At 40.5% G+C, this 69,660-nt stretch overlaps 6 protein-coding genes across 10 annotated transcripts; 5 read left to right on the top strand and 1 right to left on the bottom strand.

The window, feature by feature from the left end:
• Window positions 1-3,319: 3,319 nt before the first annotated feature.
• Window positions 3,320-6,644, top strand: LOC120720890 (cell surface A33 antigen-like). The gene is made up of 6 exons (XM_040010744.1): window positions 3,320-3,560; window positions 4,031-4,203; window positions 4,302-4,518; window positions 4,711-4,875; window positions 5,141-5,257; window positions 5,361-6,644. The coding sequence occupies exons 1-6, from the start codon at window positions 3,521-3,523 to the stop codon at window positions 5,471-5,473; spliced, it is 825 nt and encodes a 274-aa protein (XP_039866678.1). The 5' UTR covers window positions 3,320-3,520; the 3' UTR covers window positions 5,474-6,644.
• A 4,602-nt stretch (window positions 6,645-11,246) lies between these two features.
• Window positions 11,247-30,739, top strand: LOC120720868 (immunoglobulin-like domain-containing receptor 2). Of its 3 annotated transcripts, XM_040010705.1 has the most exons (10): window positions 11,248-11,418; window positions 14,515-14,901; window positions 17,880-17,999; window positions 22,482-22,538; window positions 24,462-24,608; window positions 24,731-24,898; window positions 25,126-25,254; window positions 25,612-25,957; window positions 26,035-26,758; window positions 28,058-30,739. In XM_040010705.1, exons 1-10 carry the CDS (start codon window positions 11,373-11,375, stop codon window positions 28,091-28,093), a joined length of 2,160 nt encoding a protein of 719 aa, XP_039866639.1. In that variant the 5' UTR covers window positions 11,248-11,372; the 3' UTR covers window positions 28,094-30,739. The 3 variants fall into 3 exon arrangements, with proteins under 3 accessions (XP_039866641.1, XP_039866639.1, XP_039866640.1); XM_040010707.1 differs by lacking the exon at window positions 25,126-25,254 and having other exon boundaries at window positions 11,247-11,418; XM_040010706.1 differs by lacking the exon at window positions 22,482-22,538 and having other exon boundaries at window positions 11,249-11,418.
• Window positions 30,740-31,864: 1,125 nt separating this feature from the next.
• LOC120720887 (coiled-coil domain-containing protein 42 homolog) lies at window positions 31,865-35,662 on the top strand. 3 transcript variants are annotated; one of them, XM_040010740.1, is made up of 7 exons: window positions 31,865-32,497; window positions 32,604-32,709; window positions 34,229-34,321; window positions 34,399-34,590; window positions 34,959-35,180; window positions 35,283-35,441; window positions 35,537-35,662. In XM_040010740.1, the coding sequence occupies exons 1-7, from the start codon at window positions 32,460-32,462 to the stop codon at window positions 35,654-35,656; spliced, it is 930 nt and encodes a 309-aa protein (XP_039866674.1). In that variant the 5' UTR covers window positions 31,865-32,459; the 3' UTR covers window positions 35,657-35,662. The 3 variants fall into 3 exon arrangements, with proteins under 3 accessions (XP_039866674.1, XP_039866673.1, XP_039866672.1); XM_040010739.1 differs by lacking the exon at window positions 31,865-32,497 and having other exon boundaries at window positions 32,504-32,709; window positions 34,399-34,533; XM_040010738.1 differs by lacking the exon at window positions 31,865-32,497 and having other exon boundaries at window positions 32,504-32,709.
• Window positions 35,663-37,467: 1,805 nt separating this feature from the next.
• Window positions 37,468-43,559, top strand: ildr1a (immunoglobulin-like domain containing receptor 1a). The gene is made up of 9 exons (XM_040010719.1): window positions 37,468-37,752; window positions 38,380-38,550; window positions 39,002-39,151; window positions 39,532-39,651; window positions 39,801-39,947; window positions 40,270-40,392; window positions 40,506-40,687; window positions 41,595-42,221; window positions 42,366-43,559. Exons 1-9 carry the CDS (start codon window positions 37,707-37,709, stop codon window positions 42,402-42,404), a joined length of 1,605 nt encoding a protein of 534 aa, XP_039866653.1. The 5' UTR covers window positions 37,468-37,706; the 3' UTR covers window positions 42,405-43,559.
• Window positions 43,560-47,551: 3,992 nt separating this feature from the next.
• tmem39a (transmembrane protein 39A) lies at window positions 47,552-63,184 on the top strand. Its single transcript, XM_040010722.1, has 9 exons — window positions 47,552-47,849; window positions 52,464-52,677; window positions 54,425-54,647; window positions 54,883-54,966; window positions 55,095-55,249; window positions 55,907-56,264; window positions 56,377-56,564; window positions 56,663-56,783; window positions 60,354-63,184. Exons 2-9 carry the CDS (start codon window positions 52,565-52,567, stop codon window positions 60,591-60,593), a joined length of 1,482 nt encoding a protein of 493 aa, XP_039866656.1. The 5' UTR covers window positions 47,552-47,849; window positions 52,464-52,564; the 3' UTR covers window positions 60,594-63,184.
• Window positions 63,185-63,460: 276 nt separating this feature from the next.
• LOC120720881 (serine protease 23-like) lies at window positions 63,461-66,522 on the bottom strand. Its single transcript, XM_040010731.1, has 2 exons — window positions 66,221-66,522; window positions 63,461-65,500 (listed from the first exon to the last, which is right to left on the bottom strand). Exons 1-2 carry the CDS (start codon window positions 66,247-66,249, stop codon window positions 64,291-64,293), a joined length of 1,239 nt encoding a protein of 412 aa, XP_039866665.1. The 5' UTR covers window positions 66,250-66,522; the 3' UTR covers window positions 63,461-64,290.
• Window positions 66,523-69,660: the final 3,138 nt, after the last annotated feature.

Raw genomic sequence — 69,660 nt, 5'->3', positions numbered from 1 at the left:
CACTGTACCATCTGGGAACTCTTCTTGTTTAGCACTCGTAATAACACAAACACTAAATCCTCCTGTTTGTAGCAGTGTATACACCTGAGACTGTCACCTGTCTGTCTGTCCTGCACTCTCTCTCTCTTTTTCTTTCTCTCTGATTGTGTAATAAAAGTATGAACATGTATTAATAAGTTACACTTGTGTTTGAATCCTGCAGCTTATCACACAGTTGATTTCCATGTGTGACAACTGCAAGTGTCCAGAATGAGGACAGACAGAGGGACCCACTGCTGCACATCATCTGTGAGGCTTTGCACCCCTGATGATCCACCAGGACAAACTCAGCAGTGTGTGAGGAAGAGGAGGAGGAAGAGCCAGCAGCAGCTGACAGATGGAGAGAATAGACAGACTGTTCCCTGTTTGTGAAGGACTGCTAGAAAAGTTTAAAATAACTAATTGTCTGTCCTGAATCAGTCTTATTAGGTAATGTTCAAATAATTGTATCGTTCCAGTGTTTTCAGTGTGGGAGAAAGTACTCAGGGCCTTCAAGTTACACACTATGAAAGGCAGCACCAAGTTTAATATTCAGAAACCTAAAGTGTGTATCAGCAGCAGAATGGAGCTAAAAATAAATGTTTGTTTCAGTTCTATGAAGCTGAGTATTTTGGATTAGTAGTACTGCTGTGTTTGTTGCATCATATTGCTGTAATTGTTTATATGCTTTATATATCCTGAGGTAAGTTGATCTATAGTGTTACATCATATTCTATAAGGATGTTATGTGTTTGGATACCTTCTGCCCAGTTTGACCCATTTAGCAGAAGTCAGCCTGTTTAAGGCTCTGATATCTATTCTGTATGACTTAAAGCAGTTATGACATGGTGTGATTTTCTCACCCAATAAAGGAATATTTCATATATCAGTCTACTCTTCATTTTATCAGACACAGTTATCACAGCTCGTACATTTGCTTTTTGTATTTGTATTTGTATCTTTATTTATTTCAGACATAATAAAACAAACAAAAAAACCCAATATATACTCGTCTACATGTATTTTCATTTACGAATATGAATATATGTGTAGATATACACACACACACGTATTTGTACAGACAAACAAGAAAAATATAATAAAATAAAACACATTCGTCTAACATGAGATAACAGTTGTTTGGTCTGAAAAGGAGTAGGAAGAAGTATGCACATACTTATTAACTCCTACCCCTGCTCAACATCTTATTAATCCCACATATTTACCTAATTCTCCTCATCACATATTCCACACAATACACAAGAAAACTTATATCAACAAGGCTGGCACGATATTTATAATTTAAATACGAGTTGACATATTTATACATACAATGGGTGATTGTCTTTTTCAATATCATATCCTTCCAAGAGTAATTTTCGAAGTGTCTTTATGAACTTGCCAATTCCTGAGCATTGCTGTAATTCTGCAGTAAAGCTATTCCACAGTTTTACTCCATAAATAGTTACGCAAAAGGTTTTAACATTTGACCGTGCTTTAAGAATCTTCAGATTCAATTTACCCCTTAGTTCATAGTCTCCTTCTCTGTCATAGAACATCCTCTGTATATTTCTTGGTAACATATTGTATCTAGCTTTATACATAATTTTTGCCGTTTTGTATTTTATAAGATCCATAAACTTCAATATTTTTAATTTCAAAAACATGGTGTTAGTATGGTCTCTATATCCAGCTTTACTAATTATCCTGATTGCTTTTTTTTGAATTTTACATATTGGTTGAAGTGAAGTTTTATATGTGTTTCCCCAAATTTCCACACAGTATTCCAAATATGGCAATATAAGTGCACAGTAAAGTACCCGGAGTGATTTGGAAGGCAAAAAATATTTAACTTTACTCAGTATGGAGACACTTCTTGACAGTTTAGCTTGTACATACTTTATATGAGGTTTCCAGCAGATTTTGTTATCTATTATCACACCCAGAAATTTTGTATCCGAAACTTGCTCTAATTCGACATTATTTACTAATAACTTTGCTTCGGCATCTTTTTTATAATTTCCAAATAACATAAATGTCGTTTTTTCCAAATTTAATGATAACTTATTTCTATCAAACCATGTTTTCAGTTTAATCATTTCTTGTGTGACAATTTCCAAAAGCTGCTGTAAGTTCTCTCCAGCACAAAAAATATTTGTATCATCTGCAAATAGAATAAACTGTAATATATCTGATGTTCTACATATATCGTTGATATAGAGGATAAACAGCTTTGGTCCCAATACTGACCCCTGTGGAACTCCACAAACAATGTCCATACACTCTGATTGATGTTCCCCAATTTTCACAAATTGTTTCCTGTCTCTCAAATAACTCTTTACCCACTCTAACACCACTCCTCTAATGCCATAATACTCCAATTTATCGAGTAATATTTCATGATTAATTGTATCAAAAGCTTTTTTTAGGTCGATGAATATACTAGCTATACATTGTCTTTTATCTATATTGTTAGTGATATTTTCAATCAATTCTATTAATGCCAATGATGTTGATCTATTTGATCTGAAACCATACTGACTATCCATTATTATTTTATGTTTGTCTATAAATTTGTCAAGTCTATTAATAAAAACCTTTTCCAGTATTTTTGAAAATTGAGAAAGTAGAGAGACAGGCCTATAATTTGTGAATTGGTGTTTATCACCATTTTTGAACAATGGTGTTACTTTAGCTATTTTCATTTGTGTCGGGAATGTACCAGTTTGTATGGACACATATATGTAAGCATTGAGCCAAATTTAGTAATGGCAACATACTGAAGGAACAACATTTGTCTCTTATATATAATACATCTATATATACACTGTCAAAGATACTTGAGTGTCTTTGAGTGAAGATTTAAGGTGATAGGACATATAAATAGCTGCAACTTGAATCTTTACTGAAGCTCAGTATTTGACACAGAGTTCATGTTCACTGCTGTAATAACTAATAATGATTAATATAATAACTATAATATTGGCCATATATTTACACTGACTTTAGTCTCATGAACAACATTAACTATTTGTTATTTACTAGCTAATCTTATATGACTGTTCAGTACAGATATGAAGCCCAACAATCATGTTTTACAGTCCTGTGGTCTCAGCCTCAGATACTTATTAAATCACACAAAGCTCATGTAGAAACAAACAAACGAACAAAATATGTTCTCCTTCATTTCTGTCAACCACACGTTTCCAGCTATCATGGTTGCTAGGCAATCTGGGCAGGCTAGACCGTCCCATTTCACAAGCCTCACACTTCCGGCCTTAGCGGTCTTTGAGTACGCAGCCCTTGAGGACCGTTGAGGCTGCGTACTTTAAGGCTGCAGACCCTGAATTGGGATACAGTCAAGGTTAGTCTGCTGGCGGATCATTCTTTACGGGGCTGTCGGGTTTCGATGCGTGTGTGTTGCTTTCTCATTTTTCTTATAAAGGAAATAAGTAGATACTGAGCCGTCGGTGGGGGTTAGTTTGAACACTAAGTGTTTGCCATGGAGAAGAGGATTTTGTACTGGACGATTCTGTGTATGGGTGAGTATTTTTTTCTTTTAATAAACATTTCTTTCCTCTGGGCCTCACCGACCTGCCACACCTGTTTGTGCACCGTCAGGGTCGCGTACTAAAAAAGAGGAGCGGGCCCAAGAAGCCCGGAGTCATCATTATTATTGCTGAATGTTTTTTAAAGTACTATATTTCAGTGCGAGCAAATAAAGTAGAAATGGGATTCGGAAACCACACAGAATATATCTCTTTCTCTGTCTTTTTCGTTTATCATTTGCATATGAAACTGGCTCCAAAGTTGCGCTGACAGTCAGGAAGTCGTTGTAACATATCCTATGTTTTTTTTTTTTAACACAAATGCTCAAGACAATTTCCTACAGTCAGCAGGGGAGTGGGTTGGACCCAAAGAATACAAATGGTTAAATGTCAGAACTTACTGTGTTTATAACTGCAAGTGAATAATACTGATCTCTTTGATTTTGTTTTTATGTCCATGACAGTGCTGACAGGTGTCGGTGCCATTGAAGTTACCATGCCCCAAAGTCAGTATGAGTTCGCCAGAGGTGACAACATCACACTGCCCTGCTCCTTTAAATCTGCAATTAACTTAAACACTGCCGAAGTAGTTGTCATCACATGGACGGCTTTGGCTCTGGAAGCAAATGTCAAAGATGTTGGTATCTACCTTTAATCTTTGTATTTGTGATCAAAAATCATGAGAACATGTCTTTGTGTTTTTATTACTCTTCTAATCCTGTAATTTTCTAACAGGCTACGATCCTCACTTACTACCATCATATAAAGAAAACTGGCATCACACCCGCCTATAAAGGTCGGGCGTCCCTGGACGTGGATGTCCTGAATGGAAAGGCTAACCTAAAGCTTTCCTCCATCTCACTAGCTGACAACAAAGACTTTGAGTGTCATGTGCAGATCCCAGATGACGACGATGGCACCCAAGCTGCCTCCGCACGCTTGGTGGTTCTAGGTAATATATCACCTGTTGTGGGCTTCCTCCTACTGTTCAGAGATGTGACTGTTAAGTTAACTGGAAAGTCTATCTGCTACATGTCAGCCCTGCGCAGGGTGTGACTTGACTTTTTTTCCATTACTACTTAGGAGTTTTATAGCAATTCAGTCAAAGAGAAATCACACTATATTTATATTTCTCTTTTTTTAGTGGCTCCCTCTACGCCCGTCTGTAAGATCCAGGGAACAGCACAGTACGGCCAGGATATCACCTTAACCTGTGCATCTGCAGGAGGATCTCCAATGCCCACTTATAGCTGGAAACGTTATTGTGAGCATAATCAGCCTGTTCCTCAAGACCCCCAAACCACTGACAGTAAGTGACACTTTGATCCTTTAAAATCTTTGCTAACAAGAACAAATATGGACATGATCAGAGCGACACTACGCTTGGTGTAAAAGTGAGCTTTACTTTTGTTTCACAGCCACTGTTTGGTATTTAATATCAAAACATATTAAACATGATGAAAGTGAAAGAAAGTGAGCAGTCAGATGTGCAATGTCACTCTTCTCTATCACAGCCTGTATTAATTTATTGTATCAAATTTGTTGTATATCAAACCACATTTTTTGTGTTTCAGAGGACGGCATCCTGTCACTGTACAATATCTCCAAAGATACATCAGGATTCTACATCTGCACCTCACAGAACAAGCTCCGCGCTGCTACCTGCAACCTCACCCTCTCGCTCATGCCACGTAAGAGAAACATTTTTTTTCATAGAGAAAATTGCACAGAAAATTATCATGATACATACCCCTGTTGTTCCCCCTGTTAACTTGTCTGTCTTCAACCCTGCAGCATCCATGAATGCTATTACCACTGGAGGAATAATAGGCAGAGTTCTTGCTTACCTGATCTTTCTCATCATCATCATCATCATCATCTTCTTCTTCTTTTGGCAAAATAAATAGCAATGAGAAGAATTACACTGCAGGGTAATGTTCCTCGTTCTGGAAGATTCAAGCATTTTTTAAATCATTTTTTATGAGATGACTGGGAGAAAGAAGACACTTCAGGATCCTTTTCAGAGGAGCAGGGACATTCGGTGCATTTCTCCCCCCTGTTCTTTCTTACCCCCACCCCCCAAAAAATATATATATTTTTTAAAAAGTCACGTATTTGTCTTATGATGCCTTTACTGCAACCAGACCAGAGTCTACACACATATTTGATGAATATTTCTTTTCCAAGCTGTACAGAAAGAGGACAATGCGACCAACACTGTGTCATTTCTCTATATATGAGGTTTGTTCTTTTCTTGTAATTAAGGAATTTATTACTATCACACAATTTTACCACTAGCCTATTTAATTCTTTCTGTGTGATCTTTCTGTACATGCATTAGGTTTATCTGTGAACTGTGTACAACTGTGACTTCGCTGCCGTTCACTCTGGGTTGGTCACATTCTGATGTGAGTCATTGCTCGATTGCGTAAAGGCAGAAACATCGACTACCTTCAGTTTTCCATCAAGTGCTTAGTGTTTCTGTATTTTAAAAAAACCACAGTATTAGGGAAACAAAAATTAGAACTTCCACTTTTCTTTGACTGTATGAATTTCAGGACTCAGTCGCGGTTAGCTGCTGCTAACTGCATGGATTTCGTTTTCCGATTACTTAATCCCAAGAGCATCAGGAGAGTGACCAGATACACGAAATGGTTATTACTGTCAGCCAAAGTACTCTCACTAACAATTTATCCCCTGAATTATATTTGCATATGTTTATGCACAAGTTGGGGAAGCAGTGTATAGTAGTAAAACAACTGTCTGACTGTGCAATTGCATTAGGCTTTCCAATGAAGTGTTTGCAACATCTATGTGGTTTTCGTTTTTTATGAAATAAATTTAAAGAAGTGGAAAGTGTGAGGGTGGCTGTTCAAAAGGAAGATGGATCGATTGACAGATGGACCTCACCTAGACTTATGCATTTCAAATCAGTGTGTTTGCATGCTGATGAGAAGCTGGTCTACTTGCTGATGCTGAGCTAGCTTTTTTATTTACATTTATTCCTTTACTTACTTGTTTACTGCTTTAATACCACAGTGTGGGACTAATATGGCTTTAAAATGTAAAATCAAGTGATTGAGATCTCCTGTGTGACATTTTTACTCCGGAGTGTGATTTTTCTTGTTATAGTACTTTGCACTGTAAGAAGTGACAGTCTTATGTAGTCTGTGGTGAGATGGCTGTGTGTATTTTAGCACATATCTAACCACTTGTTTTCCTGTTAGCGGTACCCACCTTCTATGTGCAGGTCTTCACATCTGTAGCTGTGTAACTGCTGGATAGACATGTTGCAGCAGCCAATGGCTATTGAAGTCCCTGATAGTGTCTCCTCTTTTTCCTCCTGTCTGTCCAGAGCTCCTGGGTTTCTAATTATGCTTTTCTAACACACATTTGCACATTATCTGTAAGTCCATGTAAATTTGTGCAATCGCATTGATTTAAGAATCTGATTATGGTCAGCACTAAGGCATCAAAATCCTGTTTTGCAGTTATGCTTAATCTGTATGTTACTGTTACTGTATGTTTTTTAGTTTAGTTTCTTTTTTTTGGGGGGGGGGGGTTGTACTATATTTTATAAATATTTTGCTCTTTTACTTTTCTTTTTACTGCACTATACTGCTTGTAACAGTGCGGCCCTTAGCGGCTGGAAACACAGTGAGATGGACCAAGGCAAGTGTAGTGGAACAAAGTATTTATTTGCTATACAGCTCTCCTTACAACAATTAATTTGTAAACTTCTTCACAGCACAAAAATCCACACTCTAGTGACAACTGGCAGCCTTAAATATGTTCAGCTGTCACAGACTTACCCATTCTTCCACTCTCAGGTAAATTCTTAAATCCAACCTTCCACCACAGTATACAATATATCAATAAGAATAAATAAATACATAAATACATTTTCACATTTACATATTAATAAATATTTCACACTTTAATCTTACACCAAACCCAATATTATAAAAACCCAGAAACCCAAGCACAAAAAGATTCACCACACTCTCTTTACCAATGGTCTCTCCCTGAACCTTTAAATGGTGTCTGGACCCCCGGGGAAACATTTGCCCAAACACCTTGAAGAGGACACGGGCAAGAAAGGTGAGTAATCATTATCTTACACTTATTTGCACCACTTTTATCCCTAGATTTCACACACACATTTGCATTAGTTTTCCTTACTGGTAAACCTTAATCACAATCTCAATCACCATTCTTCTCTCCTGACAGACAACCACCACATTCCTTGATGAGGAGCAGCTGTGCAGGATCTGAAATAAGGCTACCAACTGATTTTAAAATTCCCAATAAATAGTCAATAAATATTTAAACTTCTTGTGTGCAAATCCATGCTTAAAGTGCAATGCTAAATAAAGTGCTTGATAAGGTGCTTTTAATAAAGTGAAAGGTGTGCTCTAAAGTGCTATACAGATAACATAATATAAATAAATTTAGTAAGGGAGTCCTCTTCCTTACATTTCCTGAATGACTGTCTTCATTGCAGTGTTGACCCTAACTTGCATATGACAAATAAAAGTGAAACTGAGCTGAAATACATTTCTAATCACACATGAGTACAAACACATGGCTGTATATTATATAAAACTATATACAGACTCATAAAAGATAAGCATGCACTTCAGCATCTACTGATCACTTATAAATACAGTAAGCTAACTTTCCCTTGGTGACAGAGCAGTGACCTATGCCTGGTGCACTCGTAGCACAATCTGCTGGTGATCCTGTGTTTGACATGAAGACATCCCACTGTGAGCACATGGAGTGATGTGCTTAACAAATAAAATGCACAACAATGTTGTAGTAAAATATAACAGAGAAAAAATACAACAAGTCAAGAAACAAGTATTAAAACAGCAACAAAAACTAAGGTTGTTAAAACCAAAATATTTAGGTTGATGTGTGCTAAAAGGCACACCATAAAAATGTGTCTTTAGTAACAATTTAAAATGTTCGAGCATTTGTGCAGATCTAATATTAAGAGGCAGACTATTCCAGAATCTGGGACTTGCCACAGAGAAGGCTCTGTCGCCACGAGATTTAAGTTTAGTCTGTGGAATAGATAAGGTTAGTTTTAACCAGAACCTCGTGGTTCTATCTGGAGCGTAAATAAAAAGGAGCTCAGACTGTTTAGTGATTTAAAAACAAAATGAAAATTTTTAAATAGGATCCTGTAAGAAACAGGCAGCCAGTGTAGACAGGCCAAAACTGGGATAATATGCTCCTTCTGTTTTGTACCAGCTAGCAGATGAACAGTTGCATTTTGGACCAACTGGAGACGATAGATAGAAGCCTGGTTCAAACCAAAAATATAGAGAATTGCAGTAGTCCAGTCTGCAAGTAATAAAAAGATGAATAACATGTTCAAAGACATTAGCTGGAAGGTATGGCTTAACCTTGGCTAGCTGTCTCACATGAAAAAAGCTGGATTGGATTACTAGGTTCAGCTGCCTACACAGTTTAAAGGAACCTTCGAGGTATGCACTGAGGTTTTTTACATTTGACTTACAGAAGGAAGATAAGGGGCCCAGAGCACTGTCACTGTGTTTATTAACATTGTTGCCAAAAATGACAACTTCTGTTTTGTTTTTAATTCATTTAAAAAAATGTAAAGCCATCCAATGTTTAAAGTCATCAAGGCAACGTAATAACAGCTGAAGTGGGTCTGTCCCTGCTTTTAAAGTCAGATAGATCTGCAAGTCATCTGCAAAACAGTGAAATGAAAGGTTGTACCATGAAAAAACAGAGCCCAGAGGCAACATATACAGTGCAAACAGGGCAGGACCATGATTAAGAGGGGCTATTTTGGAGCTGTGGAGGCCCATGTTGTCATAAAAAGTCCTTCCAGATAAGTAGGGCCGAAACCCCTGGAGAGCAGACCCTTTTAGCCTAGCATACTCCAGCCATGATAGCAGCATATCATGGTCGACCATGTCAGAGGCTGCTGTCAGGTCCAACAACAAGAGGCAGCAGAGCTGCCAGAATCCAGAGTTAAGAGAAAATAATTAAAAACCCTTAAAAGTGCTGTCTCAGTGCTGTGTAGTGATTTAAAACCAGACTGAAGCTTTTCAGAGATCAAGGTGTGTGGTATCGCAAGAAATTAGTTGGTTATATAAATATATGAGTATGCATAATAGTTATTATTCATAGATACCTACATCCTAAGTTCCTGTTATTCATCTGAAAGAAACAGATAGAATGAGTGTGTCGTTACAATGGTAATGCCAGGAGAGGCAGTATAAGTTCTGTGTTACATTTATGTTGTAAGAAAGTGGGAGAAGAGCGTGTCCTGTAGGAGGCAGTAAAAATGGACACTGATGTTCTGAACATGTACTGACAAGACGGTTCAGTAAACAAGTTGCAACCACACTCCATTGTAAGGCTCAGTTATTTTATTTTTATTTTTTGAAGATGCAACAAGGTGATTAATCAATCTTGATTAAGATCAAGGTGGGCCTGCAACTGTAAATAGATCACTTTCTCCAGAACTTTTGAGAGAAAGGGGGGTTTCGAAACTGGCCTGTAATTAGCCAGAACAGTTGGGTCCAGGCTGTGTTTTTAAGAAGAGAAATATAGCCTACTTAAAACATGACAGGACACACCTGTACCAAGGGAGGTGTTAATGAATTTCTTGTTTTTAATTCATTTTAATTAATCTGTTAATTAATTAAAGGATTTAAAAGTACAATATAAACCAGCTAAGTAGTTTATCTCCCTATGTAGTGCTAACAATAATTAAAATATATCAGCGATAACAAAGTTGGGGAGTTTGAAGGGTGAAAGGGGGTTGATTAAGGAATCATGGCCGAGAGAAACACACATGGAGCGCTGTAGTAGGATGAATACATTAATGAATAAAACAATACCTTTGATTTCTAAACACTAGATGGCAACGTAGAACCTCTCAAAAAGCTGTGTTCATCAGCTGATAACCAAAATAACCTGCACTTCCGTTGTTATCATTAAAGTGATTACTGAGCTTTTAACTAAGGGTGGGAAAGGGTGACATATTTTCAACAGCAACTTTAATTTTATTTTACTCACCGTGGTTAAGACTTCACTGCCGCCATCCATTGTTGCAGACGCTGGAAGGTACAACTGGGAGCCTGTGTAAAGCTGCACAACTGATAGTGAATATGGCAACATTTGAACTTCAGAATAAAATTACAATCGGTCAGTGGTGAAAATCTTCCCTCAGTAACATCTGAGAAGCCATGGAGGTGATCTGCTTTTTTATCTCAACACGTTTTACTTCAAAATCTCACAATATAAAACTGTTACAGGATATTAGATATTAAAAATATTGAGTGATTACAATACAACACCAGAATAATATATTTTGAAAAAGGTGGTTACTACTGAATATTTTGAATATTTCTTATTATTTTTACATAACCTAAATACTGAGTGGAGTTTGGAACTTCGTCTGCAGTCGGTGAATAAATGTATAATGAACTGAAAATCTTGTCTAAAGTTATCATTTATTTAATGTAATGTAAATTTGTATTTATATAGTCATATAGAATGCTCTCCATGACACCCTGAGTAAACTAAAATAAATACACTACCGAAAAATGTTGGTTTATCTGGGCTTTTATTTTTCGAAAGCAGTTGCCGGAAGTCGTCTTATTTTGATAAACTTGCCGGAGGTCCCGCTTTTGTGGAGACGCCGTCCCGTTAAGTGCCAGTTAACTGGAGCCTGGATACGGATCAGGGGCAAGAAGGAGGCGAAGAGAAGGCGGCACTGGTCAGAAAACAGTTACGAAATTCAAGTCCAAGATTTGGAATATGTTGTCCTCCCATGAGTGCTGGATTGTTGCTGTTTTTCTGGCAGGTAAGAAAGAGGAGCATTAAAAAATTCCAATGTGATTCCCGTGCGTGTACAGCGCTGCAACAGGTTGTTAAACTGAGATTGGAGTAACGGTAACGTAGTCTTTGTGGATAAGTAAGGTGCCCTGCCTACTTTGTGGGATAATGACTCTATGTAGTGGGGGAGAATTAAGCATTTAGATGCAAACATTTCCCCTCACGTTAATAGTCACATCAGTTAACCTTTAACTTGGGTTTTAATGCTTGTAGGTCCGCTGAGCTCGCTGAGCTGCAGTCGACTGTTTGTGGGCTTCAGTCATGTGTGAATGATCCGACCAGAAGCTTTAAAGGAGGCTGTGGATTAGGAGGTCTAACATCAGACACGTTTACTGGGTCTAAATTAGAGAGAGAGAAATCCCTACAATACTTAAAAAAACAAGCAACAAGTAAAAATGTTTACAAATGACAAGTAAAACTAGAAAACTGCAGTTCATCATTTTTATTTATGTCCTGATCCATGCAAAGCGACTGTAATCAGGAGTATGTGGAATATTCCATAAAACACCTACATTCTTTGTTACAGTTTATGTAACATGTTTGTGAAATTTATAGTACTATATAGACACACTGGAGCTGCCAGCTATAAGTACATGTTATGTGCTTTAAAGTTGTTTTTTAAAGTGCTATCTTTAATCAAACCGACATATATATTAATTATATTAATTAGGGGTACCAACATTATTGACTATGACTGAAGAACAGCTCTGAAAGAGTAATGGCAAATCATTTAAGAAGCAGATTTACAAATTTTTAAGTGCCACATGTTTTCATCCGATTCTTTTCACATGAAGGCAACACGTTTGACCGACAGCAGGAAAAAACATTTGCTAGCCACTCCCATCTCCTCAGTACTAATATCCAAAACACAGAGCCCCTCCTCTGACTTTTATTTTCTCATCTGGAACAAGAACGGCTCTGAAAACTTAATAAAGCCAGGATGACCCCACAGTCTGTGATCCCGGAAAGAGCTGACTTGTGGGTTTGTTTGTTTTTGGGCTCCAGTTCTTAGAAATCAGAGTGAGGTTCCCACCTGAGGAATTTATGTTTCAGCAGACTTTAGTTTGAGTCAATTCATTGCTTCATTTATTTAAAAACCCAAGACTTTTACCTGAAAATATGAGCTGATGATACTAATAATAAAAATAAATTACAGGACAACTTCAAATATTCAGCGTACAGGTATTTAAAACAAAGAAAATAATCATTTTAAATCTGATAAACCAGAATATCTTTCGCATAATTGAATTAATGGTAAATACATGTAAATAATGTGTCATTTGATTTTTGGTTGATCAGCTAACCAAGTGGTCCCCAAGCATTTTGCAGCATGCTGAACTTCCGAATCCAAAAAAGTCCATATCAGTCAGCTGACTAATTGTTCCTGTTGTACTAAATAATGTAAAGTAATGAAAATAATGTAAATAAATTGTACTAAGCCATTGTTTAACATTAGAAATCTCAAAGTTCTCCAAAACCACAGTAGATAAATCAAATCAAAATTTGGTGTGACCTCCCTTTGCCTATAAAACAGCATCAGTTCTACGTACACTTGCACACAGTTTTTGAAGGAACTTGGCTGGTAGGTTGCTCCAAACATTTTGGACTAACCACAGATCTTCTGTGGATGCAGATACATGAAGAGACATCCTTCTGTCTCTTCATGTAATCCCAGACACACTCGATGGTGTTGAGATCAGGGCTCTGAAGGGGCCATACCATCATTTCCAGCACTTCTTGTTCTTCTTGACGCTGAAGATAGTTCTTAATGACTTTAGCTGAATGTTTGAGGTCGTGGTCCTGCTGCAGAATACATTTGGGGCCAATGAACAAAAATGTATATTTCTGAAAGCATTCTTTGTTTACAGCATTTTTTCACACCTGCCTAAAACTTTGCGCAGTCCTAATAGATTATTCTGTTGTATTCTCTTCCAAACTGAGCGATCTTTACACACAACAGCTTTCACAAGGGTGGTATGCTTTAATTGAGCTTCAAAAGATATATGTGGGTATGTTGGAACTCTGGTATAATATGAACATTTGTGTAGTGTTTCTGTTGCAGTTGTTACACCGCTAGTAAACACAACACTAGCTTGTTGTGTTTACAAGCTGTAGCTTGTTGCATTTTGGATAAATTCACTCAGCTCTCTCCCTCAGGAGCGGGCGTGCTTCATTCTCAGTAACAGAATGAAAATAAAAGGGCCTGGTCTTGATTAAGCCAAGTCCCCTCCCTCTTCATTCCTACCTCTGCCCTTCTTCGCTGTTCCAGTCCTCCCACAGCTTGGCTTGACACATATACACAAATGCGCACATATGTTCCTGGGCGTGTGTGTGTGTGTGTGTGTTTTATTTCACATGACTACCTCTCCTGTGTAATGTTGTTAGTGGACTGTCGATCCCAGGCCCATCTTCATCATGTGACCCTGAGTAGCACAGCTTCAGATGCCCCACAGCAACATCAGGTCAGCTCAGAGTCAGATTTCACTGAGCTGAAGCAACTCAAACCAACACACACGCTGCTTCATTTCATTACAGCTAAAGGAGGAAAGAATTCTTGGGAATTCTTTTAAGTCTGCTGGTATATCTAGATGACATCATTCACCATCCTCTGGTAGCATGTTTTTCAGATATTTTTAAACTCTGCAAACAGGAGCAGGTGTCTCTTCAGGGCTCTATTCAGTATCTGAATCATTGTGTTGCTGTCTGCAGTGGTATTCCTAAAATAGTGAGGAGGAAAAACTATCTTTTAACAGAAGAATCCTCTAGCAGACCCAGGCTCAGGGTTCCATTTGCCATGGCTGACAGAGTAAATTGGACAAAATGTAACAACATTGTAGTAGCACACTGGGGGAGTGAAACGAGGTGAGTGGAGAAGAAGTGCTTAGTGGTCTCACGTGAATTTCCACATTACAGCCTAACTGTAAGCTTAACCACAAAGGAAAGGTTTCAGTCTAATCTTAAAAGCAGAGGGAGTGTCTTCCTTCTGAATCCAGAGAGCTGTCAATGGATTGTTTTGAAGAACATCTCTCACACTTTACTAAGCCTTCATCATCTTCTCCCACAGGTGTCTTCCCTCCATCCAGCTCCGGCGTCCAAGTGTTTGTGAGAGACGAGAAGAAGTATGCTGTGCTGTTCCAGTCAGTGGTTCTGCCGTGCCAGTACACCACCGTGTCCTACCAAACCGCCGTGGTGCAGTGGGTCTACAAGTCGTACTGTCGTGACCGCACCAGGGATTCATTTAACTTTCCCGACAACTTGGGCGGAGGTCTGGGTGGAGGAGGGCTGACAAGCGGAACGGGAGGAATCAGCGGAGGGTACGAGAAGGGGATGACAGCCAGCTACCTCGACTGCTCTGACAACAGTCGGACCGTCCGAACTGTGGCTTCCATCTCTGGTTCCTCAGTCACATTGTCAGAGTACTACAAGAACAGAGACATCTCCATCATTAACAGTAAGCATCTGTGGCACTACCTATGGTTGTGTTTTATTTTCTAAGATACATTCAGGTCATACAGCAGCACTTTTTTGTGGCATAACAGGCTGAAATTGAGCTCACCAGCATTATAAAAGGAATTACAGCACGCTTGCTTGCAATTGGCAAGGGCTGCAAAGGTAAAATAATGTCTGAACAATATTTTCAGCATCACAGATTTCCCTCAGTGCATTGATTCAGTCTTATGTTCTTCTTTCTTGTTTTGCCAAGCCTGGCAAGGTTCATAAAACCCACAGCTTGGGCACAGGCTCACCTTTCTCCCAGATTCCTTAATACCTAAATATCCAAAAGGAACAAGTCAGATGCTGCAACATGTGGAGTCTATTAACCTGTTGCTAAAATCGGCATACTTTTTAACACTTTCAGTTGTTCTGAGTGTGAATACTTTTTCAAAACCATCTTTTCAGAGATCAGCAGAGACGTAAAATACATATATAAATATCTGAACGCCGTGTATACAGGATTGTGTGTAGTTGTGTGTGCCTGTATGTGTGTGTTCTTGTTGAATACAGAGAGGTAGTCTTGTGTGCCAGCCTCAGATTTATGAAGCTTCTTGAAGAACTGGCCTTCTCTTCACTAGCCAGGGCTGCAGACAAAAGAAATGGTTTTCACGCTGTTCACTTATTCACTCTGACCTCTGACTCCTCCCTCTGATGTACCTCAATGTCCCACTTTTAGTTTCACTCTCTTGATCACTGGACATCCCACCCTACCAACAGTCACTTCTCTCAGTGTAAGGCTCTTTGAGTTCCTATTTTCTCCTTCTCTTCTTGCCTCTTTCTGTGCCCACTCCACCTCCTATCACGAAACAGGTCAGTGTTGTAAATGGACAAAAAAAGTGAAAAATTTCAACCTTGTTGCCTTTGGAGACGCCCAGTCATCCATTCCCATGTAATCCTATTCAGGGTCCCAGGGAGGTTGGAGTCTGTGCCAGCATGCACTGGGTAGGGGGTGTTCTGCTAACTAAATGGCGTACATGGTACGCACACAGTTTAAAGGAAATTATAACATACTCTGAAGACAGCAAGAATTAAAAGAAAAGAAAAGGAGATGTAGTTTTAAATGAAAAAAAGTAGTATTAAGTAGTAAAAGTAGATTGTATTCCAGACTGGTGGCAGCTTGTCTCTCCTCCCCTTCCTCAGTTAGCAGGAAAAGGAAGTGAATTATACAACCCATTTCCTGTCTGTATTTATATGTCAACCTCCTCACAATAGAATCATTGGACCAACATTGTCTTTTATTTTGACTCCTGAGCCAAATGGAGCAAAGTCTGCAAGCTAGTCATGTTTATGCACATGGCTCTCCCTCTTTACATCATATCACCATCATATTACATCTTACACCAAACCCACCCTCTTATTTGGTGTTCTAGCTAAGCTCCGTGATTTTCCTCAACTGTGACAATGGACAATGACATGTTCCTTTTATCACTAGATTTCTATATGTAACATACAATCACTGTTTTTTTTTTATTAGGTACACCTTGCTGTGCTGGGTTGGACCCACTTTGCCTTAATTCTTTGTGGCATAGATTCAGCAGGTTTCTAGAAACATCTCCCATTCCACTGAATTGAGATCTGGTGACTGTGGAGGCCATTGTCATGTTTAAGAAACCACTTATTATATATTTGAGCTTGTTGACATGGTACATCATCCTGCGGGAAACAGCCATCAGAAGATGGGTACATTGTAGTCATAAATGGTCAGCAGCAATACTCATGTTGGCTGTGGGGTTTAAATAATGCTTGGGTGGTACTGAGGGGCCCAAAGTGTGCCAAGAAAACATCCCCATATCATTATACCATTACCACCAACCTGTACTGTAATATATCTATATATACAGTATTATAGATATCTGTATACCTATATTATTGCTAATATATATTTGTGATATATCTATAGTATCGCTAAAGCTTCTGGATGGATGCAAACTGCATTTCGTTGCCTTGCACCTGTGACATGTGCAATGACAATAAAGTTGAATTCTATTCTCTTCTATTCTACTGTTGATGCAATGCAGGATGCAGCCATGCAGCAGTGTTGTTTATGCCAAATTGTGATTGCTACCATCTGAATGTGGTAGAGAAATTGACAATAAGCAATCTTTTTCCAATCTTACTGTTCAACTGAAAATGCTACGTCCAAATGAACAGAATCAACTTTTTGGGATTTCCTTACCTGGATGATTGAGCATGCATCGAGACATTAAATCACCTTTCTTTCCCACTGAGTTGTCTTCATACCTAAATGCACTGAGCTGCTGCCGTGTTATTGGCTAATTTCTTAGTTTTGTAACAAGAAGTTTAACAGTTCTACAAAATAACGTGGCTAGTGAGTGTAGACGATTAGCTTGGACCTTTAAATCCTAACTGTATTTTGCTCTTTTAATGTGTCAGGGATTTTCAAATATGCTAAATGACATTTTTCTGAATCCTTTCACAGTCATGGAAGCATAAAAACAAATAACTTCATACATTATCTTGAGCTCACAGACAATATACTGAAAAACCTAACTAGCCTACACATATCCCTGAACTACTTTGCTACGCAGACTGTGAGACCGGCCTTATTGCCCAACATCAGTGGCCACTTCACTAAGGGACCATTAAGTGGCTGAATGGAAACAAACCTGCTGCCAGGCTCTGAGATCTTATTGAAAGCTTTTCCACAATGGCAGTTAGCCTAATTAATGCTTGTGGTATTCAATGAGATGTTTTATCGGTGTAATGTGTGTAGTACTTTGTATCTGAGTCTTTGAACTTTGTAGAAATGCAAACAAACAGGGAAGATTTATTCAGGGTAATAATTCCAACCATGCATCATTCACGTGCTTTTGAAAGTCATGCTTTTTTTTTTATTATTATTATTATTATTTTTGATTCCAGAGTGCCAAAAATTGTAAGACACTCGTTTTTCTTTCAACTCCCCCAATTCAGAGGCTGACCTGAGGATAGGAGAGGTCCAGTGGGGAGACAGTGGAGTATACATCTGCAAAGTGGTCATATCTGATGATCTGGAGGGACAGAACGAAGCGTCTGTGGAGCTTTTGGTTCTTGGTGAGTTGCTTGTAATTTACATGGAATTTTTAAATGAAAGATAAGAACTTGCAGTCAAAACTAAGAAGTGTCATAATTATTGATGTAACCTGCAAATATATGTAGCTTGCAAATCAACTGAAACACTGTGTTAAAAGTCATTGATTTCACAGAAATTTGTACAATGTTAGACTTAAACTAAGTCCTTCAGCGTCACTGTGTGTCTGCACACGTGTGTATTTTGAATGTATCAGTAGGGTGTTGTGTTACAGTAACAGTGTACTTGTCTTTGTTCACTTACATGTTACCAGAGAAACTGTTGAGAGGCTATGTAGCTCTTGGTGCCTTAAAACACTCAGGCTGAACTTTTGTTAGGCTGCCACTCAAAGACTTATGTGTATGCACAAAAGGACACAGTCTCTCTCACACACACTCACACATACACAGAGGTAATCAGCAGTAAGCTTTTACAGTTTCCTCTTGATAGAGTGAATTCCACTCCATAGTTGTGTTACAGGTTCCATAACTGTGGGTTTTCACCCTGATGTGATAGACCCTAAATCCACCATGGTGCTAAAATGCTATATTTTCTGGTTTTAGTGTAGCTAATATGGCATGTGAAGCGCTTCTTGTGTCTCCATAACAACAGTTGAGGCCACAGTGAATGGCTGAAGGCATCTTTTGTCTTTTGAGCAAATGGGTTCACAGCAAAGAAGACAGGGAAGATTTAATGATGTGGAGGAGGGTCGGCAGAGCAGAGTGATAGACAATAGATGAGGGTGATGCTAATGTGGGCCTTTGAGAGCTCAAGCCTGCAGCCGAACAGTCTGGTTTTAAATTTACAGTCAGAAACGATATGGTTCTGATACAAAATTTACATTAAAAAACAAAATGCACAGAGAGAAAATAATTCAACAATTTTCTGCTGCTTTTCTGGGTCAGCTAGACTTCCCTCTTTTGGTCAAGCTCTGCTAGTCCACGTTTCTCATGTGGTCTCTTTTGGGACTTTGATATTGGTTTCATTTTTCAGTTCCAGATGTTATCATTGGGCAAGGACGTGTTAGCTAACATTAGCTAACATCTAATTTAAAATATTGTGTTGATATTTGTAGTTTTCCCCCTTCAGATAAATTTTGACCAGACGGGTTTCATTAGATAATACAGGCTTTTCTGACTAGTGTTGGCTTACCCGCTAACACAGATAAATTCTCTGATACCCGCAGCCGGCTTGCTCACTAACGTTGTTGCTGGCAATCCACTATCTAAAGCCATGCCAGTACTACTTTTGTCATTTTTTCTAAATAATTTGTGTTGTACTGGGAATCAACCACTTCACTGATTAGTGAACTCTATTTTAGAACTGCTGTCAGCTTAAGAGCAGCAGAGAAGGAACGAGGTGAGACACTGGGTATAAAGTATAAGTGTCACATGGTTGGATTTTTGCACAAAGTCCGGCCTCCATCCTTAAAAAAGAAATCAGTCCATAGACTATAAAAGGCAACTGAGAGGGTTAGGAAAGGTAGATATACAGTCTATTTGGATATTTACAAAAATAGCATCTAAGAAATTCACAGTGCACATTTACGATGGAGTATTAGGTCACATTAGAAAAAAAAAAGGAAAATCTATTTTGAGAAAAAAGTTGAGATGTGAAGATTACAGTTGTTGTTTCAAGACAAACTGCTGCGGTTGCTATACCCGCTGAGTTAGTGAAATCGTACTTCAGAATTGGTTTCAGTAAAAGGAAGGAAAGAATTTCTCTTTTACCTCATAAACACAGTGTGATGATCAGTATAAGGACATTGAAAAGATGATCGGTAATATATTTATTTTTCTTAATCTGGTCCTAATACTTATTGATACATATTTAATGGCCTAAAATGCAAAGATTTGAATTATTTTATTGTATCTAGTTTATACATATTAATGGAAAATTCTAGATACATGGTTAGTGTGATAGACTGATCTCTTGAAACTGTTCAGACAAGTTTGATTTAACCCTGACTATAAGCCTACAGGAAGGAAGGGCTCAATATTGTCTGGTTTTAGTGTGTGAAAACAGCCCCAACATATAGTCTCACTTTCCCCATACATTTAATCTCTGAAGGAGATGTATTTATGGCTTTGTTAAACGGCACCTATCAGGATCGCATGTAGGGTCAAGTATGCAATCCCTGCATATCTGAAAGAAAACCTTGGTTTATCACCAGCCTTCGGGCAAATTCAGGATTTAGTAGAAGCTGGACAAGTGCTATCCTTCAACAGCATGAGAATCACAGAAGACAGCAGCAGATAAAAACAAAAATTGCAGCGGTCTGAAGTAAAGCAATATAAATGTCGACATCGTTTTTAAATGCAATAACCTTAATAGGTTTTTTCTGTTTTCAAATCCAGCAAAGAACATGTATAGCCTACTAGAAAGATATTAAATAAGGTATGTGCACTGTCAGCTAGAATCAGGCCAAAGTAGTCCAGCTTGCACCCTTTCCAAACTGTTTTTTTTATACTTACCACTCCTTTCCTCTCTTTGCCAGAATGACACACTCAGCAGCAAAATACCAGTGTTTGTTTGTATCACACACTCATATGCTGGCTTTTTCACTTGCGCACCCAAACCAAACACATTCACACACATTTCTGCACCAGCTCGTGACACAGTTCCTCTCATGTAACATGTTATATTCAGACATTTGTTTGACTTCTTCTTTAAAAATGTGTTAAGGAACATTTGAGAAATTTAAAAAACAACTAGTAAACTAGTATTTATTTTTTATCTTGATATGACTTTGAGTGACTGAATGTAGTGTAAAGCGCTTTGGGGTCCTTAGGGACTGACTAAAGTGCTATACAAATGCAGGCCATTTACCATTTACTTTAATCTGTCTAACCCTAAATTTAGGGTTAGACAGATTAAAATGATCTAAAATCGATTCAGTGCAATTCAATTTTATTTGTATAGCACCAAATCACAGCAATAGACATGACAAGGTGCTTTACATTGTAAGATCCCTACAATAAATTGAAGAGAAACCCACCTCAAATGACCCCTTATGAGCAAGTACTTGGCGACAGTGGGAAGAAAAAAAACCCTTTTAACAGGAAGAAAACGCCAGTGGGACCAGGCTCAGGGTAGGCAGCCATCTGCTGTGACTGGTTGGGGGTGAGGGGAGGAAGACAAAAGGCACAAACTCTATATGTAATATTATCGACAACACATCAGCCTTAACATGCATCACCAAGCACACTGCCATTTTAGTGGAAAACATTAAATTAAATAAAGAGTAAAATTGTGCAGTTAGGCATCTAACATATGTCTTTATTTCACCCCAATAAACAGTGCTAATAAAGCTGGCCTGGGATTAATGTAATTATTAAGTTCTTGGAAGAAAACTTTTGCTTAATAGGTAAATTGTTTCCAAAATGTTACAAACAGCATAAGAAAAGTAACTGTATAAATAGGAATCAGTAAAAGAAGAGCCATCTGGAGTTCAGATTTTAGACGACATTTTTAGTGTTTTTTGCTGTAGCAGCGACCTCAACAGCCAATCTTCACCATTTGGTTGACCTGAATAGTTGGAGTAGTTTGGCATTTCAGGAAATACTTCAATATTCCAGGTGCATCTTTCAGCACTATGAATGAAGATATTTATAGTTTTTGAAGCTAAAAGCTACGTGATACACTTGAACTTTCTCAGGAAAATTTGTCGGCTTCTATAAAAACAAAGTCTCATTGACTTGGCAGCTATAGTGATGAGACTCGTTCAAACTCCAGTCTGTTTTCGTTTTTTTTCAGCAGTCAGACAATCAATCTTCTAATCAGTTGATTTGAAATGTTTCTAGAGCAGGGACCATAAACTGTACGCCGAGGGCCACATACAGCCCACTTTGATCTTAAGTGTGTCAGATCAGTAAAACTTCCATTTCTGTCAGTGTAAAGATGTTTAACTACATATTTAATCCCTGAGATCTAAGAAAAAGACATGTCATTTTAATAGTAGATCTCAGCTTTTCACCATAACAATAAATGCTGGTGATGTGTAACAAAGTTAAAGCTCTGGTAGCTCTTTTCTGTCATTTAATTGTTTATCTTTGCTACTTTGGTGTGATATGAAAAGCCGTGGGGAAAGTTTATATCACTAATAGAGGCTGTAAAACATTAAAAATACAGTTTAAAGTAAAAGATTTGGATCTTCCTTCCTATTTTCGAAAGTTGTCTCGTGGACTGGATTGTTGTCTTTGCCAGACCAATTCAGACCCCTAGGCCTTATGTTTGACACCCCTGTTCCAGTGAAAAACCACAATGTCCTCTCATGCATGCTGTTTATCTGTCTATTTTCATTCCTTCTTCGTATTTTGCTCTGTCTTTCTCTTAAATCACTTTTAATGCATGCATGCCGCTACTGCAATAACTTTCTTTGAATCAGTCATTTCAGTTTATATCAACTCCATTGCTTCTCCTTTCTCTTTTCCAATCTCCTCTCGTCCACTGTGCTCTCTCTCCAGGTTTCTCAGGTGTTCCTGAAGACCTCCTGCCAGACTTTGATTTGAAGATAATGCCAGGTAGGGGCTTAGTGCATTCCCCCCCTGCACCTGCTTTCTTTCATTCATACTAACACTGCTGACTGCTCAGACTATGAATATAGGAACTATGTAGATGGGTTTAAGAATAAAAAAAGATCACTTTTTACACCATGTTCAGTGGTTCCTGTGCTAATACTGCCTGTAACACTGTCTAACCCAGTGACTGTTTTCTACAGTCAATGGTCTAACCTGTTCTTCACCCACAACATCTAATAATGCAGCAAGTGCTGGTGATTCACCTTCTTTTAACTCAGAGACTCATCCACACCCATCAAGTAATGAGCTGGTCGTTGCTCCCACTAAGATGAGCTGCTCTGGAAAACAGCTATTATGGTCATTAAAGTTATTTGTGGTTGTGGTCAGCAAGTATTCCCACACCATTCGGATAATATCCAGTCAAAAACACAGTAATCTAAAGGAGAGGAGGGCTTTATGATGCATCGGATTCTTTTGTATAAATGTATAAATGTGCAGATTGTATGGAAGCAACTCCCAGCACGACTTGCTGTCCACGATGACTCCCACAGTGTGCGTGTGTGTATCTGTGCGTGTGTTAAGGAGTCATTACGGTTCCAAACGATATCACATAACAAGCAATTTGGTGGTAGCAGCCAAGCGTTCAGTAAACTGTCCTTTTCCTTCCTGTAGCAAAAACAGGTTTCCTGCACATGAGTGTGTGTTTTCTTCTGGTGTCCTTTAGTTTGTTTGTATGAGAGAAAACCTCTTTAGTTTTATATTGTTAAAGACTTCCTTATCTGCGCTCGCCTTCCCTTTCCTTTGCCTTCCCCCCAGACAGATACATGTAGGTTATCTCTTGTACTCACTTTATCCTTCTCTCCAAAGCTGTGGTATTTAATAACAGTTTGTACAATCATTCCTTTTCCCTGTAACTCATATTCCAACTAAGATGTCATTTGTTCCCATTTTCCTATCCAAAAACAACCCGACAAGGTTAATAAGTGCAAGAAAATCTACGAAATCTACGAGGGGACATTAACTTGCAGCTTTCCAGCCTTTTGTTCCTTTGTGATGTCCCAGTGCGCTCCAGTTCACTTTTCCTTTTTCCTGCTTTGACAGGAAATACATCACATTAAAAAATGGTAGAATTAAATCAGGCTACACACAAAGTCATAGATGTCAGTGTTTTACCTTATAGAGAAATGCTGCTTTAGTGATTAAAATAAATCTGTTAGCGTGACTCCTTGGGCTGCAGTTGTGATGAATAAAAGTGTTAAATAAAATAAAAGTTCTGAATCTTCTGGTAGCTCACTGGTCAGACTGTCCTGTAATTATAAAACAGAGTTCTGTTAATTCACAACAAATGTTTTTGTCTTACCGAACAAACCTCCCCTGCCATTTCTAGATACAAAGTAAGTAGATACTAAAAAAACAAAACCCTTTCTGTCATTTAATTGTTTTTCTGTTACTTAGTTACTTTGGTGAAGTATGAATGTAGCCGAAGCTGAGCTAAGAAAACAGTTAAAAGTCCAATATGTATGCTCTCTTTCACATTTACCAAAGCCATGCACTGGGGCTGGATTGGAGCCTGTGCTGAGCCAATTTTAGTCCCTACCTTTTTTGACACCCCTGCTTTAGAGATTATATAAACACGGATGAAGAATAAAGGTTGCTGCTGATAATAACATTTTTAGCCTTCAGTTTCTCTCAGCGTTACATTTTACGGCCATTGTGTTTATGAGCAGGTTGCTTGAACTGTTTTACACTACTTTTTCATCTTTAAAGGTTTTTTGTGTTTTGTTTTTACTCATTATTTTTCACGTGGCATTCTCAGAATACAGTATGGCTCCAGAATGATCAAATGAACCTGATCCTGTATCAGTGTGCTGAGTAGGACATACGTATTTATTTATGTGCAGGATTTTGTGCTGTGTGTGCTTGCAGAGTGGGTGTTTGTGGTGGCAGTGGCACTTGGCAGTGTGTTATTCCTGCTCTTGATTGGAGTTTGTTGGTGTCAGTGTTGCCCTCACTCCTGCTGCTGCTACGTCAGCTGCTGGTGCTGCCCCGACACGTGCTGCTGCCCCAGACACTGTGAGTATGAACACACACTCAGAAATGCACAGGTTTGTGCTCGGAGAACTGACGCATGTCTGAATGAGATTATATTTTGCTTTTTTTTTCTTCTTCTATTTCTTCTTCTTTTTTTCTTTAAGTGTATGAGGCAGGAAAAGGTATAAAGACAACCACCTCCTCACCTCAGACACCTCCCTACCCACCGTATTTCGTCTCTGGTGTCCCAACCATGGTCCCAATTGCTCCTCCCTCTCTGGTGGACAAGATATCTTCAGTCCCCGGCTCAGATGGGACCCTACTCACAGCAGGTGGGGACTTACTCCTGATTACCTGATTGCCATGTGTTAACTATATTTTTTGTCATTTGAGCTAGAAAAAAAGGTTAAAAGAAATGTAGTCAGCCCGAATGTCCCTGTGATAAACTATTTGTGATTTGTTCAGTTTATGGTAAAGTAGAAAAACACCAGTATGGTCCTCAAACTAATAAAACACACATCCAAGTTCCCTTTCTGATGACTCGAGTGTGTATCTGCAGTGCCCATGCACGCTGTAGGGGTTCCCTACCGCGTGCCTTCACCTCAGGATCAGGATTCTCTCAGGGTGCTGCAGTATGTAGAGAAACAGCTGGCTCACTTCAACCCTGCCAGGTCCACCAGCCACCAGTGTAAGCCTCATAAACCTGCTCTGTGGCTTTACTGTACTACTAAAGTGTTCTGATGCTGTCTGCAGCTTTGGTAGTGTCTTTTATTTGTTTTTGTCTTCTCTTGGCATGACTCCCTGCACTCAGCAAATCTGCCTTCTGAATTTCCTCTAGTCTGGATGTTATCTAGTTGCCGTTTTGCATGCCTACTTCCCTGAAAGTGTATTTTTTTTAATGACTCTCACTTCACACTTAAGGCAGCTTCTTTAAAACCTTGATGTTCTTCATCTGCAGGGTCTTGTTCTGGGAGAAGGGCGCTTTTAATTCATTTTTTGGCAGGTGTTACTTATTTGATTAATTCATTAATTTTGTTCTATCTAGCCTGTGCCCTGTCTGAACTGAGCTCCCTCCATGAGGGAGAAAGTGGCTTCCGCCAAACATATCGCAACATCCAGAAGAACGCTCTGCCAGCCATCCCCGATCACGACACTCAGCCTGAACCTCAGCGCTACCGTGAAAACCGCAGTCCGGAGCCACAGAGTTACCGCGATAATCCCCCATCTCCCCACCATTATCATGATGACCCTGACCCAGAGCCTCACCACGTACGGGACGAGCCTCTTCCTCCGCGGCGATACAGCGATGACCCTCCATCTTCGTCTCAGTCACGCAGGCCCGGACGGAATCAGCGGCAGCAAAACCACAACAATGAGGAAAACCACAACAGGTGGAGGACTGTCTGAATACACAGAATGCCTTATGCAGAGATACAGGCGTACACTTAACTCATGTCGTATTTTACAGGTGGAACCCTCGCTCTGAACATCTTCAAAGAAAAACATACCGAACTGCAGGGCGAACCGGCTCACTGGACGAGCTGGAGGAGTTTGCTGCTTGTTACAAGCAGAGAGGAGGCAGAGGGGCAGAGAGGAGGGACGAAGAACAGCGAGAGTATGAGATGGAGCATCTGGAGTACAGCCGATACCCTTCTCACCGAGTTGCCCCACCTCAGCATTATCACAGTAATGAAAATGAGGTTGAGGACATCAGCGACCGCGAAGAGCAACCCAGGCGGATCAAGAAAAACAGACATGACATCAGCCCACTACCTTCACCCAAAAAGAGGAGGGACACGTCAGACAGGGAGCGCGCCGTCCCACCTCCTCCCACAGCAGGTCCATCTTCAACTTCTTCTCAAGAGAAGGACTATGATGCTACCTTCCTCAACAGCCTGCTGGAGCGTAAAGCTAAGTTACGAGGGGTTACCCAGGGGAGGACTGGGGCCCGGGGTGATGAAGATTCAGACACACCCTCGAAGAGCAGCCTGAAAAAGAGCAGCGGGGAATCCAGTCGGCACTGCAGTCGCTCACCTAGTAACAGGCCCGACGCAGATTTGCTGCCTCCTCACACGGAGACAGAGCGAGTAAGAACTGACAGGTCGTCACCAGGAAACACTCACTCCCCTCAGCCGCCCGTTCATTCCTTAGCGAGTCACAGAGAAGATCCCAGAAACAAGTCCAGGAAAGTGGTGAGTAACATCGTGAATTACTGGGATTGTGTGCAAATTTAAGGATTTAAAGTATAGAGTATATATTCAATATATTTTCTTGGTACTGGTGTGTAATTAATGAAGATACAGACTAGAAAAATGATAACACTAGGCTAGCTTCAAATCACTAAACACCCAGTGCTGTATTTCCCCGTTGTTTGAGGGTGTTTCCAATAATGTGCACTTGGCTAGGAGCCCACAAAACTGTTGAGGAACTCATGAGCTTAGAGATCCTGTACAATAGTTTGAGGACAAAGTGTCACGTTAACAAGGGCAGTCGAACACAGCAGCCACTTTATTCTATAAATAAAGAAATAATTGATCATTCTGGTTTTACAGATTAGGTTAAAGTTCTTTTCAGTTTCTAGAAAAAGTGGGCAGAGCTAAGCAGAGCTTCATTCTACAGCTATAGCTTTAGCTGCTTATCTTTGGTTAGCATCTTTAACATTTTCAGCTTGGTAAAAGTGAGGGTGTCTCATTCGGTTTGTTGTTACAAACGTTTTCGTGGTGGTTGTCCCCACGGTTTACTTTGGGAAACTTTGTGTCTTCGCTCACAATGAAGAACTCTCTAATAGCCACAACCCCATGCTAGCAAAGTTTGGCTGCTCATAGCATATGGCTGGGAGTATGCTACCAACTATTTGTTCACCCTGCTGTGCGCCTGTTGCATTTGCAGAAAGTCTTGAAATGAGACACACTGTCTGACTCCGGTCCCTGGCTGGTCGATTTCTGCACCTCAAATAAAGCCAACAGTATCTAAAATATGCAGAAATTGCTAATGTGGACTTACAACTTTTTAGGCCTCAAAGTTTCCGTGCGACCTGAACTTGAAGAAAGCTCTAGTTGAATTATACACAAACGCTAATGTATTTTATAATTGAAAATACCTCATATTAAAATATCTTCTTCAGGGAACTGGCTGGGGAAGAGTTGAAAAAAGGTTTGTAGGCCTGTAGTAAGTGTTGTTGTTGTACCTTTGGCAGGTCAGGTTCAGATGCTACCAGAATGAAAACTAGGTAGAAGATTCTGTTCTATCTCCAACTCCACTATAACAATAATAACTGGTTGTCTCCTTACTCACAAACCTGGGTCAAAATGTTATATCGTGTGTATCAAGTGATCTCACAAAAAGAGTTGAAGGCACTTTGTCCCAGGTTCCACTTCACCATAATAACCATGTTTGGCTAATGTCCACTCTCTCTTTACTGCCTCACACTGTTCAATAAGATATGCTGTGTTGTTGCTTTGATCATTTACACTTTTTTTTGTCCTCATCAGAGCACTCTCCTCAGCCGAGACTCCCTTATCGTCTGATGGACTTCAGTCTTCAGTACAGACTGAAAGCGTTGTGCAGCCTTGATGCTCTACAGGAACTGCTTGTCAGCTGATAAAAGATGACAAACTTGGATTCATAAAGATAACGTCAAGGACAGCAGACTGTGGGAGAGCTGAATCAGTACTGATGAGTGAAGACAAGGACAGCAGAGGCACCCGAGATTGTTACTCAGCTGCTTGTGATGTCATGGTGAAGTCACTGGCTGTGTGTTATGTGGACTAAGACTGAGCTAATGCGTGCAGGGAGTATGACCTGGACCGTTCCTGCGAGCAGTGTGCTGTTGGTCTCCCCTTGTTCCTGTCAGAAAAGGCTCTGAAGCAGAGAGATTTACGTTACACTTTCAGCACAATGCATGCATTCATTTCCATCTGATGAGTTACGTGAATGAAAAAGAACTGCTGTAGCATGACAACGGTATGACAGCACGGTTATTGTAAAGGACCGCTGTGTCATTCTGTAGTATATTCAGGGACTAAGGCACCTTAGTCAGAAAGCTTCTGCAGCAGTAATCAGTATTACCAAATGTTTACGCTTATTTATTTTATGGGACAGTGGACATTAATGAAACGACAGTGTTTATGTGTCAGAGCTCAACAGCTATTGTGGATCCATCATCTGAATACAACTAAAATGACCAAAGGAGGTAAAGCTTTTTCTACTTAAAATAAGGATAAAAATAGGAGAAATAAGACAGTGCTGACAATATGACACGGCACCAGCAATCTGAAACAACACAAACAATTAAAGACTGTCAACAAGTTGCCCCGTAGTAGATCGAATGCAAAAGTGATGCTGACTAACAAATTCTTTAAACGCTTTAGCTTCCCTCTCATCAGAGCTGAGATAAACACACTGTTCAGCACCAAATCACTTAGAAGCACAGTTAGTGATTAGATGGTGAACATAGTGGAGGTTCTCAGAAGTTAGAGAGGAACAAAGCAGAGCTACACGAGAAGAATATCTGACATAAATTCCAAATGAATGGTAACTTGTGGTAACTTCGACTGATATAGTCACTTATACAAATGAGGTTTGTAATATAAGGTTTAATTCCATGTAGCAACATGTATCAGCTAGAAACGTCTGAATTGATTTAGTTTCGTATGTCTATTATTAAAAGTTTATAGCAACAGGATACCTCAGAATGGGCCTCTTGTAGATGGTTACAAATGTGAGCATTAAGCTGTCTGCATATAATCTGTAAATGACCTAATATGACAGAAATCTATGCATTTTTAAACATTTTAAAATACCTGTTAAGTCTGGATAAAAAAACTGTATTAAAAAGACAATGATTTTTCATCACTGTGTGAACGAAACACCCTGAAAAGAAGTAGAAGCACCAGAAGAGGCCTAATAATCTGTTCCCAAACAGCAAAAGTATATTTTGACGGTGAGAAATAAGAAATGGTTTTGAAAATCAGTCATAACTCATAAAGCTGCACTGACGCAGCACTAAAGTGATGAAGGTGTGGACTAACCTATACTGACCTCTGACCCAAATATGACCCACATTTGCTGCAGCATTAGCAGCGGTGATGCAGTTAACCCCAGTGCAGTTTTGTAACATTATCACTAATGACGGGTATATATTTACATGATACATGCTAAAACATGATTCCCATCAAAATATTTTAATATACAACAGTACATGACAAACTGAAACTGCATGAAATTAGTGAAAAATTAGGGAATCGTTAATGACCCCCTCCCCTCGCAAAGAAAAACGACAACAACAACTTTTTTTTCACTATATGAATCCCATTGGAAATTCCCCCCATATTAGTTTTAGAGATTTAATCATAGGTCAAGATTATTATGCGACAGTAACGTTACTTTGTGGAGCTTTCCCTCCTCTAATAAAAACATGTTACAATTTATAACTAAAAGTTACATTTTGTATTGTCTGTAAACATTTAAAGGTATTGAACTGCAATTTGCCTTTGAACGATTTTTGTACTACACTTTTGTACGGAACTCTTTGTGCACGTGGTGTGTTTGTGTTTAAAATTTGTAAATGATCTTGTGTGTGTAAGCACTCAAGTGCGTACATAAGATGAAGTCTGTATTTCACCATAATTCAGCCATTGCTTATCACTGTTGAGTGAGCACTTAAACCAACTCAGTGTTATCAGCAGCCACACACTAAGCGTGCTTTATGGAACGGTCATATCAAATATTTTGTTCTAATATTACACTGTCCAGTAATTCATCGCTCCCATGTTGGTGACACCTGTGTAATTATTTTTTTTAATGGTTGGTGAAAAATTCTCCCTTTGTTTTCTCTTGTGTTTGGTACAGACAACTCTGTGTGCGGGAGTTAGCAGGAGCGAGAGAGATGACTCTTTATTTTTCTGTTAAGCAGACAATGTGTGATTGCGTATGACTCATATCTTTGTTCATTGTTTTAATCACAGACTGCCTGTCTTGACTACACAGCTGGCTCGACACTCACATATCGGGTCTTCCAGCTAAGCCGCAGATATTGTCCCTGTTTGTCGCCGACATACCACATTTGTTATAATTGCAGACAATAGGTTGCTAAAGTGCCTAGTTGCAGGGTGGCAAACATTAAGACCAGCAGTGTTTGACTACGCAGCAAAATAAAGTCCGCAGAAATAAAACTCCAGGGTTTATTGAAAGTTCAGATTATTTGTTTTAAACTGCAGAGACATCAGTGGAATGAGGGTGTTTCTCTTTCATGCTGCTTAGTATTTCTGTTGCGTCGGTATGCAGACTTTACTGCCTTTACTGTGTAATTGTAGTTTCTACTTACTTTTGTGGATAAATATTTTAAACCTTAACCAGAACGTTGAGATTATAAAATGTTGTCCATCTAAAAACATGTCTGTGTAAACAAACCAATAATAGCCATTTATTTGTTTCCATACTAATCAACACATCATCAAATCTATAATCCTGCATAAGAAATACTTTAATTGGAAGCTTTTTCTTTCTTTTTTTGGGTTTATTTTTGTTTGCGTGCCAAGCCGACGTCAGTTTGTTGCGATTTCTGTTATCTGGCCACACCTCCAAAGGGAAGGTTTAGCAGGTGAGAAGCAGCCAGTCAAAACAAAGGTGGCTTTTAAGGAGGGGCAGCCTTGGAGATCCAAGACAGGTAGAATTATGCTTAGTTTGCACTATTACACTTGTGTTTGTTTTCATTAGTATTTGCCTACAGAGAGGGGCTTTCAACCACTGCAGATATGTTCCCGTTGAGTCCTCCAAAATCCCAGCTGCACATCGCTCAATCTAGATGAAGCACAAAAAGACCATCAAAGACCAAAAAATAGAACATGAAGGGTACAAGCAGCGGCTGCTGTAGACACTTTTCACTTGTTGTATAACTTCATTCTTCACCATAGGTGGCTGATGGACCAACAACAGCACAAGCAAGATTAGCCCACTGACTGGTTGTACCACATATTTTTGATGCAGTTTGACTTTCTGCCCACAGACTGCCACCACTGATTGCTGCATAAAGGTTCAGTACAAATAAATAAATAAGAACTGAACACTAGAACTACTCTGGGCCAAAGAATGAAATGTTCCCCTTCATGTCTAATTCTTTCTGATAAAGACTTAATACTTACTTAAAAGTGGCCGTGTAGCACGTTTACATTACTGTTGCACTTTTACCCAAGTGAAAGATTTGGATACAATTTGTAATTACTTAAGATATTAATAGGAAGGAAATAATTCACTTTTTGAGCTATTATTCTGTGAGTTTATGTGAGCTCCTTCACTGCATGCTTGTGATGGGAGGGTTCAGTGACCACTCACAGCCTGTGAAATGTCAGGAATGCTGTTGAGCAACTCTCATCTGTAATGAAGCATGGCTGCAAAGGGATATGACATCAACATACCCCATGGATGGATCTTAAAGGTTTGGTGTGGATGGAAGTAATTAGCTACCAACTGTTTCTGGTCAAAAATCTTATGGCAATCAGTGGACTGTTTGGTTACTGTCAGTTAATTCTGATTAAACTGCAGATGTAGGTTAAACAAGTGGTAAACACCTAGAAATCTACCTGTTTAATCAATAGCATTTCAGTTATTTAGTCAACAATTTAATTACAAATGTTTAAGTATTCAATGTAAATGATTGCAGGTTTCCATTTGTATGATATAAAATGAAATGCACAAAAATGGTGCAGTTTTCTACGGGTCTCGGCTGCAGCACCAACTTTAGCCGCTGCCGCGGAGACCTGCGCCTTTAAAGGTTCCCAGAACTGTTACCATAGAAACGCTACAGAGTCGTGAGTCTTCTGCAGGAAGGAGAGTAAAACTTGGAGACCGTACGGTTTACTCTGGCTGAAATTTGAAAAGACAACACATAAAGTCATGTTCTCGCAGCTAACGCCTGAGGAGTCGGCTTCACGGTGAGTTTATGTGCTGCTTCTTCCCGTCCGAGCGAGTGAAGCCCAGCCAACATCAATCTGAGCGGTCAGTGCTGCTAACTTTCTGCCGCTGCTTGTGTGTGAACAGGATGTGGACAGCAGCGGGACGCGACAGTAGCTATGTCCTCGTAGAGCTACAAGTATTACAGCGAGAGCAGGAAGAGCTCAAAGCTAAGTACGAGGAAAGCAAACAGGTGCGGAATTATTTCTCGAGACGCGAGGCAGTCACTTCTCGCGATAGCTGAACGATCAGTTTGAAGGGTAGCGTGAACTTTACCAACGCACTGTAACAATACTGAATGTTTAAGTATTTCTTATCTTAAAAACGAACAAATGTATTTAAGTTTCATCAAACGAATTAAGAGCACTTTATTGGGAGCATCTATTCATTCCTAAACAATTATCTAAACAGCCAGTTATCTGCCACTTAAAGGCAGTGGCAGGGCTGTCCCATCATTCAGTGTTGTTAACAATAAACTCTAAATAATAAATAAAATCTATTTGCTGTAAAAGTGTATGACTATATTATTTGATATATCAGGAACTATTCATATAAATGCCATAATCTTTAAAAGAATTAAGGGATAATTCATTGCAGTACAACACTAATGAATTTAAACGTCTATGCAGCTTGCAGGTGGTGGTCACAGGCCATTGCTCTCTCTTTATTCCTGAGAGATTTTTCTGTACATTTAGTTTTTGCTAGTGTCCTTGTCGTAGTGGTTGCATGAGATGGTTCCTTCAGCCCATTGGAGGAGCTGTATGTGCCCCGCCCCCCCCCCCCAAGAAAAAAAGAAGCCTGTTGCCTCCCAGCACAGTCTTAGTAGTAGAGATAATAGGAGATTGGCTATACCAGAGGGCTGTAGAAGGGCATCAACCCAGCTGGGCACCAGCATCTGCACTTTTAAGTAGGAACAGGAGGAGCACTGCTAAAGCCCTGCAAAATGACCTCCAGTATGCTACTTGTGCATGTTTCTGAACAAACTATCAGAATCAGACTCCATGAGGGAGGCATCAGGGACCCACCTCGTTTAGGGGGACCAACTGGATTGAAATTCACAAATAATATGAATGCATCTTCACACTATCATGCACCCACTGCCAAACCAGTCATGCTGGTTGATGTTGCAGGCAGCATAACATTTGCCATAGTGTCTCCAGACTCTTTAACGTGTGTAAAATATGCTCAGTGTGAATCAGTGCCAGTTTTGGTGTTTCCTGACAAGAACAGAGGTCTGTGGTCACCACCTGCAAAACCATTCCCTTTTTGGAGACATGTCTTATTTGTGCCTCTCCAGTGTACCTGTTGTCACTTTCATTTGGGCTAAAGCAGGTGAAATTGATTCACATTGGTTTATGCTTCCTAACTGGACAGATGGAGATCGTTAAGTTTATGTTTTACTGTAATGATCAAATGTTTATCTTAATTGTTTTAAACAGTGCAACTTAATGCACAGTAACTAATTTTATAAGCACTTGATATGTTTTGTATACAAATATCTTAATTTTGCTACCCATGCTCATAATTTCAGAGGGAAGAAGAAGAGTAGGACAGCATAAGAATTCAGATTTTCAAGTAAAATATAAGTATCTCTAAACTGTACTTTCATTACAGCCCAGAACTGCGACATGCTTGTCTTCTTGTAGCAAAAGTCTCATACAAATTTTGGCATAATTTATTTATTTTTAACCCTATTATGTGGGTTTATGTAGGTGTTGGAGAGTTTGCAACAGCGTGAAGAGGAGTTGCACAAGAAGATAAAGGAAATGCAAGACCTGCATTTAAGCTTTGACATGTATCACAAGGTATGACAGGAGATCACGTTACATGCTATAAATGTTATGGGAGGAACAAAAAAGTAAGGCCCTCAATCTGCTTCTAGGATGAAGAAGCTAATCGAGCAATCGAGAAAGCAGAGCAGGAGAGACAAAGGGTGCTTCAAAAAGAGGCAGAGATAGAGAGGCTGAAGGAGCAGTTGGCCAAACTGACTGAGGAGAAACAGGAGCTCGAGCATCAGGTGAAGAGACACTCTGTGTACAGAGATCTCTTGGAGCAGCTGCTCAAAATAACTAAGGTACTGTAGCTTTTGAATACAAGTATTACAATAAATGTGACAAATATTATTCTCAATTCAGTACATCATCTGATGCTTTAATGCCTGTTTTTAACATATATGGATAAAGTGAGATATTTGACTGTCTCATTAAAAATATCAGCTCAATTTGAATGTGATGGATATGGATTTATGGGATTTGCAAATCACGGCATTCAGTTTGTATTTGCATTTTACAGTTCGTCCCATCTTTTTTGGGATTTGGGGTAACAATTGCTGATGATAGCAGTGGATTTGTTTCAGATCGCAGGCAAACTCTGGCATATTTGAAATAGATGGTAATTTGCTTTTCGGGCTACATCCTTAATGAGAGTGTAATTGTGTTGCAGTTTAAAGATGTGGCGGCGCTCACGGATCATTTAGAGAGTCTCCTCCACTTCAGATGCCAGCTCTCTGAGAGGGAGAGTAAGGCACAGGAGCAGGCTGACGAGCAGAGAAAAGCACTGCTGACACTGGAGCAACAGCACAACCTGCTGTTGCTGCAGAGGAACAACCAGCTGTCTCAGCTCCAGACCAAGCTGGAGAAAACTCACTCTGAAGGTCTAATATGGGTATGACACATAATCCTGGATCAAAATCCCAGCTTCAGTGCTAAGACGGCCTTAGATGTTGGCGTCTTCTAAATGAACTCTGGTTGTCCTGTGTTCATGCAGGAGAAGAAATGGAATAACATACAGGAAACGGCTGCCAGGAAAACACTGAAGCTGGGACAGATTAAGATGGCAATTTTAAATCTGTATGAAATGACTGGTGGCCAGGTAGGAGGAGAGGAAGGTGTGGATGTGAATGACACTGAGAAACAGCTGGAGCAGGTGTGTACCTTCACAGAGCAGAGACAGTGAGCAGCTGACAGTGAAACATTAAAATGAAGATTGTAACACACACCTCCCTACTGTCTTTTCCTTAGGTCAAGCAGTTCTTCGAGGACCAGACGGACATAGTGCAACAATATCAGCCTCACTCACAAAGGCGTAACAACGATCAGGGAAAACAGAAAAGCAAAAAACCCACAAATAAAGAAATGTGAACAGACTGTCTTATGAAATTATTTGTACACTGGATCTGTTTAAATATCGTTATTACTATTTTTATCTAAAGTTTATTTGTGTGTTTATGATTTGAATGAATTAACTGAAGATGAAATAAGTACTGTAATCGTTAACCCCACAACCTCAGCATGCGACAAAGCCCTTGACCACAACTGTTAATCTAATGCCGCGCATCACCCTGCTTACGGCTTTAAAATTTAATTCGCTGACTCAATTTCAGAAATGAATTCAGCAAACACTGATGAACATGAACTGCAATCAGCAGCTGCTTTGCGTTTACTGTATATTTATGTACTGTCAGGATTAAAGTAATAAGGGGGCACATAAAACTAGCAGGCATGTGCCAGAACTGAGCAACTTTCCATCTAACTACAAACGCACAACAAACACTTGTAGTACACACATAATGAGTTAATTGGTCAGTACGACAGTCATTTAGCTTCTTATGTGATCTTAATCCAATAAATTAACAACAACAACTTTATTTATATAGCACACTTAAAGACCAAGGGTACACCAAAGTGCTTCACAATAGTACAGCAGATTAAAACATGAATAATTAAAGACCATTAGCAATGTACCCAGTATGCTAGCGGGTCAATGGCACTAATTGGGCAAGAATAAAAGTTAAATAAAGAGTAAATATCAAATCATAATCAATAGAAACACATGGATATCAAGTGAAGAGATATATATAATGGTAAGCACGTAAAATGAAGATGGTATAGGAGTATTAACTAACTGGAAAAGCAAGGTTAAATAAGTGAGTTTTTAGTCATGATTTAAATGTTTGGATGGAGTCGGACGCACAAATAGCAATGGGAAGGTTGTTCCACAAATTAGAAGCAACCAGGGCAAATGCACGGTCACCTCTGGTCTTAAGCCGAGATCTAGGCTGTACCAAGAGTAATTGGGCTGATGATCTGAGGGCTCTCCCAGGGGTGTATGGTCTACGGAGTTCAATGAGATAGCTAGGCGCTATATTGTTTATGATTTTAAAGGTAAGCAGCAATATTTTAAATTCAATATGGTATTTGACAGGGAGCCAGTGCAAATCATTAGTTAACTTGTAACTTGGAAATAATGACACTTGTTTAATCCCTGACGCCTACTAATAAACATGTCAGTGCACAACTCATGAACCCAGTGAATTGTTCCAGTTTCACTTACTTGGTTAATTAGACCTGTTTCCACTTGGAAGTTGGAATAGAAGAAATTATGATGCTGATCATTCAGAACAGTTAAGCTACAATAGTTTTACACAAGCGCAGTTGGTAAGTACACTTGAATATGAACATACCAAAGAGGTTGGATCTGTGTGTGGTTATATGAGTGTAATTTGTTTTCACTAAAACACAGATTATTATTGTTGAGGTTTTTATGAAAGACTTTGATTAGTCTAGGAAACAAAGGCATGAAGAGCAAAGCCCAGCTTCAGTTTTTCCCTCTCCTGTATTATTCATTCATGAGTCACACAGCTGTTTTGAAGGGATTTCGAAAAACATTTCCTAACACCTGGAAGAGCAAATATTTGCTTAATAGGAATAAGCTGAACATATTTTTTCCTAATCCAGGGATGGTTTCTCTCCAGCCCAGTCAAAAGATTGAATCTAGAGTTCAGAACACATTTGTCACAGTGTCATACAAACAAAATACTCCTACAGCCAGAGAAAATCAGATAAGACCAGTGAGATGTTACAGGTAGTATCTGTTTATGCGCTTGCAAATGATCGTGGCATTTCCTGCTTTATACCTGCCTACGCCACAGGAAAGCTCACCTGTTTCGGGGTGGAGCCACAGATGAGCTCAGTCTCAGGGATCGGCTACAAACATTGGCTACTCTTCAGTGGCACTCGTAGGCGGAAACAATGAGCAGTTTTGGTTAGGCCAAAGTGAAGCTAGAAACTCGTGTTTTGTGGAGTTTTTTGTGGTTATTTTTTATTTTTTTTAATCTTGGGAGTGTTGCCTCTCTGTTTGTATTTGGAGCCAAAGGTTTTGGGGTGAGGGGGTTTGTACCCTTTGGTAATCATGGAGAGACTTCCTGTCGCTGTCGTACTGCTGTCGCTTCTGAAAGGTAATTTTTTTTTACATGTTAGCTTCATGTTTGTGTAAAAACAAGTGTACTAAACCAGTTTATCAAGAAAATGTTAAAAAAAAAAAACACTTACAAAAATGAACATAAGTTTAAGTATCGGTCACATGACACAGGTGTTTACATGAAGCAATCAAACATGACCGTCTTGTTTCATAGTTGGTTAAGCAAATTATGTGTTACTCGTCTTTATAACTGATTTAAACATTTGTCTGTCGGAGATTATTAATATTTGGGTCACTTTAGAGATACTTGGGACCCTGACCATTGAGTCACTCTTTAAAGTTAAGCCAACGATTTTCTTTATTTCCACTCTGGAAAGAGTCACTGCGCTATGCCCACACTTAGATGAACTCATCGGGTTTCATTCCACCTTTTCAGTGTTTGTTTGGTAGTTTCACAGTAGGCCACTTCCTGTGTCTTTGTCTGTGCCACCTGTTTTTCTGGTCCTGCTACTTTGACATTAACTCCTTGGCTCATAGTAGCGCTCACTCATTGTCTCCTTTTCACTATTCTTCTTCCTGGACTTTTGCTGATAAATAATGTAACCTAATGGATCATTGTATAATACTATATGTGGTTAACTCTCTGTCTGTTGTCTTTCTGCAGTGTCGGTATGCGTTCAGGTGATCGTTCCCTACACGCAATACAGCACGCTTATGTTTGCCAAAGTGGTCCTCCGCTGCGACTACTCCACCTCTGCAAACCCCCAAAACGTTATTCTCACATGGACTTTCAAGTCTTTCTGCATGGACCCTGTACTGCAGTATTACTCCACAGGTACAAAAGCAACTGTCACCTGAGGGGTGGGGGGGTGCCGCTACAGAGTGGGATTAAAGTGCCAAAAAACTTTTGGCAACGGTGACAAAGATGGAAATCTATGTAGATGTAGATTTAAATGCATATACATTTCTGTGCATTTCTGCCCTCTGCATTAATTTGATCTAATTCTTGGGGGGGGGTTTCTCAATCAGTTCTTTATTTTATTTTATTTTTTTACTCTCACCTCACTTGGTGTGGTGCTTCCTACTGCACACATTTCATTTTTGCTATTCCCAAGGCTGCAATGAACAATATCAATAAGAATAATAATTTCATCTATGATCATTTGTGGGTTGTACCTCGTGATCTTGTCTTTTGTGAACCACCAGTTTTATCCCAAACAGCCAGTAACATGTTTTGGCCAGTTGTCAGTCTTTGCACTATTAAGCTTTTACATCGGGTTTTGCAGCATACCAGGCTCAACTACAGTTAGGACAAGATCCATCAAATGACTGTCCAGACCGTGACCGGACAATACGCACTGTGGTCCAGAAAACAGGAAGCAACCAGCCTATACTGGGAACAGAGTACCAGGAACGGAAGATTTCCATCCAAAACCGTGAGTTCACCCCAAGATGAGCCTAAATGTGATTTGGGTTTTTTTGTTTTGTTTTGGGGTTGTTGTTTTTTTGTTTTTTGTTTTTTTTAAGCTGAAGCACCTGTATAAATCTTTTAAATAGATGCTTGGTACAATATGAATTGGTAGTTTTGTTCAAATAACTGTGAGAACTTTTTTTTTTTTTGGTTGTTCTTCCTTCATTTTCATTATGTGATCATTTTTGCAGAAATAAAGGATTAATAGTATGTTATCCCGATGGCCTTTTAATTTGTAGAGATGGAAGTGAATTGACGAATGCTGTCCAGTTCTTTGAGCTTCTGAAATTAGGGCACAACAGAGGAAGTTGAATTTAATCATGTATGTTTGCATTGTCTGGACAGAGGCAGATCTGGTGATCAATGAGGTGATGTGGTGGGACAACGGGATGTATGTCTGCAATGTTAATGCTCCTGGAGACACCAGTGGGATCACTTCCAAAGAAGTCAAACTCATTGTCTACAGTAAGAAAGAAAATATAAATGCATAAGATTAAACACATAATTGTGTGCGCTGCAGCTTCTGTTAATGTTATTAATGCTGTAACATACGCAAAAACCTAGTCTGCTTCTTAAGACACAGAGCGTCTCCCTTTTTCTTCGTCTTCCTACAGACTGGTTGACTGTGTTGCTCATCATCATCGGTGCTCTCCTTCTCATCATGCTCTTATGCATCTGCTGCTGCCAGTGCTGCCCTCAGATATGCTGCTGCTATGTCCGCTGTCCCTGCTGCCCACAGAAGTGCTGCTGTCCTGAGAAAGGTAAAAGCTTTCATTTAAGGGCGCTTCAACAACAGAAGTCAAGGAATAAGGCAGTTTAAAAAACCAAGCATGAAGGAAGGAAGAATATTTCATTGCCTGTATATCTAGTGAATGTTTGATTGTTGTTTTCATTGCTCCACTCAGTTTGGTCATTAACAGATCCTTTCTGCAGGCCTTCATTTGTGTTTGAAAGTACCTATTGCTAATAGCCTTAGTGAAATCAAACATGTGACCTTATCATGCTGCAAATAAAAAGCCCATATACTTTGAGATAGCCTCACTGAATCTGTACATACTAGAAATTGTTGTTCTCACGTTTTAGCTGTGATGCAGCATCGTATGGTGAAGCAGGCTCAGAAGGCCATGAATCCTTGGTTAGGAGGACAACCAATATATGCACCACTGAGCTCCGCCCCCAGCCAGATGAACCCAATGCTCTACGCTGGTATATGCACACATTAATCTGCACATATTAAAGTGACAGACTTAAATAGGTTTTAATTTGCTGTTTCCTTAAATTTTCTAAATGCTTTTCTTTCTTTTCTTTTTTGTCTTCAGGGTCTGTTGCAGGGAGCAGCATCCCTTTAAAGACTATGCCTCTCCCTCCTCCTCAGTCTTCAGCTTACAGCATGCCCCCTCCCAGTGTCCAAGGTAACCGCACACCAGCCAATAACAATCACATGCTCGACTACCTGGAGAACCAAGTGAGGGGGTTGGAAATGACCGGTCCTCTTCTACAGGTATGTTCCCACGACTTTTAATGTGAGCAAAAACACATTTGTTGGTTTACAGCAGGGGTGGGCAACTCCAGGCCCTCGAGGGCCTGGAGTTGTCCTTGAACCAACACAGCTGATTTAAATGGCTAAACTAGCTCCTGCAGTTCTCCAGAGGCCTGGTAACGAACTAATCATGTGATTCAGGTGTGTTGACCCAAGGTGAGCTCTAAAACCTGCAGGACACTGGCCCTCGGGGCCTGGAATTGCCCACCCCTGGTTTACAGGCAGCAATCTGTGAATTGTAATGGCTCCTATGCTTCATGGCCTACTACATCATGGGCGTTGCACTTGTTTGAATACTTTTGCTTTCTATATCGTTTTTTTTGAGCTAACACAAGTCAGTTGCGACGACTTTTTATGACTTATGTCTGACTGATGTCATCAGAGAATTAAAGTGTGACCGTTTCAGACGGGCTCATCAAACCCACAGTGAAGAGAGAGCTTTTTGCTTAGTTTTAAACACGTCTTTCACTTTTTATGTCAAGAATGCATATAGTTAGAGACATCCAGACTTGACACAACACGTTAATCACAGCATTGTGTTAGAAAATTAAATATTACACTTTAGAAGGTCACAACTGACTTGGTGTCTTCAACCGCGTAATTTTAGTTCCCTCAGGAAACAAAAATTCTTAAAATGGTGGAACATTTTCTGCTTTTCTAAACCTGAAGTTCCCTGTAGTGGTTCACTTCATTTCTGAGGCTTATCATATTGATGATAAGTGCCTGATATATATATTTTTAAATTTATTTTAATGATGCAATTACCATAACAGTATATACTCTATTTGTAGCATTGAACCTGGGCACAGTTTTCGTTTTGTTTTTAAGTTTTAGTTATTTATTTCTTCTTATCTCTCTCTTCTTTCAGTCTCAGCCACCCCCCCCACCTCACACCCAGCACTATGCACCTCCTGCCCAGCACTATGCGCCTCCTTCCCACCACATGCCCGTCAATGTCCCATTTTCACCAGGCCCCCCCAGCATGATCTCTGCCCTCAACGATGGCCCAGCAGAGCGTCGTGTCATTACGCTTCCGCCAATAAGGGAGTCGCAGTTAGGCAGAGTTCCACCTCCTGCGCCCAAGACCCGGCCACCGAGTTCCAGCGAGAGCAGCCGCAGTGGCTACACTCGTCGCGACGAGCAAGGGGGAGCGGGCAGACGTTACCCGTCACCTACCAGATCTAGAGGTATTCCCCGGAGCTACAGCGAGGAGTCACTGGATGGGCGGGGTCGCAGCCGGGCACGAGAAGGCATGGACCGCCCTCGATCCCGTTCCAGGGATGACTTGTTTGACAGCAGGTCCAGAGGGAATTACTCTCCCCCAGCAGCACGACACTCGAGGGGAGGGTCCTGGAGCTCAGATGAGGGAAGCAGCAGGAGAGGGGCGGTGGGAGGTGCAAGGAGAGGAGGTGGAGGCTGGTCCGATAAACCTCCCAGTTACACAGAGTACGAGCCGGGACAGAAACCAGGAGCACGAAGAAATGATTATTACTCTGTAAGGAATACTTTGCTTTAGTTTGCAAACTTGCAAGTACACCAATGCACTTGTATCACACATTTCTCAAACATGCAGTCACTATTATAAATAAAACCTCTGTTTGCTAGTGCAGTGAATCTAAAGTTAGTATGTCTCTCTCAGGACAAGGCGTCTCGCAGTGGCAACAGCATCGTCATCTGAGCCCTCCATCTGCGAAACACACTGACCTCTGTTTCAGAGAGCAAGCCAACTCATTAGCCTGTTGTCTGGCTCTGGGTAAACCCTTTTATATGCCCATATATATATTTTTTTTAATCTGTGAAATGACTAACTCTTTGTACATCTGATGAAGGACATAAACTCTGAGATTGAAAAATCCAGATATTCGTCATGCTTTCCCCTCATACAGGTGGATAGAGGTCAAATGGCTCATGAGAGAAGGGAAACCTTTTAAATTAAATTAAACCAAATGATGATTGTAACTCTGAAGAAATTGTGGTAATACTCCCCTCGGCTGGTTTGTCAGTCTAAAGAAATTATTCGGAAGGAAATTTGGACTAAAAGCTTGTTGCGTTTTTTTGTTTTTTGTGCTGAAGCTCTATTTATTTGGTAGTTAATTCTTATAAGGGATAAAGTCATGAAACAAACGCTACAAGGTGCAAAAGAAAAGTCTCTCAGGGTGAGTAAGCATTTTTGTTTTTGTTACATTAGAATTTATAGTTTAAACCACATCAATAGGATTACATTTTATGCTTTTGTTAAATCACAAAATATTGCTTTCACATCTCCATAATGTCTTTAGTGTCTTTTGTATTTGCTATATTTTAAAAGAGAATGCATACATTACTTGGCTATTGTTAGAAAATGCATGTGTACATAACTTGTATCTAGGAGATACTAGGAGTAAATTAGTCATACAGTCAATGGAGTGACGGACCTTTTTGATTCATTCACTGTTATTACAAGCTATTTTTTTTCTCTTTTTAAAAAAACTGTACAGTCACTTTGTCATAGTACTTCAATAAATCTTTGACATCTGGGGTACAACGTACCTGTGAGTTGCTCTTCTTCCTGTTTGACCTTTGAGCAACTTGATAGTCGCACATGTTGTGTCGATAAGGGCTTCAAATCTTTGCGATATTCCACATGTAGAGAGAAATCATCAAAGTAGGTTGCCATATGTTATCACACTGCCACTGTTTTCTTGACAGCCATAGTTTTTAATATTCTGAACTATTTGCATATCTAAATATAGCCTAAAATGCAAAAGCAATATCAAAGTATGTATCCAAAACCTATAAATTATCAGACATCGACTATACACCCCAAACCCCAAAACGATTCACAGTAGAACTGTAAAATAAAGCCTATTATGATGCAAATTAAAGCTGATGGCAGGACGGTTTATGTAAAGGTCAAGGTGTTGCAGGAGAATTATAGTTTTGGGGTGGTTTGTTTGTTTGTTTGTTTGTTTGTTTTGTTTTTGTTTGGGGGCTTTTCACATACTGGCAAAGCAAGTCAGTTGTTTTTGTGCTTTAATGTAGTTTTTTTTTTATTTATTTTTTTTATTGTCTTAATGTCATTTTAAGCTGGGTTTTTTTCTTTTTCTGTTATATGGTGCTTTTATTTTATTTTATTTTTTTTAAATATAACTGTTTTCTGTAAAGTCATTGTACAAACCTACTTCCCAAAAATTGGGAACCTGTGTAAAATGTAAATAAAAATGAGAATGTAAGAATTTAGAAATCTCAAAAGTTTTTATTTTATTCAAAACAGAACACAGAAAATGTGAAATGTTTAAACTGGGACACTTCAACATTTCATGGAAAACATGAGCTCATTGTCAATTTGATGGCAGCAGTTCATCTCAGAAGTCCTGGGACAGGGGCAACAAAAAACTGAAAGTAACTCGCACTAAAAAGAAACAACTGGAAGAACAGCTAATTAGGTTATTTGGCAAAAAGAACAGTAGCAAAGTTAAATGTAAAATAATATGTATTTTTCTCAGATTTAAAAGTGCATGAGGGTGTGTTTTTTCTTTTTTTTTTCTTTTTTTTTTCTTCCTGTTTACACTGTCTTTGTTGAAAGTGCACATGATGGAGCTGAACTGAGAAACCAGACGCTAATTATACCTGCTTCTGTTAATGAGGCAAACACAAACAGCACTTCTGAATGCACTCATTATCACTGTTTCAGCAGCATGCCCTAATGCAGCCACACAGTGGTTTCTCAAATACTGTTTATCACTTGATGCTCTTGTTGTACACTTACCAGCCAATTTACCAGTTATATCTGGCTAGTAATGGGTTGAATCCCCTTGTGACTTCAGAGCCGACTTAATTCTTCATAGCATATATTCAGAAAGGAGCTGGAAACATTCCTCTGAGATTTTGCTCCATACTGACATGACAGGATCACACAGTTGCTGCAGATTTGTTAGCTGCTCATCTAGAATAGAATAGAATAGCCTTTATTGTCATTGTACAGAGTACAACGAAATTGGAGTGCCACTCCCTTGGTGCAAGATTCAATAATAAATATAAATGTAAAATATAAAAAGTACAAAAAAAAACAATCGTAAGTACTCAAACAATAGTATGTACGATATATACAGGATAGCAGCATGACAGTATGAATAGCAGCATAATATAATGACAGTGACGGTATGGTATAGCTAAGCAGGTTCAATTGTTTTTGTGCTTATTTACTACGGTGATAGCTCTGGGAAAGAAGCTATCCCTGAATCTGTTTGTCCTGGTTTTATGTGACCTGTACTGTCGGCCTGACGGTAATAGTTCAAACAGTTGATTGCTGGGGTGAGAGTGGTCCTTGATGATATTGCCAGCTCTGCTGAGGTACCGAGAGTTTGCAGTGACCTCCAGGCTGGGCAGAGAGCAGCCAGTGATCTTCTGGGCTGTGTTGATGACCCTCTGCAGTACTTTCCTGTCCGCAGCTGAGCACCCTGCATACCATGTTGTTATGCCGTACGTTAGGATGCTCTCTATGGTGGCTCTGTAAAATGTCACCAGCAGCCTCTCCTCCAGGTTGTTCCTCCTGAGCACTCTCAGAAAGTGGAGACGCTACTGGGCCTTTTTTTACCACCGCCGTGGTATTTGCAGTCCAGGAGAGGTCATCAGAGATCTGCACGCCCAGAAACCTCATGGAGTGTACCCTCTCCACACAGTTCCCGTGAATGTAAAGTGGGGCCGGGTCTGCTCTGCCCTTCCTGAAGTCCAAGATAAGTTCTTTAGTTTTCGTGGTGTTCAGTTGGAGGTTGTTAACTGAACACCACTCAGTCAGTCTGTTGACCTCATCTCTGTAGTCCGACTCATCCCCCCTTGAGATGAGTCCAACCACTGTGGTGTCATCCGCGAACTTTGTGATGGTGTTTGAGAGATGGGTAGGGGAGCAGTCGGATGTGTAGAGCGTAAACAGGAGGGGACTCAAAACACATCCTTGTGGAGACCCGGTGGTGAGTGTGATGGTGCTGGACAGGTGGGGGCCGAGTCTGACAGACTGTGGTCTATTTGTCAGGAAGTCCTTGATCCAGAGGCAGATGGGGGTGGAGAGTCCCAGGTGAGACAGTTTCTGGACCAGGATCTCCGGGATGATATGATTGAATGCTGAGCTGAAGTCCAGGAAGAGCATTCTCACATAGCTTCCTCTGTGCTCCAGGTGACTCAGCGCAGTGTGGAGCGCTATGGTGATAAGTGCAACAGGCCTGTAGTCATTTGGGCTGACCACAGCTGTCTTCTTGGTGATGGGGATGATGGTGGAGGTTTTGAGGCAGGGCGGGACGGTGTTTGATGACAAGGAAAGGTTGAAGATTTTAGTGAAGACTCCGGTCAGTTCGTCAGCACATGCTCTGAGAACCTTTCCATGTATTCCATCAGGACCTGCCGCCTTCCTGGGATTCACTGACCTTAGAACACACCTCATTTTTCTGGGGTTGTTGTCAGCAAAGTGATCTTCAATCCTCCTCCTATAGGCAGCCTTAGCTTTCCTGATGCCTCTACTCAGGTCTGCCCTGGCCGCCCTATACGCAGCCCTGTCCCCTGACTTGAGTGTTGCGGTTTTTTAGGAGGTGAGACTCTTTTGTTCTACCCCCTCCAACAGGTGCTCTACTGGATTGGGATCTTTTGACTGTGAAGGAGTACAGATAACTCATTTTCATGTTCAGTAAACTAATTTCAGATTATTTGAACTTTGTGACATGACATGTTGCCCTGCTACAAACAGCCATTAGAAGATGGGCACTGTGGGGTCATAAAAGAACGAACATGGTCACAAACAATACTCAGGCAAGCTGTAGTATTTAAACAATGCTGAGTCCAAGAGGTCCAAAGTGTGCCAAGAAAATATCCTACACCACTAGACCATTATTAGCCTGAAGCACTGATGCAAGGCAGGATGGATTTATGTTTCATGTTGTTTATGCTAAATTCTCCTAACATTTAGTTGTCTCTGCAGAAATTCAAAACAAAACAAAAACTTCAGACCAGGCAACAATTTTACAATCTTCTCTTGTCCAGTTTTGGTGAGCCTTAGTGAACTGTAGCCTCAATTACCTGTTCTTAGTTGACAGGGGTGGTACCAGGTGTGATCTTCTACTGCTGTGTACAGGCAGAAGACCACACCTGGTGATGCAGAGATGCTCTTCTGCATACCTTGGTTGGAACAACTGGCTCTTTCAACCATTGTTGCCTCCTCAAAGCAGTCTGGCCATTCTCCTCTGACATCAACAAGGCATTTTCACCCAGAGAACTGCTGGTCACTGGATATTTTCTCTTTTTTGAAACCACTCTCTGTAAACCCTTGAGATGTTTGTGTGGGCAAATCCCAGTAGATAAGCAGTTTCTGAAATACTGCGCTAAAGAAACTGCACACACATAATTAATCAAAAAACATTAAAAAGTAATGTGGTGCCACCAAAAAGACGTCTTGTTCAAAGTCACTTAAATTACTTTTATTATGGTGAATATGAATTACATTCTTAGAAAGATATGATATTTAATCTCGATTTTTCTTTCTTTCTTTTTCTCTTTTGAAATTTTATCTTCAATCGCAATTCCATAATTTATTATTATTATTTATGTATTTTACCATTGTGGGGCAGTAGGAGAGACTGTGAGCGTAGGGGTAAAGCTGAATAGTTTGTCACTACAAACAACAGTATGGGCAGTAAAATCGTGCATGCGAAATGTTCTGATAGTACAGTACATGAGTGAAGTGCAGCATTGAGATGATCACTAAGAATAAAAGATGAAAAAACGATGCACTGACTCCAGATCAGCTTTTTTGTAAGTTTTTTTTAATCAAACTGCGACTGTGCAGCTTGCTTTAGTCGCGCGCTGATGACGACACGCGCAGAGGCGGTGCGGGTTTGCCACGTCGGTCTCTGTGCAACGCATTTACACTGTTGCTCTTCCAGCCCAGGGCTAACTTTTTCAGGCGTTTAGTGCTCTCACCCTGAGAAAAGGCGACCCCCCCGGTGTCGCCCTCGCCGCTGTAGCCCGTCGCCACAGCAGCTCAGTCCAGGGAATTGAAGCTGAAAGGCGGAGAAATGCTCGGTACTGCCCGGACTCGCCGCACAACTGACTGATGCATCCTCGTCCAGCTCAGCCGCCCGCATGTTGTCGATGTTTTGTGAGTAACGACGGCTTTTACACAGCTTTTAAACTGTCCACGTTTGCCACCGAGCTAAAAGCTATTGCCTGTGTCCGTTTTAGCGCTCTTTTTAAAGTGCGCTCCCAAGTTTCCGCAGTCTTAAAAAAAAAATGACAACGCCGCCTGATGTCATGATCCAGACGAGCAGCTTTCAGTGCACGTCTTAGCAAGTCTAACACCCCCCCCCCCCCCCCCCAAGAAGAACAAAAAAATAAAAACCCAAAACACCGTCTCACAAAATGTTCTGCAGAGTGCAACAAAAGCATTTCACAATTATAAGGAGTCGCGCTTAAAGTAAGAAACACGTTGCACTTCCACAAAATTGCTAAACACCATCCTGCAATCCCTTCATCGTAGTTCATTTCTGTACGCCTCAGTTCCCGTTTTCACTTTTGGCTTCTTTTTTTCCGAGTTGTCATCTTGCGTCCCTGCGCTCTGTTTGAGTCGCGTGTGCGTGAGTTAACGTCGGTTTCCTGTTTGTACAGTCAGCTCCAGTGCTCGATATTGATGCCGCACAGTGTGGCCTGTGAGCAAGCTGTTTTATCTTTTCCATCATGTTTCACAAGCTCCATCAGCATAAAGGAAATGTTGGTATACATAGAGGCTGCTGCTTATCTGGCTCTGGTTTAATTTTCGTTTAGAAGTCTGGTTGATGAGAAACTACGTTCTTGGTGTGTGTGTGTGTGTGTGTGTGTGTGTGTGTGTGTGTGTGTGTGTGTGTGTGTGTGTGTGTGTGTGTGTGTGTGTGGTTTAAGTCACTGGGTAATCATAAGAATCTATATAATGAGAGTGACAAGGATTTGAGTTGTAGCTACACTTCCTGGAGGTTTGTATGTTCTGTTGTTTGCAGCCCTGCAACAAGCAAACAAGAAAATAATGGGGGAAAAGTCTCAAGTGTCTCTTTTTATTGTAGGTTATCATTATTTTAGTTTTTAGTATGCGTTTCATGTTTTACAGTATATCTATAATGGTGAGTGAACAGGCTCACACATATACCCAGCCTGTTTTCTACTCATAAATGCCACCATACCTTTGACAGAAGAAGGAAAAACAAAACGCTGAAACCCTCAGAATCATATGAATGCTCTCACTGGCCGCTTCATTAGGCAAAACCTGTTCAACTCCTTGTCGACAGAAATATCTAATCGCTCAGATACTTAATCAAAAAGTCTAAGCAGTCAGTCACAGGGTGGTAACTCTGCATTTAGTTGTTTAGATATGATCGAGACGACCTGCTGAAGTTCAAACCATCAGAATGAGGAACAAAGGTGATGATGAAAGTAGCATGGTTGTGCCAGACAGGTTGGTCTGAGCAATGGAGAAACTGCTAATCTACTGGGATTTTCCCTCATAACCATCTCTATGGTTTACAGAAAATGGTCATAAGAATAGAAACTTTCTAGTGAGTGGCAGTTTTCTTGTGAAAGATGCCAAGAGTGGAGAATGGCCAAACTGCTTTGAGCTGATAGGAAGGCAACAGTAACTTAAAAAAACAGCTTGCTCCAACCAAGATGTGCAGAAGAGCATCTCTGAACACCTCCAACCTTGAAGCAGATGGGCTATGGTGGCAGAATACCACACTAGGTGCTGTATCTGTCAGCTAAAAACAGGAAACTGATGTGTAATGGTGTGTAGGGTATTTGCTTGCTGTACTTCGGGCCTTTTAGAACCAGCTGAGTATTGTTGCTGAACTTGTTTATGCCTTTATGATCACAGTTTAGCCATCTTCTGATCACATTGAGTTCACTGTGCACAAATGATCTCCACAGTCTCCAAATCTCAGTCCAGTTGAGCATCTTTGGAACGTAGTAGAAAGGAAGATTTGCATTATGGATGTTCAGCAGACAAATCTGCAGCAGCTATGTGATGCTGTCATGTCAGTATGGATCAAAATCTGAATCTCTCCAGCACCTTGTTCAATCTGTGCCATGAAGAATTATGTCAGTTGTGAAGGCAAAGGAGTGTCCAACCCAGTGCTAGTAAGGTGTACCTAATAAAGTGACTAGTAATCACGAGATAAAACAGCAGCAAATTCTTAAAAATCTGGAACTGACTACAAATTATTTAAATTATTGAGCTGTTAAAAGTGTCTTACATTGAATTCCCCTTTTCTTTTATAGAATATACGTGATGTTATTGCACTTTACTACATATAAATTGCTACCGTTGGTTAGTGTGAACATCTCCATTAAGAATAGGTGAGTCTGAAAAGTATTTGTAACACAGGACACATTTGCACAGATTTTATGCATCCAGTCTGTAAAAACCTGTCATCGTTTCAACTCTAAACTTCCATAGTTTGATATTTTCAGACGTCCGACTGAACTAAATTTACTTTATTCAACTGGCTCCTGTCCAAAAACTTGTACATGTAGGGCTGTGCGATATGACCGAAATCTCATATCCCGATATAAGAATTCTATCGTCCCGATAACGATAAAAATCACAAAAATGTAACATTTTCTGTAAATTCTGTGAATCTCGGGCAGCTCGACTTGCGTGAAGTGTTTCCAGCTGCGCGTCCTTTACCCGGAGTCGAGTGTTTTAACCGATGCATGAAACTATACATTTTTAGACATAAGTTGTAACGGCCGCCGTTTTCTTTGTATTTATTACACGGCGTGCTGCGGGGAAAAGCCTGTTCTAACGTTTGAGTCTAAGGTTTATTTTTTAGCACCTGGCGGCTCTTTTTTTAATTCTCATCCGTAAATAATCTGCTCTTTCACGTGATTCAGTTTATTTTGAAAAGTCTCAACAGGATCTTGAGCTTTATTGTGAAAGGTTTATGTGGAACATAATTCAAATATTTATTTAATGTTTATAAAAATGAACCAGTTACAACTTTTTGTATGTGACCTGTTTACTGTTTTAAATGTGCCATAAACTGAATATCTGTAAGGCTACTACTCTTTGGTTGACATGACTTCAGAGATCTTGGAGATTTGTGGAAAACAGTTGCGAAATTGTTTTTAAAACACACACACTCGCGCACACATGCACTTTAAAAAAAACCAAAACAGACAAACAAAACAAAAAGTGACTCTTGCGTGCTCCCACTTCAGATTTTAATCCTTTAAATATGGAACCGTTTAAACTTTAAATTTAAAATAAGCTGTGTGTCTGTGGACTTCTGTTTTATAAATGTGTGCTGCAGAGGATCAGCTAGCTGACCTATTACCACAGCTCATTGGGCACTTTGATAGAAAAAGCTCAGGTGTAATCAGTAACAGTCTGTGAATTAGGCCAGATATGAGTAAGCACGGGGACATTTGTTTGTGTTCTCTAAAGGAGCAGAAAGCAGGTTTTGTCTGGCAGGTTGTCATTTTCTGTGTATATCAGTCTCACTAAACACGTTTGCACACACCCTCAGAGGTGTGTTAGCATTTGAATTCTTTGGCATGAAGACACTTAAAAATCCCTCTGTAAACGCCTCTGGGCATTTGTTTCCCAAAATCAGCGTAAGCATGCCCAACTGCTTACGTTCAGGTTTTCTTGTCTGTGCAGTCGGAGAGCAATGAAGGGTCTTTTTGCCTTGCTTAACAGGGAGTTTGACAGGAGAGTGTAGCCTCTGAAAAGATAAAGGGGATCTCTGTGTCTATTTCTATAGCCGCTTTTACATAGACTGGAGATGAAATGGGCAGCAACTCAAAATTCGAATCGAGAAGTCATCTAAAGTTTTTTTTTGTTTTTTCCCCACATCCTACACAAAGCATGTAAGTAGAACGTGCAGGAGGACACTTGCTGTGGATTCACAGGACTTTTACCTGCTCTGTCCTCACATGGATGATCAGTGGGACCTCACACAGACTTTGCACTAGTTAAACTCCCTTTGAAGGCTTATTCAGCTGAGTAAGACATTTACATTTTTACTACTAGGTAGTGCCGACAAGAGTTGCAGACTGCAGAGCATGTGTGCTGTTTTCTGTGCAGATGACTCTGTATGTGTGTATATTAGTATATTAGGCAAACCAAGGTTAAAGCAATTCAGCAGCCCTACTGTAAGTCTTAACCTCTGTTTTACTGGGTTTTTTTTATCATTCAATAAAAAAATTGTGAGCTCATTTGAGTGGCTGTAGTTTGTGGTGGAACTTTCACTGTGTTGTAATCAAAAGTGTGTCAGATAATTTGTCTGTTCCATTTCTGTCATTGAAACAAGGTTGTGAGTTAAAAGAGCAGCTAGAAACTATCCTCACAACATTCCAAAGAAATTCTGCTTATTGTAGATAAGATGGCTCAGAGGACCTGTAAGTGTTTTATATGTGAATGAAGACAACCTTGTTTATTATCCCTCTTAGGTTTTAACAGATTATTTCAAGTATAGTTCAAATATGATTGACATTACGTAGTAATGTGCTAGTTGTATCAAACACAGCAGCTTTGACAAGCTTGTAAACTCTTGTTGAAGTTGCCTTTCATTCTGAAAACAATTACATACAATTAAAATGATTTAACAAAAAAAAATGACAAAGCTCCGTTCTCGCCGAGTAGAGGGCTTTGGGTTTTTGTCAGTTCAGTTTGAATGGTGTGCTGTGGGTTTTTCATAATCTGTCTTGTCTTATCAAATGTTGTCTTCTCTTTTGGTTTGGTTCACAGTGGCCTGGCAGTACATGGTGGCTCACTGAGGAGGAAGGGGGAAGTCCCAGTGGCTTTTGGTTGGTGGGCTCTGCCCTTGGTTGCCACAGTAATAGGCGACCATGCCAGGGGGTCGCAGGGGTCCCAGCAGACAGCAGCTAAGTCGCTCCGCTCTGCCGTCCCTGCAGACTCTGGTTGGAGGAAACGTCGGGAATGGTACAGGCCTCAGGAACAGGTATGTACACAGAGAGCCTCTCAGTGCTGTCAAGATGCAGTAATAAAGAGGTTTTGATTCATTAAGGTATTTAAAGCAGGAATGGACTGATTGAGAAATTCTGAGCCAATTCACAATATAGAACTTCTTTTTTCTTGTATTATGTCAACTTTCTGTGTGAGGTGAAAGTCAGAAATCTTGATGATACATGATTCATGTGTCATCAAGATTTCTGAATCATTTTCATCTAAATGAGACATTTATTATGAATCATCACACTGTCTTTTAACCTGTGATGCACATGAACATTGGCCACTGACAGCTTCTTTACAAGGCCACTAAAGAATAATTTTGAAGGTCAAATTTAGATTCAGAAATTCACTGCAACTGTTATTTTTGTACGTTTGCTATTATTGTGCTTTGAGCAAAACATTTGTTGTAATGCAGACAAACCAACGATCAACTTAAAGGATCTTGGATTGTTGCCCCCCGACTAGGGATGGGTATTGATAAGATTTTCACGATTCCGATTCCATTTATGATTCTGTTTAACGATTCGATTCTTTTTAAAAAAGGAGAACACTAAGGTCGATTAGCTTAGAACTTTGTTTTATATCTTCTCTTTGAACAAGATAGAAGTTTAGGAGTAACATGGCCTTACAAACCCAACAGTGAGATCTTAAGAGATCCACAGCCTACGGCTCTTCAATGGGTTGTCACAGGGTCCCCGGGGGAAAAAAATTGTAAATGTAAAATAAATATTCTTCTGTAGCAATAACAAAGTATAACATAAATTATTCTGTAGCAATTATACAAGAATATCCAGTAATGTCCTGCCTACAATTAAACACATTCACTTACCAAAAATTGGGGCATCTGCTGTGGCAAATGGGTTCAAGCCTTTTACCACAAACTTAGTCACTGCTCGGTGACATTCGTCTATCCTGGCCTGAAAGGAGACGCTACTGGTAGACTGCAGCGACAACTGCCAGCATCTGAGCCAGCCAGACTCTGTCTCGCTCATCATGGTCACCTAAACGCACAGTAATGGCAGGTTTTGTAATAAGGCAGATCGCGCTAACATAATATGCACTGTTAGTTGATGATTTACCTGCCGCATTAACGGGAGAGGACGTGCAAACGTTACCGCTGCTGCTGGGTTGAGATTCACGAGTCCGGAGCGGAATTAAAAACATGACATTCATTTAAGGTCATCGTGTGTTTTGTGAGCAAATGCTTTTGCATATTCGTAGTGTTTCCTCCCTTAAATGAAATATCCACTTTGCAAGTATTGCAAGTTGCCCTGTTGTCATCCGTTCTCGTAAAGTATAACCAAACTTTTGAGCGTTTGAGCCGCTTAGGCGCCGTGTTTCCTGCCAGGTAAATGACGCTCCGCAACGTGGTGACGTCATTCGGGGCGACTGGAATCGATTAGGGAATCGTTTGCAAAAATGGAAAACAATTCCAAGGAATTGAAACAGTGGGAACCGGTTCTCAACAAGAACCGGTTTTCGATACCCATCCCTACCCCTGACTAGTTGGTGATCACAAGGAGGTTACAAGGAATGAGTTCACCTGGCTGCAGCCAAAAAAAGCAACCACTTGTTGCCAGGGTGTTGTAGACTAGTCTCCACATCCCACTTTGTTTGCATACACACCTTGCAGTAGGTGTCACATTTTTAATCACACACCCAGATGTGTTTGAGTATTTATATTTCTCTCTCTCTCCCTGTGTTGCGTGCTTTCTTTTTTCTCTTTTTCCCCCCAGGAGCAGTAACACGCTGGGTCTATCTGCTCCACCCATCTCAGCCCTCATTACTCCGGAGCCGGTGCGTCACTCGAGGATCCCCGAGCTGCCATTGGACAGCAGTCTGCTGTTTGAGTTCCTGCTTTTTCTCTATTTGCTGGTGGCCTTGTTTGTCCAGTACATAAACATCTACAGGACAGTGTGGTGGTACCCATATAGCCACCCTGCTGCCTCTACCTCGCTCGTAAGAACACTTAACACACTCTTTTCCCACCAGTTCCCTCAGTAGTCCTAAAAAATAGGTCATCATTTCAGTTTTCTGTTATCACAGTTTTAAAACTGTAAGTAAAACTGCATCAAAATGTTGCTGTCTTTCCCCAACTCATAACATACCACTTTCTTATTAAGAGGTTTAATTTAATAAGCAACAATTTCTCTGTGGAGAAACAAACCCCTATCTTTTTATCTTCCCACAACAGAACTTTCATTTAATGGACTACCACCTGGCTATCTTCATCACAGTAATGCTGGCCAGGAGGCTCGTTTGGACAATTGTTTCTGAGGTAAACACAGATTCGATCTCTGTAAGCAGTCAGCAAGCACACTGTAGGGACCTGATCCCTCATGATGTCAGTGTGGCTGCCGTGCTCTCTCTCATAACGGCGTGTTGTTCTGCTTCTGTCTCGCCCAGGTGTCTCAGTGCAGCGGGGGGTCTCTGCTGCGCTACGTGCTTCTAATCGCAGCTCGACTCAGCCTGCTGACCCTGTGCGGCTGGGTGCTGTGCTGGACGCTGGTCAACCTCTACAAGGAAAACTCTGTTCTTAACCTCCTCTTCCTGGGATATCCGTGAGTGTTTGGTTCACTTCACTCTCTAAAGGCCAGTCTACCACTGAATAAGTTGTCTCAAAGCAAAGTATTTCTAAGTGTTTTGAATTATCTGGAGTGAAGCAGTCAAAGTCTGCTATCAGAGGCGCAATGCATGCAAATTGTAAAAAATGGGGATAATTTTTATATTTGGAATAAGAGTCAGTTGCTTTATAAGAAATAACAGGAACTGGGCTGTGCAGCTCCTGAATGAAGTATTGTAAACAATGTGCACAGGTTGTGTGGTGATCTGATAAGCGCTTTATCTGAAGTGCTTCCCACAAATGGTTGCCACAACTGTCAAATGAACATCTGTCAGCAGGACTTAAATTGTCTTTTTTTCCTGCTTGCTGTGGCATCAAATTCTAAAAGACATTTTTCTGATTGGACTGTGTAAAAGTAAAAACCTTGCTTGTAAACACGGTTTATGGCTGCAGCAGTGGGAAAAAATCCTAAACTAAAAGCATTGGAAAAGGAATAATTTAGCTACTATACATTTTCTAGCCATTAACCAGATATTTTTTAAAGGAAATGGTTCAGATAGCTGTAAGTTTATGTAGACATTGTATTTACCATCTCATCCTCATCTGAAGGTAAAAAAAAATGCTTTTGTGTCGTTTATTTATTTTTCATCCCCAGATTCGGTGTTTATGTCCCACTCTGCTGTTTCCATCAAGAGGGAGGGAAAAGCCAGGTGGCACCAGCCGATTGTGATTACACAGCTGACCACCAGCAGACCGACCTAACAGAAACCCCCTTCTTCCGACCACGCGACTTCCTCTTCCTGTTACGAGAGAACCTCAGAGAGCAGTTTTCCAGCCCCCCACACATGCCCACACACACCTGCCCGCCACCCACACACTCTCACACACCAGAGCTGATTCGAGCAGAGGTGGAGGAGCTGAAGAGCGACTTCAACCGGCGAATCAAGGAAGTGCTTTTCAACTCGCTCTTCAGCGCTTACTACGTAGCCTTTCTGCCCCTCTGCTTCGTTGAGGTGGGTGTTTCACTTGCGTCTCTTTCTCTGTCATAAATTCCCGACCTTTCGTGTTGCGTAGGGTTGCTTCTGGTTGCTTCTGGTTTCTTACTCGTTCTTCTTACTCCTACAGAGCACCCAGTACTATGACATGCGGTGGTCATGTGAGCATCTCATCATGGTGTGGATCAATGCATTCGTGATGCTGATGAGCCAGCTGCTGCCCCCCAGTTACTGCGACCTGCTTCATCGCTCGGCGGCTCACCTCGGCCGCTGGCAGAAGCTGGAGCACGGCTCATACAGTAACGCACCTCAACACATGTGAGTGGCCCAGTGTGCGCACACTCTGGTGTACTTAGAGAAGTTTAGAAATGTCTATTTAATAGGTTATGTATAACTGTGGTGTTAATGTTTTGCAGGTGGTCAGAAAGCACCATTTGGCCTCAGGGGGTGTTAGTACGACATAGTCGAAGTCTGTATAAGGCGGTCGGTCCCTATAACGTGGCTCTCCCCTCTGATGTTTCCCATGCAAGATTTTATGTGAGTACCTGTGAATTTCCCATATTAACTACACTGATGTTCACCATTTTTCAGTTTATCTATAGTTTTGGTCCTTATTCCCTTCTGATCTCTAATAAAATGTTTTTCAAATGTGTTCAGAAATGAGGAAAAAACAAACAAAAAACATCAGCTGTGGTGGAACTGCCTTCCTTATTATGTAGTCACTGCTCTGTGCTGTTCAGCAGTGTCCCTCTTGCAGCAGTATTTGATTACTTGCAAGCATTACAAGAGTACTAGCTTATCGCCACTGAAGGCAGGTTTAGGTACAGACACACCCTGGGAAACCTCCTCCCTCCTACTGAGGCGTGTTTACGTTTGATTATGAAAATTCAGTTGCAGAGTGTCACCAAGAGGTGGCGCTTTCCTCACAAAAACTTTGACTTGTGTTGATTTCTTGTACAAAACTTTATGTTTATAGATCAAAGAGAAGATCTGAAATTGGTTCAACTTTAATTTTTCAGTTTTTGTTTGCTTGGTGATTATTTTTTGCAGACTTCTGTTTGATCTGTGATTATGATCAACATTCAGCAGGTTAGTCTAGTGTTAACTCGGTCAATGTCTTTTAGGAGAAACATAACTGGTATGTATAACGTTTTCAGCTCCAGTGAATTCAAGCACTTTATTTACATGTTGCCAAGGTAAATTACCGTATTGGAGCTATTTTCTGTGTATTTGTGTGAGCGTGAACTGACCTTAATTCTGATCAACTGATTGGGCTTTGTGTTTTTGTGTGGGCAGTGATGATGTGTTTGGAACTAAGAGAAAGGACTGGTCACAGTACTCATAAACTAAGCACAACCTCATGCTGCCTTTATTGAAACGGGACATTAGAGCTTTACCAATTAAAATGAGATTTTCCTACTTGTTTCTGCCGAGTGGACGAAATTAGAATTGTGTTTGTTTTTGCTGTTGAAACCAACAATTTCTCCTGAGGAGATGCCGTGTTCTCACAATTGTCCTGAATTTAAGAGCGATATTCTAAAAACTGTTTGTTTAATACAGTAGACCTGAATAAATTATAATGACAAACTCTTTTAGTCAATCCATCAGGTAGAAATGACTTGTGCCACATTTTAAGTTGCATAAAACAAACAAACAATAGAGACGGTATTACATGTATTTTTATTTTTGGGGGTTTTAATAGACTTTTGCACCTAGTTGAAAAAAAAAAAAAAAAAAGATCATTAACACAAAATACTGGATTCAAGGACAAAACAGGACGGGAAAACCGGAAAGCAGCAATCTCTCCTCTTTGAAGTCGTCCCACTGTTCCAGAAAATACAAATCACTGCTTTGGAGAAAATTATAAGATGTTATATAAGAGGCCCATATAGCGTGTTGGGATCATGGTATGAATCAGGGGTCAGCAACCTTTAACACCCAAAGAGCCATTTGGACCCAGTTTCCACGCAAAAGAAAACACTGGGAGCCGCAAATACTTTTTGACATCTAAAATGAAGATAACACTGTATATATTGTTTTTTATTTTTATGCTTTGTGTGAACAACTAAAGTGTGTTGCTTATGAAATCCATGAAGTGCTACAGAGAAAATTACATCCTATTTATGTAATTAACACATTTTGAACTTTTACAGAAATATAACAAAAGGAAAACTGAACTAAAATGATCCAGCAAAGAAAAACTGTTGTGAGCCACCACCCTTATATATAAGGGTGGTGGCTCACAACAGATATATCGCCTTTGGGCTTTTGGAGCCTTGACCTGACTTTTAAAAAATAATTGGAAAAAAAGCACTATGCTGCTAAAAAATGAAAAATAGATATTTGCAAAATTCTGATTAAATATGTATTTTACCTGGTTAATGTGTGTGGCAGGGCGTGGTCTGCAGCGCCGCTGCAGGGGAGGCGGACGCACCGGAGTGGCACCCGCAATCACGCCTCGCCGTCTTTACATCTGTGCTATCTGTGCTGTTGTGTTGGTGTGTGTCGGGCTGTGAGCTGAAAAGCTACAGCCGGCTGTAAGCGTCAGCAACCGTGTGTGAAAAGTGGTCAATAAAGAGATGCTGAAAAGCATGTTCATGGAAACATCGTCGGGTCTGCCGTGACTTCTGGTCCCGAACCTCTGCGCACAGCGTCTGCAAATCAGGGCTTTCATCTTTACGCAGGACTGTAAGCTGTCATCTGTGAGGCGTGAGCGGTGTTTGTTTTTAACATAGTCCACGGTGGAGAACAGCTGCTGACATAATGTGGATCCGAAGATCCATAATTGGCCTACCTGGGGTTGAAAGTCTCGATAAATGCACGGCGTTTTGGCGGGTACACCGGCTTCCGCGAGTGTGACGCTTATTTTAAGCGATGAAAAAATAATAGAATGTAATTTTATTTTTTTATTTCAATATCACAATAATCTTCGAATTTAGAGCTTAAGTTAAAAAAGAACTAACATAAATAAAATACACTTCAGCTAAATACTTCTAATTTATTTTCCCAAACCACGCGGAGCCGCAGTATAAGGACTAAAGAGCCGCAGGTTACCGAGCCCTGGTATGAATGTTTGGGCTGGGGTTTGAAAATCAAGCTGTTTGAATGGTTCAGACAGAAGGGTCCACAGTAACACTAATGATGGTTTGGGCTCTTACCTGTCAGCAAAAACAAGATTTGACATCACTGCTGCGTCCATCATGTAGCTCTTCACTGAGTCTGCACCCCAGATGTTTAGAACAGAGCTCCACGTGGCCCATTTCTAAACACAAACTACTGCAACAAGTGAATAAAGTGAGTAAAGTACGAGTTTCCTCAGAGGCTAATGCACTGTGTTCAGACTGCCGGTACAAAAGCGATGATGTCTGGCACTTCTCACTCAGTGATAGAGTTGAGCTAGCATCTTTACTTCTCGCTGACTCTGAAGCCGAGCTTCAAAAAATCATCAGCCTGTGGTCAAGCACAGCGGCAACATTTGTGTGGCTGCTCAACCACAGATATGGTCTTTAAACAGATATTGGAGAAGAAAAACATGCAGTAAGATGGGATCTTTAATGGGATTCCCTGAAACAGCTGGATTCACACAGCGGTGAAGTGATTAGGAAGCTGCTCGGCGGCTGGTTGTGCCCAACATTTCTGAGTATTTATTTACCGCCGCCCTCTCTGAGTGCCCTGGCTGTCTCCCACAGTCCACAGCAGGTCAAGTTGTCTGCCACCCTAAGCTGCTAAGTGTCCATACATGTGTACTCTATTCAGTCTTTTTTTTTTTTTTTTTTTTTTTTTTTGCTTTCCCACCCCACAAAGCTATAGCCAATCCTGGACACTTTGACAGAAACCCACACTCTCTCACATTCACATAAGCAGCCAGTTTAAATTTAACAGTTAACCTTCCTGTCTTTGGAGTGTGGGAGGAAACCTGTGCAGGCACGGTGTTAACAGGGGAACTCCAACCAGAAAGGCTCCAGCCCATCAGCAGGTTCCCAGAACTTTCTTGCTGTGAGGCAGCAGCGCTAACCACTGCACATATTGAATTTTTTATTTTATTTTTTTTAATCTATGGCACACTGTCATTTTTCCCCCCATTCTTTGTGTCTGTTTGGCTTCCAGTTCCTGTTCCACAAGCCGCTGCGGATCTTGAACCTGCTGATCTGGATCGAGTCCAGCGTGGTTTTGTACCAGTTATACTCTCTGCTGCGCTCTGAGCGCTGGAACCACACATTGTCTCTGGGCCTTATTCTCTTCTGCAACTACTATGTCCTCTTCAAACTACTCCGAGACCGCATCGTGCTGGGCAAAGCCTATTCCTACCCTCTGTCCTCCAACAGTTTGGGGCTCAAGTCGCAGTAAAGACTACACGGCGAGACCTCTCCTACAAACTCTGGACGCGGAGGCGAGACAGATGGAGGCCTGATGGAAGTGGAAGGCGCTTGGAGATTAAGGGACAGACTGTGAACTCATAATTGTGTTTTGATACGGTTCAATTTTTAATGCAGTGTTTATATATAGACCTATTTAAAAGAATATTTTTATTTTGTATACTATTTCGAGTTACACCGGGCATTACCACGCTCATGTCATTAGCATGTTGTGTTATGTTGTTGCTAGGTGACAGGGAAGTCAGGGAATGCCAGGAAGTGACTTTTCACCAAAGATATTTTAAGTGCAGGCGGCCAATGACGGCGCAGACTTTGCCTTTGACAGTCTGTTAAAACAGGCGTTCGATTCAGAGCAGAGGGAGGTTTCATGCTTGGGTCCTGATTGTCCTTTATTCTGCTTCAGTCTTAAATCTGGAACCAGTCGTTTCTGGGGGCATCAGCACGATTCCTTCATTTCAGTATTGGTGCAGCTCTTCGTCTCTAAAAGGAATAATTTGGGATTTTTGGGAAATGTGCTTATTGTCTTTTGATCAAAGTTAGACACTCAATCTGTTAACATTAGCAAATGCAAGAAAAATGGCTAGTCTGACAAATGATTACCGTACCTTTTCATACCTGGGAGTCAAATCCTGCTGTTCTGCTACAAGTCTCTGCCGTCACAAAGATGCACATTAGTAGACTGCTTGTGTTTTGTCCTCCCCCTTTTGTTTTTATTTACTTGGGGATTGGCCATTTTTCATGATTTGGGTTAAATGTCCCTTTGCAAAGTTAGCTCTCTAAAGAAAAGCAACACTTAAAGGTTCCTAGTGTGTTTAAATTTAAATACCAAGGGCTCCTGTACAGGCGTCCATGTTAGATATATCACTGTTTCCACTGCTGCAACCTCTGTAGTGACCCTAAAGGACTCTTTTTGTTTATATCTCTGAGATGGCTTTAACATAATGGCAGAATCTGATTCCCTGTGAGTGAAACCTTTTTTTTTTTTTTTTTTTTTTTTTTTAATATTTATTTATTTAATTGAAACAAAAGTCAAAGGGTAAAAATAAATCTGTCCAGTCGGTACATGTGAAACATGTTCATATTAATGAGCTTTAGGGGGTCGTTGTAGGTAATTTTAGTGATTTTTGGTTTGTGCAGGATTGGCTGTTCCACTGTATAAATACTTAAACCTACGTTAAAAAGTCAGCTGAAGCTACGATCGAGGCAAGAGTGTGATATGAATCTTATTATCTAAATGTAAAAGGATGAGAACATTTCCTAAGAGTAAGTATTCCTTTAAGCAAAGTCTGTCTGTTATTTTTTTACTCAAAGTCCAATAAACTGTTCATGCAAACTGATTCGAGAGCAGTCTGGAAGAAAAACACAGTTGGTACTCCAATCCGCGGCCTCCGCAGACAATGCCGTGTTCTTCTCATTCAGCTTCTAAACATGTTTTCACAGTTAGTATCTGCTTGCTTCGTATCACTGGCTAACTGGAGGGTGGAGTAACAGCACCAGTCTCGAAACAACCTCACAAGCGTCAGACAGAAAATCTTTTGTCTGGCATCCTTAAACTCACTGTGCACTCATGAAAGTCCAAGTACAGTACTTAAAGTGAGAAAGGCTGCTGCTGTGAGAGGGTGATGCCTGAGCACACTTTCACACACTGAAATCTGGCTACAATACACCATGTTACTTAATGTTCATCCAGTCACTTGAATGTTTCAAGTATGATGGGATATAGGACTGTATCACATCAGGTCTGTGTCTGTTGTGGACTGGAACATCCTTCGTCCTCACCCTTGACCCACTGCAAATAAGTCACTGTCACCATGCTCTCATTTAGGTTTGAATGCAGAGGGTGTTTAATAGTGACACTTCAGTGGGGACTGAATGCGTAATCGCAGGGTGTGGAAAGACAGGCCACCTCAATGCCACTTCATGTATTCTCAGTTACCGGAATGGTGTTACAAACAGGTTGCCTTGTTGCATTGTTGTTGCCTTTCTGTGTAGCTACACTTTGCGATCATCACCTTACCCGTCAGTAGTTTTGCCTTTATGTTCCTCCACCTCTCCATCACCAGCGTCCGTCTGCAGCCAGTGCGTAACTTCAGGCAGTATTAAACGTTAGTTTGACAAAGTGGATTTTTTTTTTCACATTGCTACCATCTGCTTTCAGGTTGAGTGTTAAATAGTTGAGGAAACTACCATTGAGATGAACCAGTGTACATGTGGAGCACACAGGTTTGACAGATCCTCTAATTCACATGTCATACATGTTCTAGTTTGTCTGCAAACGTCTCCCCTTTCTTTGGTGCTTATACTTTGTGGTCACTTTACACTTGAATGTAGCAAAGTCTTGCAGCTGAATTGTGCTGTTGATGTGAATCGGTATTTTTTTTTTTTTTTTTTTTTTTTTTTCTTTCTCCGTGCTGTTGCCTTCAGTTGAGCGCCATTGCTGAAATGAGTTTTGAATGGCTCTCATCTTTTAATTTGCCCAGGGTAATTCTGAAATGACACAATTTAACTCTGTAACTCCCGCTTCTGTGGAGAGTCTGCTTTGAATAAAAGCTGAAGAATTGAGATATGAATAGATTCTAAATTTATTACTGCTCTACCCTCTCGATTTTAGTCAACTTGTTGCTCATTTACTTCAAATAGTTTTAAAAAAACATGACATACCCACGTTTCCACATTCAGAGTCAGTGTTGAACCCGTTGAGTATGTCAGTGCTGGAGAAGTCAAAGGAGCTGGTCCTCATATTTCGGCTTTTTACAGTGTTCAGGTTCCCCACAGCATTTCCGGTTTTTTTTTTTTTTTTTTTTTTTTGAAATTGGAAATAAAAACAACTTGTCGAACCAACGTTGTGTTTGTTTTAATTTGTCTTGTGAGCGGACTGGGAAAAAAATAGAAGACACTTGCCTTATTTCAAAGCATATATTTCATTAAATCTGACAGATTTCTGGTTTCTTCAGAAACGTCACAAATAAGTAAAAAGTGCTTATGTAGGCCTAAACTAACTTGGGATGCCATCATGTTCATGTGGACACCTGCAGTGTTCTTATGTGGCCAGCAGATGGCGCTTGGCAATAAGAAACAACACTCCACAAACTGCTTCCTTTACCAAGTAATCTGCAGACTTGCAAAAGTCCTGAAATACTTTTGCAAGTCTGCAAAACGCTTCCACCCCGCCTCCCACTGTAAATAAAGCATGCTATGCTTGTAGATAACTGTTTCCACTGAGAGGTTTGGAAGGAAACAGTTGGCAACTTTGGTAGCTGACTTGTACATTCATTCACAAATATAAATTTCAGTAGAGAAAACAGTGCAATCTTTAGTATTAGCTCAGTTAAAATGCTGCAGTGTCTAGATAAACAGTTTCTCTGGTCCCACCCCATCAGTCCATGTTTCAGATTAAATGAGTCCAAATAAAACTTTATCCTGATAAATGTTCTAAAAGGGAGAAAAAGACTTTCTTGATATCAAAAACTAAGCAAAGGCACAAATTAAAGTGGCCCATTTGTCATGTCATTACTGGATCTGAGTCTCGTCTGCGTGTAGATATTGGCATATTTATGTTAACATATCAGTGCTGTGGGCAGTGGGGTTGAAAAGTGTGGCTCCTGTTATGCCAAAAGGATTTGTGGCTGTGGTTTTACACCCCTTGTGTGGTCCTCATGTTTTTGTTTTCACCCCTCCCTACAGTCCATGAAGTTCCCTTTTATCCAGTAGCAGATCTGAGCATATTTCAGAGGCGTGATTCTCACCGCTACATTAAATTCCTGGGACGCACCTTGTCGCTCTACCCACTGATGCCCGGAAAACACACCTATCACCTTCCGCTCCCAGCGTCGGCGCCGACCATCCCACATTCGCGCGTAGACTCCCGAGCCGCTAGCCCCGGGTTGAGCGTCGCAGTGCTGGTACAACAGGTCTGAAGTCTCCTCGCCGGCACGACAGAACCGATACACCAGCTGTCCTGGCCGGTCGTTATCGAATCCTGAGAAGTGGACTCGGCGACCAGGCAGTCCCTGAGCGGGGGGGCTGACTCCCAGCTTCATGTGGCGCCGTTTGTGGGGTTTCTTGAGTTCAAGCAAAGCATAGTCATAGTCCATTCCTATGTCATTAGCATTCCCTTTTATCCAGCCTTTGGGAACGTGGGTGCGCTTGGCTCTGATCCACTGGAACTTCATTATGTCACTGGTAGGTGGTGCGTAGGGACTCGGACCTCCTTCAACATGGTTGGTGAAGTTGGAGAGAAGGTGGAAGGAAGACTGTTGTGTGTCTCGTTGCTTAGGTTTTAAAAAGCCAACCCGGAGCCTCTGAGCTCCTTTCACATAGTTTTTACCATCGTGAACACAATGAGCAGCTGTGAGAACATGACGGTCTCCCACCAGTGTACCAGAACACCCAGTGGACAGTTTGACAGCCACTGAGAATGGATATTTAAGCAAGAAGTCCTGCCCAGCAATACTAAATCGCCCATCGTGGCCAAAGATCTGGCGCTTTCTTCTGACATGTGACCTCTCAGCCTTGCCTGAGGACCCAGTTAAGTAGGCTGGGGTCGTGTTAGAGTTGGGGTTGTAGCCATAGATCCTAATGGCGGTCTCAGTGAGCCGACCATTAGAGTGGAGAGTCTCATATGCCAGGAGACTCCGCAGGTCCCAGTAGCTTGGATGAGGGGCCTTCTTGTGGCATTCGGGGTCACAGGTTGAGCTGACATCCAAGCGGGCCTGAGACAGAAAATGAGGGGCTGGCCGAGCCTCCGTGTGCTGGGGGATGACCACAGGGATACGCTGGAGGACCCACTGAGGGTGAGAGGAGGAGGAGGAGGAGGAGGATGATGAGGAAAATGGGAAAACAGGTAGAAGAAAAAGGAGAACGAGGAGGCCGGTCAACCTGCGGAGAAGAGGCAGGAGAGGTGAGTGAACAGCAGCACTGAAAAGATAAAATTCATCGTACTGTGACCGGACGTTCGAACCCCTCAGCAAACATAACTAAAAAACAACATCTAGAATGCATTTCAGATTACATCACTACAGCCGGGAGAGTTTCTTCTTTTTCAACTTGAAGAATTTTTAACTCCACTGAAATCTGGCAGCCACAATCTTCCACTTAAAAAAATGCAGCTGATACCACGAACAAGGGCAAAGATCAGGCTGTACTATGCTCAGATGGAAAATTCCCAAAGTGGCCTGAGGGATTGGCTTAAGCCTGCCAGAGTGGTGGAATAACATTGTTACTGCACTAAATACAAGCTCTGTTACTTGTAAATAGGTTAGGGTGACAAAAGCCTTAATTTTGTATTTTAAACACGCTCAGACTTTTCTCTGCCCCCCGTCAGATCAACTACTTGATACACTGCTGTCAGGAAAGGTAACAGAAAAAAAATTCCATATCTGACTCTTGGATTTAAAAAAATCTTTTTTTTTAAACTCATAAACTCAGAAGGCTAAATATCTATTTTCAGCACTGGTTTTCTAATTGCCGGCGGTAATTCTTCTTTACAGGTTTATTTCGTTATTTTACAACCTCGCCCTAAGGAGATTTTTCACGGTTCACACCCAGCCCCCCTACCCTCCTATAAACTGGGTGAAACCTGCCATAGAGGTAGCTTACCGGGGGAGCTCCGCCCGGGAGCGAGGCATTGTCAGGAGTCTCTGCAGGTGAGCTGTTGGCTGAACACCGACAGAGGGGCAAAACGCCTCAAACTAGAGCAGACAGCGCCCTCGATGGAAGCTGTGAAGCGGTGAAGAACTCCTGCTGCGAAAGCAAACCAGCTCTTCTCTCAGCTCTTCACTCAGGAACTGCAGACCTCAGCTGCTGAGCCGTGAATCCAAAAAGGAGTCGACAGCGGACGCGTTGAATCATCGCTGCTGCTGCTGCAGGAGGAGGGGCAGGTCTCCTGCCTGCCTGTCTGGAGTCAAGCAGTCACATCCGATGCGGATGGAGTGTAACCACCCGGTCACGTGACTTTTTCTATCACAGGTGCGGGTTACCCTTATGAACTTTCTGCTGCGCGTAAAATCAAATCCAAAAAAGCGTGTGTGCTGTATTTTTGTATCACACGTCGTTTCTGCATCTGGACTCAATATAATCAATAGTTCGATTTTATTCTGTAGAATTTCTGACTACGATGAACAAACAGAGAAAAAGACAGACAGTCTGTGACACAATGACATTTTCAGAAAGAAACCCACCAACATGAAACACGCACGTGCTCCGAAAGAGAAAATCGTGGACCCTTTAAAACAAGATGCAAAGAATTAGCAAATAAAATGTTTCTGATCAATAATTGCTTATGAGGAAAACTATCTGGCAAATAAGTGCAATGCTGTTGAAATGATAAAGATCTCAAAATGCAAACTGCTGCTGAAGATGGTCTGCTAAAGAGACTGTAGAGTTTTGCCTACTTCACCAGGTGTGCAGTTGAGATCACCTCAAGAGTTTGAACTTTAATCACACTAAAGATTTTTTTATTACACTTTATTACACATTTTATTAAAAATGAATCTAACTATCTATTCCCCTCATTCACTTATATTTTTTTGCTTTTGGTGTTGAGACCATCTGTCTTGCAACATCTATCTTGGTCCCTACAGAGTAATGTCTGATATCCAAATGTAAAGTCATGTGCATGGTTGCAATTCTATCACATCGGTAAAATCTGGCCACAGGCAAACTCACTACACTTAGGTTTATAATTTATTGAACAAAGACACCATTTCTTTTTTTAGTTTTGACGCAGACGTTGATTCAAAGTACTGAATTTAGAGCTTTTCGCTGTCATTTTAAATTTGAGATCCAAAGTGATGAGTGAGGCCAAAATAAATCTGTAAGATAGCAGAAACTTTAGGAGTGGCTGGATCAACAATCTGGTGCATTGTTAAAAAGAAGGAATGCACTGACCAGCTCAGCAACACCAAAAATGCCTGAAAAGACACAGAAGACATCTGAAGTGCATCATGATAGAATTACTTCCTTGGCTAAGAAAAACAACTTCAAAACATCTAACAAAGCCAAGAGCACTCTGTGGGAGGAAGTTGTGATTGTGAAGGTGAAGAGATGCCTTTATGAGTGGAAATGTGCAAAACCATTTAGAGTTTACCAGAAAGCGTCTAAAAGAGCCAGCGCAGTTCTGGAAAAGAAAAATAAACTTCCCCACAGATGAAACCAAGATGAAACTATCACATTACCTGTCAAACATGTGGAGGTAATTTCACGGCTGCCAGTGGACGTGAGTCAGTGGTTAATGATGATGTGGCCGCTGCTACAACCAGCAGATTGATTTGTGTGATGCAGTTGTTTAATCTCTGCTCTGATTCAGCCACATGATGAAAACCTGATCACAGTGAAAATGGATAATGAACCAAAATATACCACAAAATCAACCCAAGAGTTTCTTAAGGGGAAGAAATGATATTCTTCTCTTATTGACTGAAAATTACTTTCATCCAACTATCAAAAAATCCCATATTTTAAATGATGTTACATTACCTCATTAATTGAACCTCTAAAAAAGTATAAATGTATAAAAATGGCTTTAATTTTTAAACACTTAATGCAAAAGATTTGTGAAATCTCTTAAAATCAAAACTGAAAGCCTGCACTTTCAATAAAAACACATTGATTGTTTGGTTTAAAAGCAATCTGGGTGATGTACAGGGGCAAAACTACCCCCCCAAAAAAGCAATTATGCAAACTTATCCACTTTGTAGAAGAAGTAGAACTTAAATTTGTGCTAATACTCATCAAATACTACTAATGAAAACATTAAACTTGGCCCACTTGAACCAAGTCGCATGTCATAAAGAGACAGAGAGACGGAAAACTTGCAGAGAGGACTATGACAGAGGAAACTGAAGAGTGTATGTTTGTTGGTGTTTGAGAGAAAAAAACTGAGATACTGCGCATACCTCAACAGACTCACACAAACACTGACCCACATCCATTGTTTAGCTAGGACAACACGACCAGATTCCTTCTCCTCTCTTCTTTCCTGTATCAAACTCAAGTACATCCACAAACACTTGTCAAAAGCCTCATTAGATAACTATGTAACATGCATACATCAGTGTTTTGCCTAAACAAACTCTCAGACATGTTGAACTGCGGCGATGAATCTCGTGACTCTTGGCAACAGCCAGCTTCGGGGAAAGGTGTTTATTTCACAATAAAAGTCACGTTTCACATCTTGCAGCTGTGATTTTTTTTATTCTTTTTTTCTCCGTGAAAAGCTTACATTTACTGTATGTTTATAAGCCTCCTTCCATTGTCACTGATGACTCAGAGGAATGAATCTAGTGGGAAGAAACTGCTCCTGATGCAAATGTTGGAAGCCTGCTTGACATTTAAACCACCCATGCTGAATGTGCAAGCTGTTAGTACATGTTATGACTTCATTTGGAGTGAGAGTCACCAGAAAGACTTGGAGAAAGAAAGAACATAACTAGAGGGTAAATGGTGGGATTAGTGCTTCTCTAACCAACCTCCACCCATCCCTGTCTGTTGTGCAGAGCCTTCACAGATAGACTTTGTAATTAAAATCAGTCAGAACTAATTTGTGTTAGTCACGAGAGTGAGGTTAGTTTCTGTTTCTGGAGCCACAGGGGCAAAAAAAAATGAGAACAACAAAAAAAGACCTCAGAATCTCACCTTTTATGTTCCATATAAACTCATCCTGTTTTTCTTCTTCATCATCTTCTTCCTCTTGGTCTGAATTAGGAGGTTTATAATGAAAAGTAAAGAAGGCAGATTGTATTGAAGCCTGTGGTAAAAAAAAAAAAAAAAAAAAGCTGCTCACTTGATCTATGACCTCAATAAATACTTTTCCCTTGAGTTTATGTTTCAAGTCGACAGTTTCAGGGCTTATTGAATACAGAATGTCTTTGATTTGCAAACTGTGTCTGAATGAGTTTTTAAAAAGTGAGAATAAAGCAGGTTATACTTTGAGGGTTTACCTTATACCACGTGCTACCATATGTTCAGCTGTTGACTGTAGTTGTGTGTTTGCTTTGCAGTTTGTGTTCACTGCTTACCCAATGCAAGAAAGGAAAGAA

Source organism: Simochromis diagramma, unplaced genomic scaffold (genome assembly GCF_900408965.1).
Source record: "Simochromis diagramma unplaced genomic scaffold, fSimDia1.1 OVJJ01000603.1, whole genome shotgun sequence".
NCBI lineage: Eukaryota > Metazoa > Chordata > Actinopteri > Cichliformes > Cichlidae > Simochromis > Simochromis diagramma.
This window is presented reverse-complemented; position numbering and strand designations above follow the sequence as displayed.

Coding starts and splice junctions, on each gene's coding strand:
- LOC120720890 (XM_040010744.1), top strand. CDS start 3,521: ATGGAGAAGAGGATTTTGTACTGGACGATTCTGTGTATGG. Junction 4,519..4,710: donor CGCACGCTTGGTGGTTCTAG/GTAATATATCAC, acceptor CTCTTTTTTTAG/TGGCTCCCTCTACGCCCGTC. Junction 5,258..5,360: donor CACCCTCTCGCTCATGCCAC/GTAAGAGAAACA, acceptor TCAACCCTGCAG/CATCCATGAATGCTATTACC.
- LOC120720868 (XM_040010705.1), top strand. CDS start 11,373: ATGTTGTCCTCCCATGAGTGCTGGATTGTTGCTGTTTTTCTGGCAG. Junction 18,000..22,481: donor TGTGGAGCTTTTGGTTCTTG/GTGAGTTGCTTG, acceptor CTCTCTCTCCAG/GTTTCTCAGGTGTTCCTGAA. Junction 25,255..25,611: donor CAGGTCCACCAGCCACCAGT/GTAAGCCTCATA, acceptor TGTTCTATCTAG/CCTGTGCCCTGTCTGAACTG.
- LOC120720887 (XM_040010738.1), top strand. CDS start 32,506: ATGTGCTGCTTCTTCCCGTCCGAGCGAGTGAAGCCCAGCCAACATCAA. Junction 34,322..34,398: donor GCTTTGACATGTATCACAAG/GTATGACAGGAG, acceptor ATCTGCTTCTAG/GATGAAGAAGCTAATCGAGC. Junction 35,442..35,536: donor CTGAGAAACAGCTGGAGCAG/GTGTGTACCTTC, acceptor TCTTTTCCTTAG/GTCAAGCAGTTCTTCGAGGA.
- ildr1a (XM_040010719.1), top strand. CDS start 37,707: ATGGAGAGACTTCCTGTCGCTGTCGTACTGCTGTCGCTTCTGAAAG. Junction 38,551..39,001: donor ACTGCAGTATTACTCCACAG/GTACAAAAGCAA, acceptor CGGGTTTTGCAG/CATACCAGGCTCAACTACAG. Junction 40,393..40,505: donor GAACCCAATGCTCTACGCTG/GTATATGCACAC, acceptor TTTTGTCTTCAG/GGTCTGTTGCAGGGAGCAGC.
- tmem39a (XM_040010722.1), top strand. CDS start 52,565: ATGCCAGGGGGTCGCAGGGGTCCCAGCAGACAGCAGCTAAGTCGCTCC. Junction 52,678..54,424: donor GGTACAGGCCTCAGGAACAG/GTATGTACACAG, acceptor TTTTCCCCCCAG/GAGCAGTAACACGCTGGGTC. Junction 54,648..54,882: donor CTGCTGCCTCTACCTCGCTC/GTAAGAACACTT, acceptor TTCCCACAACAG/AACTTTCATTTAATGGACTA.
- LOC120720881 (XM_040010731.1), bottom strand. CDS start 66,249: ATGCCTCGCTCCCGGGCGGAGCTCCCCCG. Junction 65,501..66,220: donor TCCCGGGCGGAGCTCCCCCG/GTAAGCTACCTC, acceptor TCTTCTCCGCAG/GTTGACCGGCCTCCTCGTTC.